Below are 72089 nucleotides of genomic sequence, written 5' to 3' on the forward strand. Positions count from 1 at the left end.
GAGTGCACTGTCATGACGCAGGTTCATTTAAAGATCATATATGGGGGCATACAACCCGGTTCGGCTGGGAACATATATCTTCACTTTAGCCATACTATTAGGAATAGGGGTTTCTGCAGGGTTGGGTACAGGAACAACTGCCCTGGTCCATGGGACACTACAAGTGACCCAATTAGAAGCAGCAGTAGACCAATAAATAAAGATATTAGAAACCTCCATCACAGCTTTGCAGGAATCTTTTACCTCTCTACCTGAAGTTGTTTTAGAGAAGAGTAGAGGGTTGGATCTCCTCTTCATGAGAGAAGAGGGCCTTTGTGCTGCATTGAGGGAAGAATGTTGTTTTTATGCCGATCATACTGGAGCTGTAAAAAAAAAATCTATGAGTAAATTAAAAAGACGCCTTGAAGAGCATCAATGAAAGAGAGAGAGGCCCAAAAGGGTGGTTTGAGTCTTTGTTCACACAGTCCCCCTGGTCAACTATGCTTTTATCAACCCTGGCCAGTCCAATAAGAATCCTCATATTATTGCTCACTATAAAACCCTGTTTGCTCAACCGTGTAATTTCTTTTCTCCAAGCTCAAATTGGACAAGTTAAACATATGGCAATACCCCACTAGCAGACATAGAATGTACACCCCCCTATGATCACTTTTATGATTAAAAGGATCCAGAAGAAGAAGTGGGGAATGAAAGGTTAATAAAATAGGTACTTGTCACTTCCTGTTTTTCTGTATGCTTAGAAAAACACTGTTGAAATATTGACAACTGTTTTCTAATCTTGTTCCCAGAATGTGCTGTCCCCAATTGCCAAATTGCAGAATGTACTCCCTCACCCAGTTGCTCGCAGACTGCCCACTCGCCCTGACCCATCAATAAACTTCTCTCCCTGCAGCCTCCAAGGAAAGTATATAAGATCAGCTTAAGCTGTTCTCAGGGCTCTCTGATCTATTCAAGGGAGCTTTGAGCCCCAGTATGCTGGACAGCCAATAAACCCTTAGCTGTTGCATAGTACAGTCTCTTGGTGGTCTCTTCCTCCAACGCTTGCCCGAATATTATTAGATGATTGAATGTAAAAGAGAACATCCAGTAAAAAAGGGATAGTCAGTAGGATTAGGAAGATAGTGGGTAGGTTTAGGAAGACGAGTGAGTATAGGATTTGGAACAAAAGTTCTTTAGCAATAGGGTTTCAGTTAGAGAGTGAAGTTAACTGTCAGCACAAGTGAAGAGTCAGTCACAATGATGAACTGGGGAAAATATGTAGGAAAGCAGATATCAATAGAGACATTATGAAATCAAGGAAAGTATAAAGTGAGTCATAGGATTAGACATTTTCAAGAGGGTTGAGGTTGAACATATAATCTTAGGAAGAAACAAATATGTAGTCACCAATAGGATTGACATTTGAGAGCATTAGGAAACCTGGACATGGATGTTTTAAGTAATCCATGTTCACTTTCCATTTAGGCTTTGGTACAATCATAAGCGTGACATTTGCATTTTGTGTCCAAATATTACTGTGATTAAATGTATATATAGATCAGGTGACATGAGTATTTCTTCCATCATTTATGGGAGCAATATTTTGAAGATGTATAATTCATATTGGGGAATCAAAGAGGTTTACCCTGAATCTATGAATATAGAGATAATGCATGAATAGACATTACTGTGAATAAATAATGTAACTGATTCCACTTTAAATAATGGTTTGAATTGATATCTGAAAATTATGTGAAATCTTATATTGATATACAATCATTTATTTCAACCAGTTATACAACTAATGGTAATATTAGGGTTATGGTTTATCATGAAGCTGTGTGAGTTTTGCTAAAAAAGTGATTATGGAAATCAAAAATAATGTGTGTGGAAAGAAGTCTCATGAAAAGTCACGCCAAGAAATATGGAGGAATACATGTGTTCTGAAGCAGGAAGTGATTGAAAGTCAAACAAATGCCTATAAATTTGCTAACTTGTGGATGAAATGTATATATATCCTATGATGTGCATAAACTGAAGAAATACTAATGTACCAGTTTTGAATAAAAATGAACGTCAAACTACACATCATGTCCCATAGGAATCTACTTGAATTGATGTTAAACTGGGTCAGTTACTGTAGAAATATTAGGATTTGTATGCACCATTCACTGAAGTTAGTTTTCAGTACTAGGAAACAAATATATATGTCAGGTGGATGAATATTTCTGAGAATAATCTGGTGAAAAGTTGATTATAAATCCAAATATATGAATATGAATGAATTTAGAGAGTGTATAATAAGAAACATTTTTCATATTTTGAAAAATCTTGAGAATATATGTATATATATATATATATATATATATATATATATATATATATATATATATATATACACACAAACACACACACACACACACACAGAGACATTAAAAATAGCAATATATATTGCAATGGAAATTCACCATGAAATACATATCATCCACAGATTCAAAAATATTCATTTCTCTAAACATGGACTTATGCATAATGTTGTTCAACTATGAAGCTCACCAATAGGTTGAATTTTCAGTTCCAACAGCATCTAGGAGGAGTAGTCTCTTCTCACAATTTGTATCTGCCACCTAACAAAAATGTACGTGTTATAACAGGTAGGATTCTATATGTGCATATAAAAATACATGTGCTGAATAGGCTACAGAGAATGGAGATAGGAATTTGTTGAGAGCCACAGCTGAAGGTGCCCCAGCAAACTTCCAGCTGCCAGCAAATTTCCAGCTGCCTGCTGATTATTGGCTCACAGAGGCCCCAGCAACATCTAGCTTATTGGCTACTCTGTGGTGATGCTCATTGGGCTGTTTCCCTGCCCTTTCAGACCACGAAGCTTCTCATTGGGGGAATTTTGGCTCCATCCACGATGACCCAGCAAATCGACCTCAAGAGCAGGAGGATTCTGGAAGGTGGAGAGGCTTGTGGGTGTGAGAGAGACTTTACAAGGAAGCCAGTGGTGGCAGTAAGGCTCTGAGAGTTTTTCCTGAGGACCTGTTTTGTTTGGCGTGTGTGGTTCTAAAAATAAAGTTCGTTTCTTTTGACAAGTGGCTCCTGAATCGTGCCTAGCCAGACTGCAGCATTTGGTGGCTCGCACGGGGATTGACTGAGGGTAAGTGATAAGGTAAACTGCTCGACCCTGAGAGCAGGGCCAGAAAATGGGTAGCCATTTTAGGATTCCTCTTTTGTTTTGCTTCACTTTTATTTTAAGTTGCCTGTCCCTGGAGATGAGTGAGACGAAAGAAAAACCACTCAAATCTGAGGAAAAACTATTTATGTCTGAGGAACAGATTGGGATAAAGGTCGGATGCACATGTCAGGAGGATAGAAAGGCCATAATGACTTTTTGTTGTTCACTTTTTATTTCATTCTGTCTCGTTTTTTTTTTTTTCTTTTTTGTGATATCCTGTTGGGTTTCATTAAAGTAGAAATACGGGATCAGAAATTAGTAAAAAACAAACTGAAAGAGTGTTAAGGAAATTGTTACAGGAAGGAGGCATCTCAGTAAAATCAGGAACAGTCAGGGCATACGTTGATACAATATAAAAATGTAGCCCATGGCTTTTAAAGTAAGAGTTGTTAAATTTACCACAATGGATCCATCACGGTGAAGATTTAAAAAGAATAGAAAAGAACAGTCCAGGGACTCTGCCAGTTGGCACATTGCCATTGTGGACTTTCATATCTGTTTTGCTTAGTCCAAAGCCTTCAGTTCAGACAAAGATAGAGGAACAAAGCTTAGAGCAGAAAATGCCATCAGGGGAAAAGTTACAATAGGACGCTGCTACTAACAACCTTCTATCATCAGAGGGTGTAAGTGTCCAACCAACAGCGCCACCTCTAAAGGAGACTGTTACTAACACCTTTCTATCACCAGAGGATGTAAATGTCCAACTTACAAGGCCAACTCCATATGCTGGGAGGCCCCCAACCCCCGCAGTTGATAGTTTGGATCCTGAGAAAGGATCTCAAGTATTAACACGCCCTTTATTTGAGGTAGGAGGGCAGCAAATTCACCATGCTTTAAACTTCAAAATAGTGAAGCAGCTAAAAGAGGCTGTAACAACCTATGGTCCTCAAGCACACTTCATTGTAAGCTTGGTCGAATCCATTAACAACTTGAACATGACACCAGCAGATTTGGCTACTATGTGTAAAGCTGTGCTAAATGGAGGTCAATACCTGTTATGGAAGTTTGCCAATGAGGAATTTTGCAAGGAGACCGCTAGGTGAAATGCAGCAGCTGGTTATCCTCAGAGAAATCTCGATATGTTGTTAGGAAAGGGACCTTATGAGGATCAGCAGCAACAAATTGCATATGATCCTGGTGTATACGCACAAATTACTGTAGAGGCAGTTAGGGCATGGAAGACTTTACAAGGACATGGAGGTTTACAAGGTCAATTATCTAAGGTAATACAAGGAGCTAATGAATCTTACGCTGAATTTGTAGATAGGCTTATTCAAACCGCTACCAGAGTTTTGGGGAATACAGAACAAGCAATGCCATTAATAAAACAACTGGCTCATGGCCAAGCGAATTGTTGGTGCAGAGATATCATTAGACCATGGAAGCATGAAGATTTAAACACATATATTAAATTGTGCAGAGACATTAATGAACAAGAGCAAGTTTTGGCAGCTGCAGAAAAACAGGCTTTAGATGCCAGAGACATGAATGAACAAGTGCAAACAGTGGCAGCTGCCATAAAATAGGCTTTAGATGCCAGGACAAGAACATGCTACAATTGTGAACAAACAAGGTATTTTAAAAGGAATTGCCCCATAGAAGGAGGGTTTAACAAAACTAGGTATCAAAGGAGTAGAATACTGGGTATTTGGCCCCAATGCCATAGAGGGAGACATCGGGCTAATGAATGCCGTTCTCAAATCACCATAGAGGGTACTTCAATATCAAAAAACAAACAAGGACCAGGTGTTTATCCATGACATCATGGAGAAGAGCATCGGGCTCCATTTGCCAAAAAATGGACAGGGAGGCCCAATGCTCTGGGGCCCAAAACCACAAATATACGAAGCACTGGAGGAACCCAGCAACCCCATCAGTGTAGTGCCCAGTACACATTGTCCATCAGATCCGTCATCAGACAAGCCAGAGGGAGTGCAGCATTGGACATCTGTGCCTCCACCAGATCCCTACTAACTCCAGAGTTTGGAGTTCAAATCATTCCCACAGGAGTAAAGGGACCTCTTCCCAAAGTAACAGTAGGCTAATTATTGGGACGCAGATCTTCTACTACATTAAGACTTATGATAAGTCCTGGGGTAATTGATCCCAATTATGAAGGTGAATTAAAAATTATTGCCAGTTTTCCAAAGGGTACATCAGTAATTTCACCAGGAGATAGAATAGCACAGTTACTAATAATACCCACCTACATGAAAAATTTTCCAGTCGTACTGTAAAAAGAGATTCCAAGGGATTAGGCTCCACAGGGGTAGATTGGGCTATGCTTTCTTTAAATTTAGATTCTCGCCCCATGCTAAAACAAAATATTCATTGACATGAATTTAATGTGCTACTGGATACAGGTGCATCCTTGGCATCATCTCTCATCAAGAATGGCCAAAACATTGGCCATTACAACAAGCCACTCAAACACTTTGAGACATAGTAGTGGCGACTAATCCCCAAAGAAGTGTGATGGTATTAGATTGGAAAGATCCTGAAGGATGTGAAGAAACTATAGAGCCATATGTATTCGATCATCTTCCCATAAATTAATGGGGACGAGATGTCCTAGATCAATTAGGTTTGACATTAACAAATAACATCAATAAAAATGCACCCACTATTATGGCTAGAGAAGGTTTTAGGAAAGGAAAAAGATTAGAAAAACAAGAACAAGGTATAGCAGCACCAATTCAAATAGACCAAGCAACAGACAGACATGGGTTGGATTTTCAGAAAGGGCCACTGAGACAATAAAAATTCTTTGGAAATCAGAAAGACCAGTATGGGTTCCTCAGTGGCCCCTGACTAAAGAAAAGTTACAAGCAGCCCATGACCTGGTCAAACAACAATTAGCAGAAGGTCATATACAACCTTCTGTATCTCCCCATAATACTCCCATTTTTGTCCTCAAATGAAATATGGTAAATGGAGATTGTTGCAAGTTTTAAGAACCATTAATAATGAGATGGTTATTATGGGACCGGCTCAATCGGGGATCCCTCAATTGTCTGCTTTGCCAATAACTTTGTATGTTTTCACTATAGATATTAAAGATTGTTTTTTTTTCAATTCCAATTCATTCTGAGGATAGTCCACGTTTTGAATTTACTATCCCTGCACTGAATCATGTAGTTCCTGATCAGAGATATGATTGGAAAGTAGTCCCTCAAGCGATGGCTAACAGCCCAACTATGTGTCAAATTTATGTTAACAAAGTAATCCAGCAATTAGAAATCAAAATCCTGAACTACAAATATTTCACTATATGGATGATGTATTATTAACACACAAAGCTAAAAACCCAATGCTAGAATGTTATGCCACACTTACAAACTTATTAAAAATTATAATCTAGAGATAGCAATAGATAAAGTACAATTAAATTTTCCAATTAATTTTTTCGGAGTTCTATTATCCTCAACCATCCTCCACCACCAAAAATGCAAATACGAGTAGATCAACTAAAATCAATTGATGACTTTCAAAAGTTTTGAGGAGACATAAATTGGATAAGGCCTTATCTATGTATACCACCAGGAGAGTTGGGACCTTTATTTGATATCCTAAAAGGTCCATCTGATCCAAATTTACCCAGAATGTTAACGCCTGAAGCAAGAAAGGCATTAAAAATCATTGAAACATATATGAGAAATATGCATTTGGATAGAGTTGCTATAATTTTGCCTTTATTATTTATTTTACTACCAACAAAAAATATTCCTACAGGAGTATTTTGGCAAAAAGGTCCATTATTATGGATACATTTATCTTATTCTTCTAGCACTATTATTACTAGGTATCCTGAGGCTGAGGGACAATTAATACTCATAGGAATAAATGCAGCAAAGGGAGTGTTTGGAATTTCTCCCAATAAAATTATTACTCCTTATACAATTAATCAAATTGATGAATTAGTTAATGAGTTAAATACTTGGGCAATAACCATGTGTAAATCTAATGTTTCATTTGATAACCACTTACCATCTAATCCTTTATTGTCTTTTAGGTCACCACATCCTGTAATTTTTCCAAATTGACAAGAAAAACACCTATCATGAATGCTAAAAATATATTCACTGATGGGTCAAATAATGGTACAGCATAAATAGTTACAGTTTATCAAACTGTTACATTTTTAGTACCCCAACAGTCAGCTCAAAAGTAGAGCACAATGCAGTATTACAAGCTTTTGTGATGTTTAAAGATTCTGTAATTAATTTATTTTCCAATAGTCAGTATATATTTAATGCTATAGTATCCCTTGAAGGTGCTGGTAGGATTTCCCCTTCAGTACTGTTTTCTCTTTGCTTTCCAATATACAAAGTCTAATCTGGGACAGAAAAGATCCATTCTTTATAAGACGTATCTGGGCACATACAGGATTGCCTGGAGCCCTTAGTTTGGGCAATGATTTAGCAGATAAAACTACACATGACATAAATTCATATTTTCTCTACACTAGAAGAAGCTATAAATTTTCAAAAAAGTTCCATGTCAATGCTAATACTTTATAAAAGCGTTTTGAAATAACTAAGGAACAAGCTAGACAAATAATAAAACAATGTCAAAATTGTGTGACCATTTTACCACAAGTTAATCCTGAAGTCAATCCGAGAGGATTGATACCTAACCATATTTGGCAGATGGACGTCACACACTTGCCAGAATTTGGAAAACTAAAATATTTGCATGTTAAAGTTGATATTTCTTCTGGATTTTTGATGGGCTCCCTTCATGCCGGAGAAAAAACTAAAGATGTTATAGCTCATTGCTTAAAAAATTTTGCCACTGTGGGCGTTCCAAAACAGTTAAAAACAGTTAATGCCCCTGGTTATACTTCTACCTCTTTTAAACAATTTTGCTCATCATTTGGCATTACTCATATAACAGGAATCCCATACAATCCACAGGGAAAAGGCATAGTTGAAAGAGCACATCACACTATTAAAATGTACTTATTAAAGCAAAAAGACGGAATTGGGAAGGGGTATATATTCCCCAAAGATAAACTTAAAATAACCATTTTTACTCTTAACTTTTTACATTTGGATTCATGAGGACTTAGTGCTGCAGAAAGGCATATGTGTCCAAAAAATGTGCATAAGCTCAAGGTACTTTGGAAGGCTATTCTAACAGGACAATGGAAAAGTCCTGACCCAGTAATTGTGTGGAGTCCAGGGTCTGTTTGTGTGTTTCCACAGGAAGAACAGCAGCCAATTTGGATTCCGGAGAGATTAAAGTCCTGACCAAGTGATAGTCTGGAGTCGAGGGTCTGTTTGTGTGTTTCCACAGGAAGAACAGCACCGATTTGGATTCCAGAGAGATTAACTAAACTGATTTGTGTAGACCAAAAAGAAGATGATTTGGCTCAAATCCATAACAGCTGGTATCCAAAACTCCAGTCTGGCTATCCTTACATCTGCGACAGAACCAGGATGCTTTTTTCAATATCAATTTTATTATTGCCCTTTCCCACAACATGAAGTTCTATTTTGTGTTTTTGAGCTCATGCAAACCTAGGTTACTGTTTTGCTGATCATTTCTATTTTTTGACTATAACTTTTTAAACATTCCAATGGTGATTTCACCTGTAAAAAGTTATAAGGCCTTTACTATTATGTAATGTGTTGTATGTATTATATTATGTCTGCACACTTGTGTTTTGTGTCATATGATTGAATGTACATATGTCCATATATCATATATGATGAGCGCTCATGAAAAAATGGATCCAAATATTTTTTTTTATTCACGTGTTTTAAATGTTTTAATTTAAATTGGGTAAACAACTGTTGAGGACTGTTTTAATATGTGAACAAAAAAGGACGTTAACAGAACTGTTTGTTTACTTTCACCTTTCCTTTTCATTATATTGAATAATTCTCTTCAAGATAATGTAAATTGTTAAGAAAATTGGTTTTTTTAGTACCTTTTAGAATGATACATAATTTTTTTTTTAGCCATTATTGCCAGAATTCCTCTCTTCATCCCAGTGTCGGTGAAGACAAAGATAAAACCAATCTACAGATTCTGCAATAGCCATCACTGAACTGTTTGCAGAACTTGCCTGGACTATGTATCACTTGTGTGCATTTTGAACTATCTGTTGGTGCAGCGACTTGTGGTAGTGTTGGGGTATTTATGCTGATGCTGTCATTGGTGGTACAATTTTTCCAAAAGGAGCCATCAACTGGCTTTGTGTATCTTCCCTTTTCTCACTTGATAGAGGTCAGGAACCGTACAGAGGAAGGCAAAAGACTTCATCCGCAATGACTGCTCTTTTGGCCATTTTTGTTTTGGATTCACACATGGGATCTTTCTTTAGATCCATCAGGTGCTGAGAATATAATCAACAGCCTCACACAGGGCCAAGAGGCTGATTCAGACACATCCCTTTCCAAAGCAATTAAGCAAAGAGCCACAGGTGATGCCCATTCATTTCCATTTGAAAACTGTTTTCTTCAGGTTTCACAAAGGGGTGTCCTGAGGCAAAGAACGTCCTGACATTCAGGGAAACAGAACAATAGTTAAGCAAAAGGCCCAAAGTAGGATTTCTCCACTGAGACTTTACGTTTCAAACTGATATCTGAGTTTTCTGAGATGTTTGCCATTCCCTTCAGCTATCCATTACATGGCCATGTCACAGAGCTTGGAGGTGGTACATATCTTGGACACAAAACCATGAGCCTCTTCTGGAGAGTGGCCAGAATTCAGGAAGAAAACAGCAACTTAGGAAATTAGCAGGTGTTGCCCATTGATAAGGCAAGCCACAGTCCATTCATAAATTGGGCAGGATGAATGCTGGGAAGCTTTCTACTAGACAGGATACATCCATTGAATCATTCTCTTTTCTAAAGTCTACAACCACGGACACATTGGGATACACAGACATAGGAACACTCACCTTGTGAAACGACTTATTAAAAACAGTTCACTCCAAACCAAACAAACCACCTTTCCTACATATTCTCAGAACATGAGACAAACCAAAAACCCACACCCACACCCACAAAGGCACCTCCTTCCCCCAAATGGGTCTGTGACTATCCGAAGTGTTCTCTGACTGGTGGACCACACTGTGTTCCCCTGAAATGGCCTGTCCTGTATCAGATTAGGTCTCCTTGGCCAACTCTGTGAAGTTGTCAGTAGCCAGAGGTGAGCTCCTACCTACTTGCTCAGGAAAGGCCCCTCTTCAGAGCTCTCCTGGTATTTGGCCTTTCTCAAATCAGTAGGAATCAAGAAAGAATGACTCTGTCTTTGGAAAATCCAAACAATTGAGAACACTGGGACTGGGACTGGGACTGGCTCTGGGTGCCTGGCTTCCTAGATACCAAGTTCAGAGAGTTCCATCACCAAGGAAGTGACTTTAGTCACTTCCTTCAGGAACTGAATGAGTTCACCGCCTTGGCAACCACTTTGACCTAACATTTTATTCCAAGGGTCCCATGAGATGGAGGCTGGCCCTGCGTCCTCTGACACTTTCACAAGTTTGAATGGTATGTCAACCATAGGCACCCAGGGACAGCTCTCCACACAGGCGTGGTTTGGTCCATCTTCTCTACATTAAGAAAAGAGAGGCTGATTCAGACACATCCCTTCATCCTGACCAGGTTGTTTGCCATGTAAGATGACGTTTGCTCTCTCAGGTCTTTCACAGCTGCCTACAACTTATCCAGGGATCATTTCTGTATGGACATTCGAGGTTCTCAACTGGTGGAAGATCACCTACATTCATGTATTGAAATACCAACTCCGTCCATGCTCTTCTGAAAAGTTAGATTGAGGGAACAGTGTATGATTAGGGTTAATAACAGGTTCAATTTTGGTTAGGAATCATTCTGAGGGTTGAATAATGGTATTGGGAACCTGAGATATTTACAAGAATATATAGGAGATATATAAGTATGAAAACAGAAATCTTGGTAAGATTTGAAGCCCAGAAGGGCATTGGGCACTTGATTTACGTTCTGAGCAGATGTCTCAGATAAATCGATATACAATGGCATAGAACCATGTACCATGGATGATTGGATGTAGAAGAGAACATGCAGTCAAAAGGGAATAGTCGGTAGGATCAGGAGATAGTCATTAATTTTAGGAAGAAGAGTGAGTATAGGATTTGGAACAAAAGTTCTTTAGCAATAGGGTTTCACTTAGAGAGTAAATGTAAATGTCAGCACATGTGAAGAGTCAGTCACGATGATGAACTGGGCAAAATATGTAGGAAAGCTGATATCAATAGAGACATTAGGAAATCAGGCAAAGTATAAAGTGAGTCATAAGATTAGACATTTTTAACAGGGTTGAGTTTGAATATATAATCTTAGGAAGAAACAAATATGTAGTCACCAGTAGAATTGAAATTTGAGAGCATTAGGCAACCTGGACATCGATGTTTTCAGTAATCCATGTTCACTTTCCATTTAGACTTTGGTACATCATAAGTGTCATCTTTGTGTTTAGTCTCCAGAATATTACTGTGATTAAATGTATATGTAGATCAGGTGACACGAGTATTTCTTCCACCATTTCTGGGAGCAATATTTGAAGACGTATGAATTAGAATTGGGGGAAAAAAAGAGGTGTATCCTGTTTCTATGAATATAGAGATAATGCATGAAGAGACCATATGGTGAATAAATAATATAACTGGTGCCACATTAAATAATGGATTGCATTTATATCTGAAAATATATAAGAATTCTTATATTGATATAAAATCATTCATTACAACCAGTTATACATCTAATGGTAATAATAGGGTAATGTTTTTTTATGAAGAGTGTGTGAGTTTTGCTTCAAAAGTGATTATGAAAACCGAAAATAATGTGTTTGGAAAGAAGTCTCATGAAAAGTCCAGTCAAGAAACATGGAGGAATACATGTGTTCTGAAGCAGGAAGTGATTGAAAGTGAAACAAATACCTATAAATTTACTAACAAGTGTGTGAAATATATATCCCATGATGTGAATAAACTGAAGAAATAGTAATGTACCAGTGTTGAATAAAAATGAACGTCAAAATACACATCATGTCCCATAGGAATCTACTTGCATTGATTTTAAACTGGGTAAGTTACTGTAGAAATATTAGGATTTGTGTGCACCATTCACTGAATTTAGTTTTCAGTACTAGGAAACAAATATGTATTTCAGGTGGATGAATATTTCTGAGAATAATCTTGTGAAAAGTTGATTAGAAATCCACATAGATGAACATGAATGAATTTAAGCAGTGCATAATAAGATGCATATATTTCATATTTTGAAAATTCTGGAGAATTTATATATATATATATATATATATATATATATATATATATATATATATACACAAAACCCACACAGAGAAATTAAATAGTAGCAATATATATGACAATCAAAATTCATTGTGAAATATATATGCTCCACAGATCCAAAAATATTCATTTTACTGAACATAGATTTATATATAATGTTGTTCAACCAGGAAGCTCACCCTTAAGTTGAATTTTCAATTTTCAGTTCCAACAGTGTTTATGAGGAGTGATCTTTTCTCACAATTTGTATCTTCCAAGTCAGATACCTCACAAAAATGTACGTGTGATACCAGTTAGGATTCTATATGTGCTTATAAAAATACATGTGCTGAATAGGATACAGAGAAAGGGAGACAGGAATTCACATATTTGTTAACTTTAAAAACACATGGAGAACTATTTCAAGAAAAAATTGACTACATTTATAACTCCTGACCTATATAATGAAAAAAGCACGTCCAAAAATACACCAGGCCTCCTCTGAACTGCTTGTATTTCTATTCTGTTTGGGTTATTTTTCACCATCATATTAGGATTAGTAGTGAGAGTCTAGTAGGGTATAGGTTAGTGTCAGGGATTCAGTATTTCGAATGGAAATTTGGAAAATGAATCCAATGTGTATGCAAATATGTGCTACACAAAAATCTTTCCACTTTCATCCAGAACAATGCCTTGACAATACCTTCGCCCCAAGTAAGACACAATTAGAGGAAAAGAGATAGAAAATCTGTGAATACATAAGTGGAATTGAAAATTCTCAGGAGTTTACAACCTTGGAGGTGGTAGAGGAGTTTCCAAAAGTAAGGGATAATGTAAACACTCCACAAACGTGGAGCTCTGCTGGCCTAAAGACTTCTTGAGAAACTGCCTCTGAGGTTGGGCACTTGAAATATATTTTGTTGTACGGAGCTTTAGCTTCCTTTCTAGTGAGTCCATCAAAGATGGGTCTGCATCTATGTGTCACCTAGAGGACATGGTTTCTGATTTTCCAATGAATATGAGGCAAGAGTGCTGAATTCTCTCTTTGGAGTTAAATTGTGGCAACAGGGGGCTAAGTGGTCTCCACCCTGTGGACTGTGAAGCCATTTGGAATTCCTCCAATGTTTGTGGTGTTAATTGCTGCTGCACTGGATGTTTGGTATGTGCTCACGAAATACAAAGAGATCAACAAGGACACAGTGCTGTAGGGAGGTCTGTCATGTGTGGTGGGACAGAGTCTGCAGAAGAAAGCACCCACCAGGCTTCAATCTCACATAGCTTGCCCCCTTGAGCATAGCAACCGGATTCTGAATATTGCCCTGAAACCTCTGCATATAACAAGATGCCTTTACATATAAGGGTCTGCTGGCTGCACCATGTCAGTCACAAGCCATTTGGAATCCAATGGCAGATCCACATGGCCCCACCGGAGATGTTATATCACACACCTGCACACCACTGCTCTAGGCCCACTAGTCAGCAGGCTCCAACTTTCTGACATCTCTGTTCAACACCATTTCATGAAACCCAGTCTATCAAGGCACTGTCTGGTACACTCATGATCAGCAACAGGACATCCAAATGTTCTCAAGTGCCACCTGTTCATGGGAATTTCAAAAATTTTATGGTATTTATTTAGCCATTTTTCAAGAATGTAGTTGGAGGCACTGTGGGTTTCAATTCATTCTGGAACCATTAAATGTGAGAAAATTTATTTCAAAGAAAGCTCTGGAGAGGTATCACAGGCAAGGCTTCCCAATGAGTGGCCAAAATGTCACATGAAGGCAGGGGCTTTGAGGTCTACAAGGTGAGGTCCATGTGTGTTTTGCCTCTCAAGTACAGATGCCGAGTTTTTCAGAATAAAATCATGTGATATCCTGGCTGATATTCCCAGTGCTCTGTGGAAATCCACTCTGGCCCTAGAAAAGTTTGCAAGGGCAACTCTTATGTGGGGCCTCCTAAGATCACAACACAATTCATGGCAATACTTCTCTGAGTTCAGTTCCAGACTTCAGTCTCTAAGAGGAATCACACCAGAGTTCAAGACCAGGTGGACCAAATCATCACTTCTAACTGCCACACAAATGACCACAATTAAAACCAAAACACTCCCACGTATCCCTCATCTTCGTCCATATAGGCACTCATCATAAACTCTGGCTGGTGTTTTCCATGAGTTGTGAATCTCAGGAAAGTGTCAAAAATAAGCTCCCTTGCCACTCATTTGCCTAAAGTCAGGGTGGCCTTGACATCCTTCGTGTGAACCAGGAGTGATCAAATTGGCCTGCCATTAATACTGATCTGCTTCTCCAATTTGAGGCCTACTGATGGTCAGGTATAGATTCTTCATGTAATTTGGAGTCATGAGAAAACCCAAGAACTTCTGCTGGGCTTTGAAGAACTCATTTGACCCAAAGGATCCCTATTCTCATTTGATGGAATTCAGGAACCTAACAGAGGAAGGCAAGAGACTTCACCCACATTGACTGCAATTTTTGCCATTTTGGTTTTGGATGCATACATGGGATCTTTATTTAGATCAATCAGGTGCTGAGAATCTAAGCCACAGCCTCACAATGGGCCAAGAGGCTGATTCAGACACATCTCTTTCCAAAGCAATTAAGCAAAGAGCAACAGGTGATGCTCATTCATTTCCATTTAAAAACAGTTTTCTTCAGACTTCAGAAAGGGGTGGCCTGAGGCAAAGACCTTCCTGACATTCAGGGCAACAGAACAATAGGTAAGCAAATGGCCCAAAGCAGGGTTTCTCCACTGAGACTTTCCTGGTCACACTGATATCTAAGTTTTCTGAGATGCTCGCCATTCTCTTCAGCTATCCAGTACATGGCCATGTGACAGAGCATTTAGGTGGTACATATCTTGGACAAAATACCATGAGCCTATTCTTTAGTGGGGCCAGAATTCAGGAAGAAAACAGGAACTTAGGAAGATAGCAGGTATTGCACATCAATAAGCCTGCCACACTCTTTTCATAAATTGGGCAGGATGAATGCTGGAAAGCTGCCTACTAGACAGGAAACATCCATTGATGCATTCTCTTTTTTAATGTCTACATCCACAGACACAGTGTGATACACAGACTTAGAAACACTCACCTTGTCAAACGACATTCTAGAAACAGTCCAGTCCAAACCAAACAAACCGCTTTTTCTACCTGTTCTCAGAACATGAGACAAAACCACAAACTCACACCCACACCCACAAAGGCACCTCCTTCCCCCAAGTAGGTCTGTGACTATATGGAATGTCCTCTGACGGCGGGCCATACTATCTTTCTCTGAAATTGCCTGTCCTGTCTCAGATCTTTGGCCAACTCTCTGAGGTCGTCAGTAGCCAGTGGTGAGCCACTACCTGCTTTTTAAGCACAGGACCATCTTCAGAGCTTTCCGGGCATTTGCCCATCCTCAAATCAGTAGATACCAAGAATGACTAACCCTGTCCTTGGTAAATCCAAACAAGTGATCCCACTGGGAGGGGACTGGGAATGGTTCAGGGTGCCTGCTTCCTGGATCCCAAGTTCAGAGAGTTCCATCACCAAGAAAGTTAGGAAGGTCAATTTCTTCAGGAACTGAATGAGGTCACTGCATTGACAAACACTTTGTCCTAATAGTTGCTTCCAAGAGTCCCATGAGATAGAGGCTGCCCCTAGTTCCTGTGACACTTTCACAAGTTAGAATTGCATATCAACCATAGGCACCCCGGAGTAGCTCTCCACACAGGTCTCATTTGGTCCATCTTTTCTACATTAAGAATAGAGAGGCAGATTCAGACACATCCCTTCATCCTGACCAGGGTTTTTGCCATGGAAGATGATTTTGCTCTCTTAGGTCCTTCATAGCTGCATACATCTTATCCAGGGATAATTTTTGCATGAACCTTTGAGGTTCTCAGCAGGTGGAAGATCCCCTATATTCCTGTATTGTAAGACCAACTCTGTCCCTACTCTTTTATAAAGTTATATTGAGGGAACAGTGTATGATTAGGGTTAATAACAGGTTTGATTTGGGTTAGGTATCATTCTGCGAGGTGAATAATGGTATTGGGAACCTGCGATATTTACAACAATATACAGGTAAAATAAGTTTGAAAACAGAAATCTAGGTAAGATTTGAAACCCATTAAGGCATTACTCCCTTGAGTGGGTTACATAGATTTGAATTATATTCTGCACAGACATCTCAGATAAATCGAGATACAATGGCATTGAACCTTGTACTTTGGATGATTGAATGTCGAAGAGAACATCCAGTCAAAAAGGGATAGTCGGTAGGATTAGGAAGATAGTCGGTAGGTTTAGAAAGAAGAGTGAGTATAGAAGTTGGACCGAAAGTTCTTTAGAATTAGAGTTTTGGGTAGAGGGTGAATGTAAATGTCAGCATATGTGAAGAGTCAGTCAAAATAATGAACTGGAATAATACGTAGATCAGAAGATATCAATAGAGACATATGTAAATTAGGCAAAGTATAAAGTGAGTGATAGGATTAGAAATTTTGAACAGGGTTGAGGTTGAATATATAGTCTTAGGAAGAAACAAATATGTAGTCACCAATAGGATTGACATTTGAGAGCATTAGGCAACCTGGACATGGATGTTTTTAGTAATCCATGCTCACTCTCCATTTAGGCCTTGGTAAAATCATAAGTGTGACCTCTGCTTTTTGTGTCCAGAATATTACTGTGAAAAAATGCATATGTAGATCAGGTGACATGAGTATTTCTACCACCAATTCTGGGAGCAACATTTTGAAGACGAATAAAGTAGTATTGGGGTTACAAATAGATGTACCCTGTGTCTATGAAAATAGAGATAATGCATGAATAGACCATACTGTGAATTAATAATATAACTGGTTCCAACATTAAATAATGGATTGATTTGATATTTGAAAATATACAGGAAATCTTATATTGATATACAATCATTCATTCCAACCAATTATTCATCTAATGGTAATATTAGGCTTATGGTTTATCATGAAGAGTGTGTGAGTTTTGTTTCAAAATGATTATGGAATTCGAAAATAATGTGTTTGAAAAGAAGTCTCATGAAAAGACCAGTCAAGAAACCTGGAGAAATACATGTGTTGTGAAGCAGGAAATGATTTGAAGTGAATCAAATGCCTACAAATTTGTGAACCTGTGTATGAAATATGTATTTTATGATGTTCATAAACTGGAGAAATAGCAATTTACTAGTGTTGAATAAAATGAACTTCAAAATACACATCATGTCCCATAGGAATCTACTTGCATTGATGTTAAACTGGGTCAGTTACTGTAGAAATATTAGGATTGTATGCACCATTCACTGAAGTTAGTTTTCAGTACTAGGAAACAAATATGTATTTCAGGTGGATGAATATTTTTCATAATGATCTTGTGAAAAGTTGATTATAAATCCACATACATGAACATGAATGAATTTAGGTAGTGTATATAAGACACACATATTTCATATTTTGAAAAATTTAGAGAGAGTGTGTATATATATGTATATATATATATATATATATATATATATATATATATATATATATATATTTATAGATAGATAGATAGATAGATATACACACACACAAAATACACAGAGAGACAATTAAAAGTAGCAATATATATGCCAATTGAAATTCATCATGAAACATATATCAACCAGATTCAAAAATATTTATTTTACTGAACATGGATTTATGTATAATGTTGTTCTACTAGGAGGCTCACCCATCATTTGAATTTTCAGTTCCAACAGCGTTTACGAGGAGTGATCTCTTCTCACAATTTGTATCTGCCAAGTCAGCACACCTCAAAAGAATATATGTATGATACCAGGTAGGATTCTATATGTGCATATAAAAATACATGTGCTTAATAGGCTACAGAGAAAGAGAGACAGGTATTCACATATTTGTTAACTTTAAAAACACATGGAGATCTATTTCAATTAAAAATTAATTAGATTTATTACACCTACCCTATATCATGCAAAAGTCAAGTCCAACTATACACCATGCCTCCTCTGAACTGCTTGTATTTCTATTCTGTTTGGGTTATTTTTCTCCATCATATTAGGATTAGTAGTCATTGTCTAGTAGGGTATGCTTTAGTGTCAGGTGTCTCGGCCGGCAGGACACATCAAAGTGTGCGTCAAACCTCGTTGGGGAGGAATGAAGGGACAAGAGAAATGAGAGATGACAGCAAGACAGGAGTTCTGATCATGCTGCAAACTTTTACAATTTTCACAGGGTATTTATATGCTGCAGATAGGAAATCTCTCTTATGATCAGTTGCTGGATGTCTTCACAGGATGAGATAACCTCAGAATATTTCAGAAAGACGGCCGCAGGATGTCTCAGGGAGATAGATGGCTGTCGGATGTCTCCTATGCAGGATGTCTCCCAGAGGGCTGTTTCTTGTAAGTGTCAGGCTATTCTCTGAGGAGAACTTCCTTCTAGCCCCTCACCTTTCCCCCTTTCTTATATAAAATATTTGACCATACCTTACCGGCCAATGTTTTAGGGGGTGATAGAGGCTCTGTTTCTCAAGGAGGCCTTAGAATATCTCCTGATCTGAGAGAGCATGTTTACTAGAAGATTTCTTGGTGGCCATGGCATGTTTATGAGGAGACGGCTTTGAGGGGGATGCATGCCAACCGCCATGCACCAGAGTGTGTCACTCAGAGGTCTTGTGTTTGGGTATCCGTGTATCCATCCTCCCGCAGTCTTTCCTGCACCCTCCATTATTATGACCTAAGGTCCTCACTTCATGGGTGCATCCTTCCCCAAGAGAAGGGGCACATTGAGGATGAACCCTTATGGCAATGGCAGAAGATGGTTAGTCAGAGCTGTTACTTATAGTTTTATGTAAGAAAAAGAGATCTTTGGGGATGTAAACTTAAGAAATAAGCCTGTGAGAAGGGTAGAACATCCTTTTAAATGTTGGCAGCAAGGTCTTACATCTCCAGACGATGATAGTGCACCTGTATGGGCTTAGAGGCCAAAATATTAATCTGTTCTTTAATAAATTGTACCAGCCTGTTTATAATGCAGGGTCCTATGGACACTATTAAAAGTAAACCCAACAAAGGGCCTATTAGGGGAAGAAGGTAGGGTAGAAATCCATTAAGCCCAGTCCAGAGTGGATTTTCAAATACTTCCCTTCGTCTCTTTTTTAGATCTTCTTGAATCTGCTTAATTTTAGTGCATACTATGCCTGATTAATTGGCATAAATGCAGCATCGTTCCCCTAAGGCCAGGCGAATACTTCCCTGGTTAGCTGTCAGCAAATCTAAGCCTAGTCTGTTTTGAAGGAACACTTCTGCTAGGGAGTCTATTTTGTCCTGTAAATCTTTAATGGTTCCTGATAGAGTTTGTACATCATTTATAAAGTTGTTGAGACAGGCAACGGTAAGAGTGTATAGCCGTGCCTAAACCAGTGTACCTTTGCCCAAAGCACCTGTTATTCCAAGGCTTGCAATGAGTGGTAAGGCATGTATTGCCCGCCTGTGTCTTATGACTAAGGTGTCTAGGCTAGGAATGGGTAGACGTTCGTCTCATGGGACAATAGTTATATCAGGGAGGAATAAGGTAAGAACACAGCCACTGATCCAATTCGCTGGAAGCTTGGGGAAGGCCGAGTTTTCTCCACACATAAAAACTGTGCCATTGGGTAACAAAGAGATGGGTTGGGTGAGGAATAATTTTGTACTGTTGAGCAATTTCCAAAGGAAGTAACTCCAGCATCAATATCATTGGTATTATTCTGCATCGTGCCTAAAAGACATAATGTAAATGTGCCTATAGGCTGTAATTATAAAAAAATCCGGGTTGGCATGTATTATCATTGTCTATGATAGAATTAATAGTAACTGCCATAGGCATGATTGTCCCTGTTGTCATGCAGAGCCATTAATCACCAACAATGTTGGGGTTGGAATTATTAAGCAAGGAGAAGGTAGTTTCCAAAATTTCTAATGTATTGGTATCTAAACCTGGTAGCTGGGATTTAGGCTACATTAAGGGATGATATGTGAGCTCAGGAATTTGGGGTTTCAAAAGTTTGATTATCTGAGGATGCTTGAAAGCATCAGTGGGTCCTCCATGATAAGAGACCCCTGTAGGGGCCTTAATGGGCCAGCAGGAGGGTTTACCAACAGTGCCTTGCCACCCAGGTGACTGTAGCTTGGTGTATTTGCCATCTCCTCCCCGGTCAAAGAGAAAGGGGGTATAATGAATAGTGGTCCCCCCTTCTACATGAGGTTTAGTTAGGAAGGCTTCAAAAAATTTTTCTCCTTGCTTGTTAACACAAATTAAGAGTGACACATAACAAGAGCCATACATCGCCTGTGTATTCGTACAGGTTGCAGAACAATTTTGGAGAGCTTTACTTGTACTAGGGGGAATAATCTTTGGCTTGTTAACACATACACATTTAGGCTGATGAACTACTCTGAGTTTATGGTCAACCTCGGCCAGGAGGTAAACGACTTTAGTCACGCAGTCATCAGTCTGGGTCCAACTAGTGGGAGCCTGAGTCCAAGATCCTCACTTGCACTCACAGGGGGGCCCAAAAAGGTACTCCATGATGTTGGAAGGTGGAGGGCCAAGGCCTCCGTGTACAACCATGTTCAGCAGAAGTGCCTTAAGCAGAATCCAAACACAGATTGTTGGCTGCATCTGAAAAAGAGGAAAATTTGTCCTCAGGGGGAGGACCTCCGTCCCTGGGTTGAGGTAAGTCATTAACCTGTTTAAACAGATGTTCTGGTAACCATCTTGGGGCTGCTTGCTCTTGGTCCAAAACACAAGCTGAGCCTCGTCCCCCAGATGAAAAGAGGATCTGGGCCTTTCCATTTATTTGTAAGGGGATTGCGCCACATAATAGGTGGGCGAACAGAATTGGACGAGGGATGCCAGTGTCTGTCTGTGGCTGAATGGCCTTCACTGTCGAGAGTAAGAAAAATAAGGGCAAATAATGCATGGTTAAGGCGATGCCTGGGAGTGGTAAATATAAAGGCGGAAGCCTTAAAGAGGGTTAGCCAAGTCTTTAAGTTAAGGTGGGCACGTTCCACAATGCCTCGGCCCTGAGGTTTGTATGGAATTTCAGTAGTATGACAAATTTGCAAGGTAGCACAAAATTGTTTAAACTTGGCACTGGTATATGCAGAACAACTATCTGTTTTAATATGTATTGGTTTACCCATTACGGAAAAGGCTTAAACAAGATGAGAAAGGACATCTTTGGTACCCTCTCCAGAATGTGGTCATGCAAAAATAAAGCCACTGAAGGAATCTATAGAAACGTGTATATATTTGTTTTTTCCAAATTCAGGAAAATGAGTAACATCCATTTGCCAAAACTGATTGGGCAGTAATCCTCTGGGGTTAACTCCCAAGTGTTGAATGGGGAGGAAGACAGCGCAACCAGGGCATGTTTTTACTATCTCCCGTGCCTGTTGCCTGGTAATTTTACAAAGTAATCGAAGGCTCTGGGAATTTAGATGATGAAAATTGTGTAACTCCGTGGCCTTTTGAATGGAGCCAACAAAAATTGGAAAGATGGAACGAGTTGCTGCATCAGCTTGGGGATTACCTTGTGTTAGAGGGCCGGGAAGATCAGAGTGTGCCCTGATTTGTCCTAAGAAAAATGGGTGTTGTCTGGCCTGAATTAGTTGCTGAAGCTGGTGAAACAGAAAGGCCACATTGGAAGAAGCCTTAATAGTGAGTGAAATCTCCAGCAGGAGCACAGAATGAGCAATGCAGGCACTGTCTGCATAAATATTAACAGGATTATCAAAAATGTTATAAAAACTTGTGTTATGGCAAACAATCCAAAAACTGTGCTGACTGATAGACACTATCAAAGGTGGTAGGCTGGTTATTGATAACACAGACCGCATGGCCTTTATTGGAACCGTCTGTAAAGACAGTAAGGGCTTGAGGAATGGGAGCCTTTTGAGTAATTTTGGGAAAAATAAATGGATGTAACTGGACAAAATGTAAAAGGGGGTCATTGGGGATGTGGTTATCAATTGTTCCCAAAAGCCTGATAGGGCAATACCTGATTCATCCACTGTCTGTAGTAAAAATTGGGTTTGGTCCTTAGTATATGTAATTAAAATATTATCAGGGTCTTTGCCAAAATGTTGTCGAGAAAGCAAACGACCTTTAATAATAATAGAAGCTACCTGAGCAAGATAAACAGTAATATCCTTGGAGGATGTGGTGGGTAAACGGACCCAAAGCAAGGGGCAGCCTTTAATTTTAAAATGTGTATTTCACCGCCGAAATACTTCTGTGGGTGTATGAGGAGTGTTTAAAATAACCAGAACCAGAGGAAGGTTGTAAGAAATTTGTGTAACAAACTGTTGGGCAATGGCTTCTGTGACTTGGTTTAATGCCTGTCATGCCTCGGGAGTAAGCTTTTGAGAGGAGGAGGGGTGGGAATAACCTCTCAAAATATCATTAAGGGGCATATGTACACGAGTGGGTAATTTTAAATATGTTCTTATCCATTGAATATCCCCAGGTAATTTTTGAAAATCATTAAGGGTGTGAAGATGGTCCACACGTAGTTGTATTTTAAGAATTTGGATCTGATTATCTTGAAGTTTAAGGCCCAAATAGGTATAAGGGTCCTGTGTTTGAAACTTATCAGGAGCTATCTGTAGTCCAAAGGTAGTGAGGGTTTTGTACAGGTCCAAGTAACAATTATAAAGGTCATGGGTGTTAGGTGCTGCAATTAACAAATCATCCATTTAATGTAAAATATAAATTTGTTGCCATCGCTCTCTCACAGGGTCTACTGCTTGAGCAACGTAATTTGGGCAAAGACTAGGGCTGTTGGCCATACCGTGGGGAAGAAACTTTCATTGAAATCTCTGCATAGGGCCCTGAAAATTAATGTGAGGGAGACTAAAGGCAAAATAGGGTCTATCCTCAGGATGTAAAGGAATGGTTAAAAAGCAATCTTTTAAGTCAATAACCATTTTACAATTGTTTTTGGGAATTGCCACTGGTGTGAGAATACCTGACTGTAGTGCTCCTATCGGGAGCATAACTTTATTAATGGCACACAAATATTGTAAAAGGCGCCACTTGCCTGATTTTTTATTGATAACAAAAATTGGAGTATTCCATGGTGAGGTTGAGGGCTCTACATGGCCGGCTGCCAGCTGTTCCAGCACTAACATGGAGGCAGCCTCCAATTTTTTCTTAGGTAAGGGGCCACTGATCCACCCACACAGGAGTCTGAGTCTCCCAAATAATTTTATCTGCATGAGGTACAGGAGGGTCAGGGACCAACACTAAAAATCCAAATACCCAAGGCCATATGTATTTGTTTTTTGTATGGGTTGTATAGGCTCAACCAGTTTTTGTCTCAGTCTCCCCAGGCCTGTACCAGAGACAAAATTCATATGAAGCATTTGATGAGTCACCATGGAATTGGGACTGGGAAGAATAACTTCCATTTGACTCAAAATGTCTCGGCCCCATTGGTTAATAGGTTAGGTCAGGAACATCAAAAAAAGTGACAGTTGATTTATTACCCTCTTTATCAGTCCAGCTAATAGCCCTAGAGCTGACCGGAGGATTTTTTGATTGTCCTATCCCTTTAAGGTCAGTCAAGGGTGGGGTGAGAGGCCAACCAGATGGCCAGTATTTTTTAGACATAATTGTGGCATCAGCTCGAATATCTAGAACTCCTTGGAATTCCTTTCCTTCAATAAGTAAGGTAAGGGTGGGTGTATTGTGAGATATTGGCTAAACCCAATACACATCAGAGGAGCCCAAGGAGGCAGTCCCCCGCGGTAGGTTTGGGTGGTGGAAGTGCCTCCTGAATCTAAGGAAAGGAGTATTAATTGTGCAAGTCTTGCTCCTGCGGGGATGGCCACAACTCCATTAATAGCTGTGGCCAGTATTTTTATTTCTCCAGTGAAATCATTATCAATAATGCCAGGGAAGACCTGAACATCTTATAAGGTAGTAGAGGCTCTTCCAAGAATAAGGGCACACGTATGAGATGGAGGGGGACACATAATTCTAATGGGTATTTACTGGGTCCCTTGCAATGTGTCTAATATTGTCTCAGTGGTGGCACAGAGGTCCAATCCTGCGCCGCCTGGGGTGGCTCGTTGGAACGAGGCAATTGTGGAGAAGGATTTTGAAGTAGGTTGGTAGTTTGGGAGGGAACAAACCTTATTGCCCCTGGGTTTGTCTTGGGCAAGTCGGGGCCAGGGGTTGGCCCTGCAGTGATTTTCCAAGAAGCAGGAAGAAATAGGCTGTCCGAGGGCATTTGTCTTAGATCTACACTCACTGGCCCAGTGATGACCTTTGCCACATCTATGGCAAAGAGTAGCTGGGGGCGGTTTAGCCCCAGTTTGAGGAGACACTATTCCTAGGCTTTGTTTGCCTGTCAGACACTCGTGTGTAAAATGGCCAGGTTGTTTTCAAGTAAAGCAAGTAGGTGAGCCAGGATTGTGAAAGGCCTTGGTAAAGGTGGCACCTAAGGCGAGACCCATGGCATGGGCTGCACCCACCCCTGCATAGAGTCTAATAAAGTCAGAAAGTTTCCTTTTATCCTTATGTGGTCGAAGAACACCCTGACATCCTGGCTTGGCGTTTTCAAAGGCAAGATGTTTTACAAAGGTGCTTTAGCTTTCGCTTGGTCCAAGCAAGCATTCTGCGGCTAGGTTAAGCCGGGAAACAAAGTCGCTATAAGGCTCGTGAGGTCCTTGTCGTATTTTTGCCAGGGAAGTGGTAGCTGAGGCCTTTTGAGGGACGCGTCTCCAAGCATGTAAGCCAGCCGTCTCAATCTGCGCCAAAAGTCCAGCAGGGAAACATGCCTGTTTATTTTTAGTGTCAAAAGGCGCATTGACCACTAACTTAACATAAGTCCAGGATTTAGAGGAGGCCTTTGTTAAATTTTTTTAAGCAGTTGCCCAACAGTGCTCTTTGAAATTGCGTTCCATAACAGGAAGTCTCCAGCACTGAGGGTACCTCGGGTTTGAAATTTCCAATCATTGGTAGTAAGCCATTGTGCGCTGAGGATTTCTAATAAAGCCACTCTGTAGGGCGCAGTGAGGCCAGAGTGAGCTCAAGCCTTTTTAAGTTTTTCAAGAAAATGCAGGCTTAATTTTTTGTACACACTCTGGGTTCCTTCCTGCCTGGGGGTGAACTCCTCATCCTCTGAGTCCTGATCTCCTTTATCCATTTCCCCCGCTTTCTCCTCTTGATCATCATGTAAGTCTTTGACCTCAGACTGGGCAGGCATATCTATCTGACTGCGGGTTACTGGGAATGTGAGAACAGGCTGATGGATCAGCTTAGCCTTTTTATTAGACCGCCGAGGGGCAGCTTGCCTTGACTCCATGTCTAAGGCTAATGAGCAGAGCTCAGAGTCAAGGGATCTTAATTCTTTTAAAAGTTGGATCTGTTCCCATCTATGCTGGAGAGACTGTCGCAAGGGAGCCAGGCTAGGCAAGGGAAGTGGAGAAAAAATATCTGGGGCGGGGGGGATGTTGGCCCCTGAAGGGCTGGAGCACAAAAGGTATGAGGGATATAGGAGGGAGGTGGATGGGTAAGTTCTATAGGCTCTGGCAGGGACCTGAGAAGTGGTGGGTCTTCTGAATGGTAGTGAGCTTCTTTCTTCTCTAAGGTAGCCTCCTCCCCAGGGGTCAATGTGTCTCTGGGATTTAAAACTGGATAAAGGTAGTTGGTAACCATTGGAGCCTTATTCATTAGGGTGGTATTTTGAGGTGAACCAGGAAGGTTCCCAGGGTCCTGGGGAGACTGAGAAGGGTCTATATCTGTACTAACTGATGGGCATGTTGAGGGGGGACGAGAGGTCATTTGCATAGTCTCTTCCCCAATCCTGACAAATTTTAAGGTACCATTGTCAAAGGGTGAACTTTTAAGAATTTCGTTAATTAAGTTCCAGTAAGAAAAGGTGGGAACAGGCACCTTTTCTGTGCCAAAGTATTCATAATAATCTTTTAAACAGTCTCCTACTCTAAGTCATCGTTTACCATCAAAGGTTACTTCAAAGGAAAACCATGGACACAATTCTCCTATGTATGAACAGAAAAATTTTAAGTCCTTTTTCTTAACACATGCCCCCCATGTCTTGAAGGACTCCTTATGGGCTGACAAAAACAAATCATGTGACGAAACTGCTTGTCCCATGGTGGGTCACTCACTGTGCGTCATCTCCACACTCCTACTGGATATGTCTCTCGGTGGTGTCTGCTGAGGCAATCGCGAGCTTCGCTTGAACAAGTCTTCCAGGAGGACGGGGTTCCCCCTCAGTCTAAGGCTTGAGACCCAGTCGGTGGGCGCCAGATGTTCCGGCCGGCAGGACACATCAACGTGGGCAGCGAACATAGATGGGGAGGAATAAAGGGACAAGAGACACTAGAGATGAGAGGAAGACAGGAGTTCTGATCAAGCTGCAAACTTTTATTGTTCACACAGGGGATTTATATGCTGGAGATGGGAAAGCTCTCTTATCAGTAGTTCCTGGATGTCTTCACAAGGTGAGATAACCTCAGGATGTTTCAGGAACACAGATGGCCGCAGGAAGTCTTCGAGAGACAGATGGCTACAGGATGTCTCCCAGGCAGGATGTCTCCCAGGGGGCTGTTTCTTGTAAGTGTCAGGATATTCTATGAAGGAGAATTCCTTCTACCTATGAAAGACAGGGATTCAGTATTTCAAAAGGAAAATTGGAAAATGAATCCAATGTGTATGCAAATATGTGCTACACAAAAATCTTCCCACTATTATTCAGAACAATGCCTTGACATTACCTTCACCCCATGTAAGACATAATTAGAGGAGAAGAGTTACAAAATCTGTGAATACATATCTGGAATAGAAAATGCTCAATAGTTCACAAACTTGGAGGTGGGAGAGGAGTTTCCAAAAGAAAGAGACAGGGTAAAAACTCCACAAACATGGAGCTCTGCTGGCCTAAAGTCTTTTTGAGTAACTGCCTCTGAGGTTGGGCACTTGAAATATATGTTGTTGTCAGAAGCTTTAGCTATCTCTGTAGTGAGACCATCAATGCTGGGTCTGCATCTATGTGACCTGAAGGACATGGTTTCTTCTTTTCCAATGAACATGGGGCAGCAGTGCTTAATTCTCTATTTATAGGTAAACTGTTGCCACTGAGCGCTAAGTGTCTCCCAGTGTAGACTGTGAAGCCAATTGGTCATCCTCCACTTTTTGTGGTGTTTCTTGCGGCTGCATTGGGAGTTTAGTATTTGCTTCACGAAATACAAGGAGTTCAACTGGGACACAGTGCTGGAGGGAGTTCTGTCACGTGTGGTGCGTAAGGGTCTGGAGGAGAATGCAACAACCAGGCTTCTATTCCACATAGCTTGCCCTCTTGACCATAGGAATCTGATTCTGAAAATTGCCCTGAAACCTCTAGATATGACAAGATGCCTTTACATACAAGGGTCTGGGGGCTGTACCATGTCAGTCACAAACCATTTGGAAGCCAATTCCCGATCCACATGATCCCACCAAAGCTGTTTTAACACACACCTGCACACCTCTGCTCTAGGCCCACTACTCAGCAGGCTCCAAATTACTGGCATCTCTGTTCTACACCATTTTCATAAAAACCAGTCAATCAAGGCACTGTCTGGTACACTCATGATCATCAATAGGACATCCAAAGGTTCTCCAGTGCCACCTGTTTATGGGAATTTCAAAAATTTCATGGTACTCATCTAGCTATTTTTAAAGGATGAAGTTGGAGGCACTCTGGGTTTCAATTAATTCAGGAACCATTAAATGGAGAGGAAGCTCATTGCAATGAAAGCTCTGGAGTACTCTAACAGGCAAGGTTTCCCAAAGACAGGCCAAAAGGTCACATGAAGCCAGGCCCATTGAGGTCTACAATATGAAGTCCATGTGTGTTTTGACTTGCAACTATGGCTGCCAAGTCTTTCACAATAAAATCATGAGATATCCTTCCTGAGATTCCCATTGCTGTGTGCAAAGCCACCCAGGGCTTAGATCTCAGTTTCCAAGGGCGACTCTCATGTGTGCCCTCCTAAAATCCCAACACAATTCATGGCAATACTTCTTTAAGTTAAGTTCCACAACTCAGTCTCTAAAAGGAATCACACCAGTGTTCAAGCACAGGTGGACCCAGTCATCTCTTCCAACGGCCACACAAAGGACCACAATTAAAACCAAAACACTCCCACATGGCCCTTATCTTCTTCCATATAGACACTAATCATACCTTATGGCTGTAGTTTTCCATGAGGAGTGGAGGCAAAGACAGTGTCCAAAATAAGCTCCCTTGCCCCCGTTTTCCTAAAGTCAGTGTGGCCAGGGCACCCTTCCTGTGAACCAGGAGTGATCAAAGAGGCCTGCCGTTAATACTGCTCTGATTCTCCATTTTGAAGCCTATTGACTCTGGGGTATATATTCTTTATGTTAATTGGAGTATTGACAAACCCAAGCACCTATGGGCTAGCCTCTGCAGGGCTTTGAAGAACTCCTTTGACCCAAAGGATCCATAATCTCAATGATGAAGGTCAGGAACCATACAGAGGAAGGAGAGAGATTTCATCCACAATGACTGCTCTTTTGGCTCTTTTGGTTTTGGATGCACACATGGGATTTTTCTATAGATTCATCAGGTGGTGAGAATCTGAGCAACAGCCTCACACAGGGCCAAGAGGCTTATTCAGACACATCTCTTTCCAAAGCAATTAAGCAAAGAGCCACAGGTGATGCCTATTCATTTCCACTTGAAAACTGCTTTCTTCAGGCTTTACAAAGTGGTGGCCTGAGGAGAAGACCTTCCTGACATTCATGGCAACAGAAGAATAGGTAAACAAAAGGCCCAGAGCAGGGTTTCTCCACTGAGACTTTCCTGGTCACACTGATAATTGAGTTTTCTGAGATGTTCCCATTCCCTTCAGCTATCCAGTACATGGCCATGTCACAGAGATTGGAGGTGGTACATATCTTGGACACAAAACCATGATCTTATTCTTGAGATTAGCTAGATTTCAGGAAGAATACCAGAACTTAGAATGGTAGTATGTGTTGCCCATCCATAAGGCAAGACACAGACCATTCATAAATTGGGCAGGATGAATGTTGGGAAGCTTTCTACTATACAGGACACATCTATCGATGCATTCTCTTTTCTAATGTCTACAACCACGGACTCAGTGGGATACACAGACATTGAAACACTCACCTTGTGAAATGACTTACTAGAAACAATTCACAGCAAACCAAACAATCAAACTTTCCTACCTATTCTCAGAACATGAGACAAAACCACAGACCCACACGCACACCCACAATCACACAGACCCCCAAGTAGGTCTGTGACTATCTGAGTGTCCTCTGACTGGTGGGCCACAGTATATTGCCCCATAAGGGGCTGTCCTGTCTCAGATCTAGTCTTCGTGGCCAACTCTGTGATGCTGTCAGAAGCCAGCAGTGAGCCACTACCTGATTTCTCAGGAAAGGCCCCTCTTCAGACCTTCCTGGGATTTGGCCATCCTCACATCAGTAGGTACCAAGAAAGACTGACTCTGTCCTTGGTAAATCCAAACAAGTTTGACCACTGGGACTTGGACTGGGACTGGCTCTGGGTGCCTGGCTTCCTGAATCCTAAGTTCAGAGAGTTCCATAACCAAAGAAGTGAGGTGAGGTCACTTCCCTCAGGAACTGATTGAGGTCAGTACATTGGCAACCACTTTGTCCTAACAGTTGCTTCCAGATTCCGATGAGATGGAGGCTGCACCTACTTCTGTGACATTTTAACAATTTAGAATGGTATATCAACCATAGGCACCCGGGAACAGCTCTCCACACAGGCCTGGTTTTGTCCATCTTCTCTACATTAAGAAGATAGAGGATAATTCAGATACATCCTTTTGTCCTGACCAGGTTGTTTGCCATGGAAGATGACTTTTGCTCTCTAAGGTCCTTAATTGCTGCCTACATCTTCTCAAAAGATTATTTCTGCATGGACTTTTGAAGTTCTCAGCTGGTGGAGGATCCCCTACCTTCCTGTATTGAAAGACCAACTCTGTCCCTGCTCTTCTGTAAAGTGAGATTGAGGGAACAGTGTATGGTTAGGGTTAATAGCGTGTTCGATTTGGGTTAGGAATCATTCTGCTATATGAATAATGGTATTGGGAACCTGTGATATTTATAAGAATATAGACGTGAAATACATGCATGAGAACAGAGACCTAGGAAAGATTTGAAGCCCAGAAATGCATTGGACCCTTGATTGGTATACTTAGCTTGAATTATGTTCTGCACCAAGGTCTCAGATACATCGATATACAATGTCATAGGACCGTGTACCTCGGGCGATTGAATGTAGAAGAGAACATCCAGTCAAAAAGGGATAGTCCGTACGATTAGGAAGATACTCAGTATGTTTAGGAAGAATAGTGAGTCTAGGAGTTGGACCAAAATTTCTTTAGCAATAGGGTTTCGGTTTCAGAATGTAAATGTCAGCACATGTGAAGGGACAGTCACAATGATGAACTGGGGAAAATATGTAGGAAAGCAGATATCAACAGGGACCTTAAGAAATCAGGCAAAGTATAAGGTGAGTGATAGGATTAGATATTTTAAACAGGCGTGAGGTTGAATATGTGATCTTAGGAAGAAACAAATATGTAGTCACCAATAGGATTAACATTTTAGAGCATTAGGCAACATGGACATGGATGTTTTTAGTAATCCATGCTCACTTTCCATTTAGGCTTTGGCACAATCATAAGTGTGACCTTTGCCTTTTGTGTCCAGAGTACTTCTGTGGTAAAATGTATATGTAGATAAGGTGACATGAGTATTTCTTACACCATTACAGGGAGCAATATTCTGAAAACTTATACATTATTACTGGGGCTACAAATAGGTTTACCCTGTGTTGATGATTATAGAGATGATGCATGAATAGACCATATTGTGAATAAAGTATATTACTGGTTCCAACTTTATATAATGGATTGAATTTATATCTGAAAATATATAGGAAATCTTATATTGATATATACACATTCATTCCAATCAGTTATATATCTAATGGTAATATTAGGGTTACGGTTTATCATGAAGAGTGTGTGAGTTCTGCTTCAAAAATAATTATGGAATCGAAAAAAAAAATGTTTTTAGAAAGAAGTCTAGTGAAAGGACCAATAAAGAAACAAGGAGGAATACATGTGTTCTGAAGTAGGAAGTAATTGAATGTGAACCAAATGCCTATAAATTTGTGAACATGTGGATGAAAATATATATCCTATGATGTCCAAAAACTGAAGAAATTGTAATGTACCAGTGTTGAATAAAAATGAACTTCAAAATACACATCATGTCCCATAGGAATCTACTTGCATTGATGTTAAACTGGGTCAGTTACTGTTGAAATATTAGGATTTGTAAGCACCATTCACTGAAGTTAGTTTTCAGTACTAGGAAACCAATATGTATTTCAGCTGCTTGAGTATTTCTGAGAATAATCCTGTGAAATATTGTTTATAAATACACATGCAGGAACATGAATGAATTTACGGAGTGTATATTAAGACACATATATTTCATATTTTGGAAAATCTGGAGAATACACACACACACACACACACACACACACACACACACACATTAATATGTAGCAATACATATGCCAATCGAAATTCATCATGAAATATAATTCATCCACATATCCAAAAATATTCATTTCAATGAACATGGATTTATGTATAATGTTTTCCACTAGGAAGCTCACCCATAGGTTAAATTTTCAGTTCCATCAGTATTTAGGGGGAGTCATCTCTTCTCACAATTTTTATATTACAAAGTCAGTGAGCTCACAATAATGTACGTGTGATACCATGTAAGATACTATACATGCATAAAAAATACATGTGCTGAATAGGCTACAGAGTAAGGAAGATAGGAATTTACATATGTGGTAACTTTAAAAACTAATGGAGAAAAATTACAATGAAAAGTTGACTAGATTTATAGCACATACACTTGGTAAAGCAGAAGGCAAATCCAAGTATACAGCATGCTTCCTATGAAAGGCCTGTATTTATATTCAGTTAGGTTTCTTTTTCTCCAGGATATTAGGATTAGTACTCAGAGTCTAGTAGGGTATGGGTTAGTGTCAGGGATTCAGTATTTCAAATGGAAAATATGAAAATGAATCTAATGTGCATGCAAACATGTGCTACACATAAATCTTCCCACTCTCATCCAGAGCAATGCCTTGACATAACCATCGCTCCAAGTAAGACACAATTAGAGGAGAGGAGTTAGAAAATCTGTGAATACATATGTGGAAGGGAAAATGCTCAGGAGTTCACAACACTGGAGTTGGAAGAACAGTTTCCAAAAGTAAGGGAGAGGGTAAACACTCCACAAACATCGAGCTCTGCTGGCCTAAAGACTTCGTGAGAAACTTCCTCTAAGGTTGGGCACATGAAATATATGTAATTGTAAGGAGATTTAGCTTCGTTTGTAGTGACACCATCAAATCTGGGTCTGCATCTATGTGACGTGGATGACATGGTTCCTTATTTTCTAATGAACATGATGCAGCAGTTCAGAATTCTCTCTTTGTAGGTAAACTGTGGCCACTGGGAGCTAAGTGTCTCCCCATGTGGTCTGTGAAGCCATTTGGTTATCCTCCACTTTTTGTGGTGTTTCTTACTGCTGCCCTGTGAGTTTGGTATTGGCTTCACGAAATACAAGGAGTTCAACTGGGACACAATGCTGGAGGGAGTTCTGTCACGTATGGTTGGTCAGGGTCTCCAAGAGAATGTATGAACCAGGCTTCTATCCCACATAGCTTTCCCCCTTGACTGTAGCAACCTGATTCTGAACATTGCCTTGAAACCTCTCCATATATCAAGATGCCTTTACATATAAGGGTCTGCTGCCTGCACCTTGTCAGTCACAAGGCTTTTTGAAGCCAATGGCAGATCCAGGTGGTCCTACCAAAAATATTTATTTACACACCTACCGTCCACTGCTCTACATCCACTACTCAGCAGGCTCCAACTTACTGGTATCTCTGTTCTTCACCATTTTCACAAAACCCAGTCAATCAAGGCACTATTTGGTACACTCATGATCAGCAACATGATATCCAAAGGTTCTCCAGTGCCATCTGGTAATGGGAATTTCAAAAATTTCATGGTAATTGTTTAGCCATTTTTCAAGGATGAAGTTGAAGGCACTGTGGATTTCAATTCAGGAACCATTAAATGGTGAGGAAGCTAATTTCAATGAAAGCTCTGGAGAATTCTCACAGTCAAGGCTTCCCAAAAAGTGGCCAAGAGGTCACATGAATCCAGGCACAATGATGTGTACTATGTGAGGTCCATGTGTTTTCTGACTCTCAACTATGGCTGCCAAGTCTTTAAAAAAAACATGTGATATCCTGGCTGAGATTCTCAGTGCTCTATGCAAAGCCACCCTGGACGGAGATCTCAGTTTCCAAGGGCGACTCTCATGCATGGCCTCTTAAATCCCAACACAATTCATGGATATACTTTTCTGAGCTCAGTTCCAGAACTCAGTCTCTAACGGGAATCACAGCAGAGTTCAAGCCCAGGTGGACCAAGTCACCTCTTCCAACCGCCACACAAATGACCACAATTGAAATCAAAACACTCCCACATGGCCCTCATGTTCTTCTATATTGACACTCATGATAAACTCTGGCTGGAGTTTTCCAAAAGGGGAGCATCCCAAGTCAGTGTCCAAAAAATGCTCCCTTGCCCCTCATTTGCCTAAAGTCAGGGTGGCCTGGACATCCTTCCTGTGAACCAGGAATGATCAAATAGGCCTGCCGTTAATACTTCTCTGCTTATCCAAATTGAGGTCGTCTGACTGTGGGGTTTAGATTATTTATGTGAATTAGTGTCATGAGAAATCACTAGCACCTATGGGCTAGCCTCTGCAGGGCTTTGAAGAACTCATTTGATCCAAAGGTCCCTCTTCTCACTTGATGGAATTCAGGAACCTTACAGAGGAAGGCGAGAGACTTCATCCACAATGACTGCTCTTTTGGCCATTTTGGTTTTGGATGCACACATGGGATCTTTCTTTAGATCCATCAGGTGCTGAGAATCTAAGCCACAGCCTCACACAGGGTCAAGAGGCTGATTCAGACACATCTCTTTCCAAAGCAATTAAGCAAAGAGCCACAGATGATGCCCATTCATTTCCATTTGAAAACTGTTTTCTTCAGGCTTCACAAAGAGGTGGCCTGAGGCAAAAAACTTCCTGACATTCAGAGCAACAGAACAATACGTAATTAGAAGTCCCAAAGTAGGGTTTTTTTCACTGAGACTTGTCAAAAGGCAGTGGTGAGCCATTACCTGCTTTCTCATAAAAGGCCCCTCTTCAGAGCTTTCCTGGCATATTGCCATCCTCACATCTGTAGGTACCAAGATAGACTGACTCTGTCCTTGGTAATTCAAAACTAGTGACACCACTGGGAGTAGTACTGGGACTGGCTCTGTATGCCTGGCTCCCTGGATGCCAAGTTCCATCACCAAAGAAGTGAGGTAAGGTCACTTCCTTCAGGAACTTAATGAGGTCACGGCCTTGGCAACCACTTTGTTCTAACATTTGCTTCCAAGGGTCCCATGAGATGGAGGCTTCCCCTACTTCCTGTGACACTTTCACAAGTTAAAATGGTATATCAACAATAGGCACCTGGAAACAGCTCTCCACACAGGCCTGATTTGGTCCATCTTCTCTACATTAAGAAGAGAGGCCGATTAAGACACAACCCTTCATCCTGACCAGGTTGTTTGCCATGTAAGATGACTTGTGCTCTCTCAGGTCCTTCATAGCTGCCTACATATTCTCCAGGGATCCTTTAAGCATGGACCTTTGAAGTTCTCATCAGGTAGAAGATCCCCCACATTCCAGTATTATAAGACCAACTCTGTCCCTGCTCTTCTGTAAAGTAAGATTGAGGGAACACTGTATGTTTAGGGTTAATAACAGGTTCAGTTTGGGTTAGGAATCATTTTGTGGATGAATAATGGTATTGGCATCCTGCGATATTTATAAGAATATAGAGGTGAACTGTATGTATGAAAACAGAAATCCAAGTAAGATTGGAAGGCCAGAAAAGCATTGGGCTCTTGATTGTGATACTTAGAATTGAATTACGTTCTGCACAGATGTCTCAGATAAATCGATATACAATGGCATAGGACCTTGTACCTTGGATGATTGAATGTAGAAGAGAACATCAAGTCAAAAAGGGATAGTCGGTAGGATTAGGAAGATAGTAGGTAGGTTTAGGAAGAAGGGTGAGTGTAAGATTTGGAACAAAATTTCTTTAGCAATAGGATTTCTGTTAGAAAATAAATTTAAATGTAAGCACATGTGAAGAGTCTGTCACAATGATGAACTGGGGAAAATATGTAGGTAAGCCGATATCAATAGAGACATTATGAAATCAGGCAAAGTAAAAAGTGAGAGATAGGCTTAGACATTTTCAAAGGATTGAGTTTGAATATGCAATCTTAGGAAGAAACAAATATGTAGTCACCAATAGGATTGACATTTGAGAGCATTAGGCAACTTGGACATGGATGATTTTAGTAATCCATGTTAATTTTCCATTTAGGCTTTGGTACAATCATAAATGTAAACTTTGAGTTCTGTGTCCAGAATATTTCTGTGAATAAATGTATATGTAGATAAGGTGACATGAGTATTTCTTCCAACATTTCTGGGAGCAATATTGACTGACTACTTCTGACTGATAGGTACAGATTCTTTATGTGATTTGGAGTCATGAGAAACCTCAGCACTTCTTCAGGTCTTGAAGAACTCATATGACCCAATGGATCCCTATTCTCACTTGATGGAGTTCAGGAATCTAACAGAGGAAGGGAAGATACTTCATCCACAATGACTGAACTTTTTGCCATTTTGGTTTTGGATGCACACATAGGATCTTTCTTTAGATCCATCAGGTGCTGATAATCTAAGTCACTGCCTGACACAGGGCCAAGAGGCTGATTCAGACACATCCCTTTGCAAGGAAATTAAGCAAAGAGCCACAGGTGATGCCCATTCATTTCCATTTGAAACCTGTTTTCTTCAGGCTTCACAAAGGGGTGGCCTGAGGATACGACCTTCCTGACATTCAGGGCAACAGAAAAATAGGTAAGCAAAAGGCCCAAAGCAGGGTTTCTGCACTGAGACTTTCCTGGTCACACTGTCCCTGCTCTTCCGTAATGTTAGATTGAGGGAAAAGTGTATGGTTAGGGTTAATAACACGTTCGATTTGTGTTAGGAATCATTCTGCAGGACGAATATTGGTACTGGGAATCTGCAATATTTACAAGAATATATAGGTGAAATATAAGTATGAAAACAGAAATCTAGGTAAGATTTGAAGCCCAGACGGGCATTGGGCCCTTGAGTGGGTTACTTAGCTTTGAATTATGTTCTGCACAGATGTCTCAGATAGATCGATATACAATGGCATAGGAACTTGTACCTTGGATTATTGAGTGTCAAAAAGAACATCCAGTCATAAAGGGAAAGTCCGTAGGTTTAGGATGATAGTCTCTACGTTTAGAAACAACAGTGAGTATAGGATTTGGACCAAAAGTTCTTTAGCAATTTCTTTTCAATCAGAGAGTGAATGTAAATGTCAGCACATGTGAAGAGTCAATCACAATGATGAACTGGGGAAAATATGTAGGAAAGCAGATATCAATAGACACATTAAGAAATCAGGCAAAGTATAAAGTGAGGGATAGGATTAGACATTTTCAACAGGCTTGAGGTTGAATAAATAATCTTAGGAAGAAACAAATACATAGGATTTATCAATAGGATTTACATTTGAGAGCATTAAACAACCGGAACATAGATATTTTTAGTAATCCTTGCTCATTTTCCTTTTAGGCTTTGCTACAATCATAAGAGTGAGTTTTGCTTTCTGTGTCCAGAATATTACTCTGTTAAAATTTATATGTAGATCAGGTGACATGAGCATTTCTTCCACCATTACTGGGAGCAGTATTTTGAAGATGTAATTGGGGAACAAAGTAGAGTACCCTGTGTCAATGTATATAGAAATAATGTATGAATAGACCATACTGTGAATAAATTATATTACTGGTTCCAACTTTAAATAGTGGATTGATTTGATATCTGAAAATATACAAGAAATCTTAAATTGATATATATACATACATTCATTACAACCAGTTATACACTAACAGTAATATTAGGGTTATGGTTTATCATGAAAAGTGTGTGAGTTTTGCTTCAATTATGATTATGGAAATTGAAAATAATGTGTTTGGAAAGAACTCTCATGAAAAGACCAGTCAAGAACCTTGGAGGAATACATGTGTTCTGAAGCAGCAGGTGGTTGAAATTGAAACAAATGCCTATAAATTTGTGAACTTGTGGTTGAAATATATATCCTATTTTGTGCATAAACTGAAGAAATAGTAATGTACCTCTGTTTAATAAAAAATGAACCTAAAAATACACATCATGTCCCATGGGACACTGCTTGCATTGTTGTTGAACTAGGTTTTACTGTAGAAATATTAGAATTTGTATGCACCATTCACAGAAGTTAGTTTTCAGTACTAGGAAACAGATATGCATTTCAGGTGGATGAATATTTCTGAGAATAATCTTGTGAAGAGTTGATCATAAATTCACATACATGAGTATGAGTGTATAATAAGATTCATATATTTCATATTTTGAAAAATATGGAGAGTGTGTGTATATACACACACACACACACACACACACACACAGACATTAAAAACAAGCAATATATATGCCAATCGAAATTCATCATGAAATATATATCATCCACAGGTGCAAAAATATTTATTTCACTGAAAATGGATTTATGTATAATGTTGTTCTACTAGGAAGCTCACCCATAAGTTGAATTTTCAATTCCAACAGTATTTAGGAGGAGTGATCTCTTCTCATAACTTGTATCTGCCTCGTCAGCAACCTCACAAAAATGTAGGTGTGATAACAGGTAGGATTCTATATGTGCATATAAAAATACATGTGCTGAACAGTCTACAGAGAAAGGAGACACCAATTTGTTGAGAGCCACAGCTGAAGGGGCCCCAGCAAACTTCCAGCTCCCAGCAACATCGACCTGCCAGGTGATTATTGGCTCACAGCGGCCCCAGCAACATCTAGCTGATTGGCTCCTCTGTGGTGATGCTCATTGGAGATGCTCATTGAGCTTTTTCCCCGCCCTTTGAGACTGCCAGCTGATGATTGGCTCACAGCAGCCCCAGCAACATCTAGCTGATTGGCTCCTCTGCAGTGATGCTCATTGGGCTGTTTCCCTGCCCTTTCAGACCACAGAGCTGCTCATTGTGGGACTTTTTTGGCTCCACCCACGTGACCCAGCCAAACGGCATCAAGAGCAGGAGAATTGTGGGAGGTGGAGAGGCTTGTGGGTGTGACAGAGACTTTACAAGGAAGAGAGTGGTGGCAGTTGGGCTCTGAGGGTTTTTTTTCCTGAGGAGCTGTTTTGTTTGTCATGTGTGGTTCTAAAAATAAAGTTTGTTTCTTTTGAAAAGTGGCTCTTGAATCATGCCCAGCCAGACGGCAGCGTTTGGTGGCTCGCATGGGGAGCGACTGAGGGTAAGTGATAAGGTAAACTGCTCTCCCCTGAGGGCAGGGCTAGAGGATGGGTAGCCATTTTAGGATTCCTCTTTTGTTTTGCTTCACTTTTGTTTTAACTTGCCTGTCCATGGAGATGAGTGAGATGGAAGAAAAACCTCTCACATCTGAGGAAAAATTATTTACGTCTGAGGAACAGATAGTGAGAAAGGACCGATTCACATGTCAGGAGGATAGAAAGGCCATAATGACTTTTTGTTGTTCCCTTTTTATTTCATTCTGTCTCGGTTTTGTTTGGCATCATCTTGTTGGGTTGTATTATAGTAGAAATACGGGATCAGAAATTAGTAAAAAACAAACTGAAAGACTGTTAAGTAAATTGTTAGAGGAAGGAGGCATCTCATTAAAGTCAAGAACAGTCAGGGCATACGTTGATACAATACAAAAATGTAGCCCATGACTTTTTAAGGAGGAGTTGTTAAATATACCATAGTGGAACCATCATGGTGAAGATTAAAAAGAGGAGAAAAGAACAGCCCAGGGACTCTGCCAGTTGACACATTGCCATTGAGGACGTTCAAATCTGGTTTGCTTAGTCCAAAGTCTTTAGTTCAGACAAAGATAGAGGAACAAAGCTTAGGGCAGAAAATGCCATCAGGGGAAAAGTTACAAAAGGAGACTGCTATTAACAACTTTATATCACCAGAGGGCATAAGTTTCCAATCAACAGCGCCACCTCTACAGGAGACTGTTACTAACACCTTTCTATCACCAGATTATGTAAATGTCCAAATAACAAGGCCACCTCCATATGCTGGGAGGCACCCAAACCCCGCAGTTGATAGTTCGGATCCTGAGACAGGATCTCAAGTATTAACATGCCCTGTATTTGAGGTAGGAGGGCAGCGAATTCACCATGCTTTAAATTTCAAAATAGTGAAGCACCTAAAAGAGCTTGTAACAACCTATGGTCCTCAAGCACCCTTCATTGTAAGCTTGGAGGAATCCATTAACAACTTGAATATGACGCCAGTAGATTGGGCTAATATGTGTAAAGCTGTGCTAAATGGAGGTCAATACCTGTTATGGAAGGTTGCCAATGAGGAATTTTGCAAGGAGATGGCTAGGGGAAATGCAGAAGCTGGTTATCCTCAGAGAAATCTAGATATGTTGTTAGGAAAGGGACCTTATGAGGATCAGCAGCAACAAATTGCATATGATCCTGGTGTATACGCACAAATTGCTGCAGAGGCGGTTAGGGCATGGAAGACTTTACAAGGACATGGAGGTTTACAAGGTCTATTATCTAAGGTAATACAAGGAGCTAATGAATCTTACGCTGAATTTGTAGATAGGCTTATTCAAACCGCTACCAGAGTTTTTTGGGAATACAGAACTGGCAATGCCATTAATAAAACAACTGGCTTATGACCAAGCAAATCGTTGTTGTAGAGATATCATTAGACCATGGAAACATGAAGATTTAAACACATATATTAAATTATGTAGAGACATTAATGAATAAGAGCAAGTCGTGGCAGCTGCAGTAAAACAGGCTTTAGATGCCAGAGACATCAATGAACAAGGGCATTTGTGGCAGCTGCAGTAGAACAGGCTTTAGATGCAAGGCCAGGAACATGCTACAATTGTCAACAAACAGGATATTTTAAGAGGAATTGCTCCATAGGAGGAGGGTTTAACAAAACTAGGTACCAAAGGAGCAGAATAATGGGTATTTGCCCACGATGCCATAGAGGGAGACACTGGGCTAATGAATGCCGTTCTCAAACCCCCATAGAGAATACCTCATTATCAAAAAACGAACAAGGACCAGCTGTTTATCCACGATATCATGGAGAAAGGCATTGGGCTCAATTGCCAAAAAATGGACAGGGGGGCCCAATGCTCTGTGGCCCAAAACCACAAATATACGGAGCACTGGAGGAACACAGCAACCCCATCAGGGTAGTGCCCAGGACACATTGTCCATCATACGCCTCATCAGAAAAATCAGAGAGAGCGCAGGGTTGGACATCTGCACCTCCGCCATATCAGTACTAACTGCAAAGATGGGGGTTCAAATCATTCACACAAAGTTGAAAGGACCTCTTCCCAAAAAAACAATAGGCTTATTATTGGGACGCAGCTCTTCTAATCTAAAAGGACTTATCATAAGTCCTTGGGTAATTGATCCCTTCATTATGAAGGTGAAATAAAATTTATAGCCAGTTCTCCAAAGGATATATCAGTAATTGCACCAGGAGATAGAATAACACAGTTACTAGTAATACCCAGTCTACATGATAAATTTTCCAGTCATGCTGTAGAAAGAGGTTCCAAGGGATTAGGCTCCACAGGTGTAGATTGGGCTATGCTTTCTTTAAATTTAGATTTTCGCCCTATGCTAAAACCAAATATTCAAGGACATGAATTTAATGTGCTACTGGATACAGGTGCAGTCCTTAGCATCATCTCTCATCAAGAATGGTCAAAACATTGGCCATTACAACAAGCCACTCAAACGCTTTGAGACCTAGGAGTGGCGACTAATCCCCACAGAAGTGCAATGGTATTAGATTGGAAAGATTCTGAAGGATGTGAAGGAACTATACAGCCATAAGTATTGGATCATCTTCCCGTAAATTGATGGGGACGAGATGTCCTAGATCAATTAGGTTTGACATTAACAAATAACATCAATCAAAATGCACCCACTATTATGGCTAGAGAAGGTTTTAGGAAAGGAAAAAGATTAGAAAAACTAGAACAAGGTATAGCAGCACCAATTCAAATAGACCAAGCAACAGACAGACATGGGTTGGATTTTCAGAAACGGCCACTGAGACAATAAAAATTACTTGGAAATCAGAAAGACCAGTATGGGTTCTTCAGTGGACCCTGACTAAAGAAAAGATACAATCACCCCAGGACCTGGTCAAACAACAATTAGCGGAAGAACATATACAACCTTCTGTATCTCCCCATTATACTCCCATTTTTGTCATCAAGAAGAAATCTGGTAAATGGAGATTATTGCAAAACTTAAGAGCCATTAATAATGAGATGGTTATTTTTGGACCTGCTCAGTCGGGGATCCCTCAATTGTCTGCTTTGCCAAAAACTTGGTGTGTTTTAGTTATACATATTAAAGATTTTTTTTTTCAATTCCAATTCTTCCTTAGGATAGTCCACGTTTTGCATTTACTATCCCTGCACTGAATTATGAAGGTCCTGATCAGAGGTATGAGTGGAAAGTACTCACTCAAGGGATGGCTAACAGCCCAACTATGTGTCAAATTTATGTTAACAAAGTAATCCAGCCACTTAGAAATCAAAATTCTGAAATACAAATATTTCACTATACGGATGATGTACTATTAGCACACAAAGGTAAAAACGCATTGCTAGAATGTTATGCAACACTTACAAACTTATTAAAAATTATAATCTAGAAATAACACTTGACAAAGTACAATTAAATTTTCCAATTAATTATTTAGGAGTTCTATTATCCTCAACCATGGTCAGTCCACCAAAAATTCAAATACGAGTAGAACAACTCAAATCAATTAATGACTTTCAAAAGTTATTAGGAGACATAAATTGGATAAGGCCTTATCTAGGTATACAAAGAGGAGAGTTGGGACCTTTATTTGATATCCTAAAAGGTCCATCTGATCCAAATTCACCCAGAATGTTAACGTCTGAAGCAAGTAAGGCATTAAAAATCATTGAAACATATATGGGAAATATGCATTTGGATAGATTTGATAAAATTTTGCCATTATTATTTATTGTACTACCAACAAAAAATATTCCTACAGGAGTATGTTGGCAAGAAGCTCCATTATAATGGATTCATTTTTCTTATTCTTCTAACACTATAATTAATAGGTATTCCAAGGCTGAGGGACAATTAATACTCATAGGAATAAAAGCAGCAAAGGGAGTGTTTGGAATTTCTCCCAATAAAAGTATTACTCCATACACTATGAATCAAATTGATTAATTAGCTAATGAGTTAAATACTTGGGCAATAATCATGTGTAAATCTAATGTTTCATTTGATACCCACTTACCATCTAATCTTTTATTGTCTTTTTGGTCATCGCATCCTGTAATTTTTCCAAAAATGACAAGAAAACACCTATCATGAATGCTCCAAATATATTCATTGATGCGTCAAATAATGGTTACAGCAGCAATTGTTACACCTGATCAAACTGTTACATTTTTAATACCCCAACAATCAGCTCAAAAGGTAGAGTTTAATGTAGTATTATAAGCTTTTGTGATGTTTAAAGATTCTGTGTTTAATTTATTTTCCAATAGTCAGTATATAGTTAATGCTATAGAATCCCTTGAAGATGCTGGTAGGATTTCCCCTTCCTCTACTGTTTTCTCTTTCCTTTCCACTATACAAACTCTAATCTGGGACAGAAAAGATCCATTCTTAATAGGACATATCAGGGCACATCCAGGATTGCCTGGAGCCCTTAGTTTGGAGAATGATTTAGCAGATAAAACTACACATGACATACATACATATTTTCTCTACACTAGAAGAAGCTATAAATTTTCATAAAAAGTTGCATATCAATGCTAATACTTTACAAAAGCATTTTAAAATAACTAAGTAACAAGCTAGACAAATAATAAAACAATGTCAAAATTGTGTGACCATTTTACCACAAGTTAATCTTGGAGTCAATCCTAGAAGATTGATACCTAACCATATTTGGCAGATGGACGTCACACACTTGCCAGAATTTGGAAAATTAAAATATTTGCATGTTACAGTTGATACTTCTTCTGGATTTTTGATGGGCTCCCTTCATGCTGGAAAAAAACTAAAGATGTTGTAGCTCATTGCTTACAAAATTTTGCCACTTGGTCATTCCAAAAGAGTTAAAATAGATAATGCCCCTGGTTATACGTCTAACTCTTTTAAACAATTTTGCTCATCATTTGGCATTACTCATATAACAGAAATCCCATGCAATCCACAGGGACAAGGCAGAGTTGAAAGAGCACATCAAACTATTAAAATGTACTTTTAAAGTAAGAAGACGGAATTGGGAAGAGATATAAATTCCCCAAAGATTAACTTAAAACAACCCTTTTTAACTCTAAACTTTTTAAATTTGGATTTTCAGGACTTAGTGCTGCAGAAAGGCATATGTGTCCAAAAAATGTGTATAAGCCCAAGGTACTTTGGAAGGATATTCTAACAGGACAATGGAAAAGGTCCTCACCCATTAATTTTCTGGAATTGGGTGTCTGTTTGTGGGTTTTCACAGGAAGAACAGCAGCCGATTTGGATTCCAGAGAGATTAACTTAGGTTCTGACCCAGTGATTGCCTAAAGTCGGGGGTCTGTTTATGTGTTTCCACAGGGAGAACAGCAGCCGATTTGGATTCCAGAGAGATTAACTAAAGCGATTTCTATAGACCAAAATAAGATGATTTGGCTCAAATCCATAACAGCTGATGTGCAAAACTCCAGTTTGGCTATCCTTACATCGGCGACAGAACAGGGATGCTTTTTTCAATATCTATTTTATTATTGCCCTTTACCACATCATGAAGTTCTCTTTTGTTTTTTTGAGCTCATACAGACCTAGGTTAGTGTTTTGCTGATCAGTTCTATTTTTTGTCTATAGAGTTTTTAAACATTGCAATGATGATTTCACCTGTAAAAAGTTATAAGGCCTTTACTATTATATTATGTGTTGTATGTATTTATTATGTGTGCACACTTGTGTTTTGTGTTATATGTTTGAATGTGTGTATGTCCATGTATCATATATGATGAGTGCTCATGAAAAAATGGATCCATTTTTTTTAAAATTCACGTGAATTAAATGGTTTAATTTAAATGGGGTAAAAAACTGTTCAGGATTGTTTTAATATGTGAAAAAATAGGAGGTTAACAGACCTGTTTATTTTACTTTTACCTTTCCTTTTCATTATATTTAATAATTCTCTTCAAGATAATGTAAATTGTTAAGAAAATTGTTTTCTTTTAGTGCCTTCTGGAATGTTACATAATTATTTCTTTAGCCATTATTGCCAGAATTCCTATCTTTATCCCAGTGCCAGTGAAGACAAAGATAAAACCAATATACAGCTTCTGCAATACCCATCACTGAACTGCTTGCAGAACTTGCTTGGAATATGTATCACTTGTATGCATTGTGAACTCACTTGTATGCATTGTGAACTATCTGCTGGTGCAGCGAATTGTGGTAGTGTTGGGATACTTATGCTGATTCTGTCATCAGTGGTACAATTTTTCCAAAAGGAGTCCTCAATTGGCTTGGTGTATCTTCCCTATTCTCGCTTGATAGAGGTCAGGAAACTTACAGAGAAAGGCGAAAGACTTCATCCACAATGACTGCTTTTTGGCCATTTTTGTTTTGGATTCACACATGGGATCTTTCTTTAGATCTATCAGGTTCTGAGATTCAAAGCCACAACCTCACACAGGGTCAAGAGGCTGATTCAGACACATCCCTTTCCAAAGCAATTAAGCAAAGAGCCACAGGTGATGCCCATTCCTTTCCATTTGAATACTGTTTTCTTCAGGCTACACAAAGGGGTGGCCTGAGGCATAGACCTTCCTAACATTCAGGGCAAGGGAACCATAGGTAAGCAAATTGCCCAAAGCAGAGTTTCTCCACTGAGACTTTTCTGTTTACAATGATATCTGAGTTTTCTGAAATCTTCCCATTCCCTTCAGCTATCCAGTACATGGCCATGTCACAGAGTTTGGAGGTGGTACATATCTTGAACACAAAACAATGAGGCTATTCTGGAGAGAGGCCAGAATTCAGGAATGAAACAGGAACTTAGGAAGATAGTAGGTGTTGCCTGTCCATAAGACAAGCAACAGTCCATTCATAAAAAGGGCAGAATGAATGCCTGGAAGCTTCCTACTAGACAGGACACCTCCATTGATGCATTCTCTTTTCTAAAGATTACAACAACGGACACAGTGGATATACAGACATAGAAAAACTCGCCTTGTCAAATGACTTACTAGAAACAGTCGACTCCAAACCAAACAAACCACCTTTCCTACCTATTCTGAGAACATGAGACAAAACCATGAACTCACACCCACACCCACAAAGGCACCTCCTTCCCACAAGTAGGTCTGTGACTATCTGTAGTGTCCTCTGACTGGTGGACCATACTATGTTCTTCCAAAATGGCCTGTCTTGTATCAGATCAGGCCTTCTTTGCCAACTCTGTTAAGTTGTCAGAAGCCAGCAGCTTTCTCAGGAAAGGCCGCTCTTCAGAGTTCTCCTGGCATTTGGCCATCCTCACATCAGGAGGTAACAAGAAAGACTGACTCTGTCCTTGGTAAATTCAAACAAGTGTGCCCACTGGGACTGGGACTGGGACTGGCTATGGGTGACTGGCTTCCTGGATCCCAAGTTCAGAGAGTTCCATCACCAAGGAAGTGAGGTAGGTCACTTCCTTCAGGAATTGAATGAGGTCAATACCTTGGCAACCACTTTGTCCTAACAGTTGTTTACAAGGGTCCCATGAGATGGAGCCTGCCCCTACTTCTTCTGACACATTCATTAGTTAGAATGGTATATCAACCATAGGCACCAGGGAACAGCTCTCCACACAGGCTGGTTTGGTCCATCTTTTCTACATTAAGAACAGAGTGGCTGATTCAGACAGAATACTTCATACTGACCGGGTTTTTTGCCATGGAAGATGATTTTGCTCTTTCAGGTCCTTCAGAGCTGCCTAAGTCTTCTCCAGGGAACATTTCTGCATGAACCTTTGAGGTTCTCAGCAGGTGGAAGATCCCCTACATTCCTGTATTGTAAGACCAACTCTGTCCCTGCTCTATTGTAAAGTTAGATTGAGGGAACAGTGTATGCTTAGGGTTAATAACAGGTTCGATTTGGGTTTGAAATCCTTCTGAGGGATGCATAATGCTATTGGGAACCTGTGATATTTACAAGAATATATAGGTGAAATATAAGTATGAAAACAGAAATCTAGATATGATTTGAAGCCCAGAAGTGCATTGGGCCCTTGATTGGGATACTTAGCTTTGAATTATATTCTGCACAGATGTCTCAGATAAATCGATATACAATAGTAAGTGATAGCATCAGACATTTTCAACAGGCTTGAGGTTGAATATATAATCTTAGGAAGAAACAAATATTTAGACACCAATAGGATTGACATTTGATAGCAGTAGGCAACCTGGACATTGATGTTTTTAGTAATCCATACTCACTTTCCATTTAGACTTCGGTACAAACATTAGTGTGACATTTGCATTTTGTGAAAGAAGTCACATGAAAAGACCAGTGAAGAAACCTCGTGGAAAACATGTATTCTGAATTAGGAAGTGATGGAATGTAAAACAAAATGCCTATTAATTTCTTAACTTGTTGATGAAATATATACCCTATCATGTGTATTAACTGAAGAAATAAAATCTACCAGTATTGAATAAAAATGAATGACAAAATACACATCATGTTCCATAGAAATCTAGTTGCATTGATATTAAACTGGATCAGTTACTGCAGAAATATTAGGATTTGTATGCACCATTTACTGAAGTTAGTTTTCAGTACTAGGAATCAAATATGTAGTTCAGGTGGATGAATATTTATCAGAATAATTTTATGAAAAGTTGATTATTAATCCACATACATGAAAATGAATGAATTTACGGAGTGTATAGTAAGACACATATATTTCATATTTTGAAAAATCTAGAGTGTGTGTGTATATACATAAACACACACACACACACACACAGACATTAAAAAGTAGCAATATATGCCAATTGAAATTCACCATGAAATATATGTCATCCACAGATCCAAATAAATTCGTTTTACTGAACATGGATTCATGTATAATGTTGTTGTACTAGGAAGATCAACAATTGTTTGAATTTTCAGTTCCAACAGCATTTAGGAGGAGTGATCTCTTCTCACAATTTGTATATGCCAAGTCAGCCACCTCACAAGAATGTACGTGTGGTACCAGGTAGGATTCTATATGTGCATATTAAAATACATGTACTGAATAGGCTACAGAAAAAGGGAGACAGGAATTCACATATTCGTTAACTTTAAAAACACATGGAGAACCATTTCAACAAAAAATTGACTAGATTTATAACTCCCACCATGTATAATGCAAAAGGCAATTCCAATGATACACCATTCGTCCTCTGAACTGCTTGTATTTCTATTCTTTTTGGGTTAATTTTCCCCATCATATTAGGATTCGTAGTCAGAGTCTAGTTGGGCATGTGTTAGTGTCAGGGATTCAGTATTTCAAATGGAAATTTGGAAAACGATTCCAATGTTTATGCAAATATGTGCTACAAAAATATCTTTCCACTCTCATCCAGAACAATGCCTTGACTTTACCTTCATTCCAAGTAAAACACAATTAGAGTGGAAGAGTTAGAAAATCTGTGAATACTTATCTGAAATCGAATATGCTCAGGAGTTCACAAACTTGGAGGTGGTAGAGAAGATTCCAAAAGTAAGGGAAAGGGAAAAAACTCCACAAACATGGAGCTCTGCTGGACTAAATACTTCTTGAGTAACTGCCTCTGAGGTTGGGCACTTGAAATATATGTTGTAGTCAGGAGATTTAGCTTCCTTTGTAGTGAGACCATCAAATCTGGGTATGATTCTATGTGACCTGGAATACGTGATTTCTTATTTTCCAAAAAACATTAGGAAGCAGTCCTTAATTTTCTCTTTATAGGTAAACTGTGGCCACTGGGGGCTAATTGTCTACCCTTTTGAACTCTTAAGCCATTTGGTCATCCTCCAGTTTTCCTGGTGTTTCTGAAAGCTGCTGCACTGAGAATTTGGTATTTGCTTCACAAAATACAAGGAATTCAACTGGGACACAGTGCTGGAGGGAGTTCTGTCACGTGTGGTGGGTCAGGGTCTGCAGGAGAATGCACCAACCAGGCTTCTATCCCACATAGCTTGCCTCCTTAACCATAGCAACCTGATTCTAAACATTGGCCTGAAACCTCTCCATATAACAAGATGCCTTTCCATAGAAGCGTATGCTGGCTGCACCATGTCAGTCACAAGCCAATTGGAAGCCAATGGCAGATCCACATGGCCCCACCACAGATGTTTTTTTATCACACACCTGCCCATCACTGCACTAGGCCCACTACTCAGCAGGGTCCAACTTCCTGGAATCTCTGTTCTACACCATTTTCATGAAACTCAGTCAATCATGTCACTGTCCTGCATATTCATGATCAGCAACAGGACATCCAAAGTTTCTCCAGTGCCATCTGGTCATGGGAATTTCAAAAATTTCATGGTATTTATCTAGCAATTTTTCAAGGATGAATTTGGCAGCATGTGGGTTTCAATTCATTCAGGCACCATTAAGTGTTGTGGAAGTTCATTTCAAAGAAAGTTCTGGAGAACTCTCACAGGCAAGGTTTCCCAAAGATTGGCCAAAAGGTCACATAAATCCAGGCCCATTGCGGTCTACAATGTGAGGTCCATGTGTGTTATGACTCTATACTATGCCTGCCAAGTCTTTCAGAATGAAATCATGTGATATCCAGTCTGAGATTCCCAGTGATCTATGGAAAGCCACCATGGGCCTAGATGTCAGTTTCCAAGGGTGACTCTCATACTTTGCCTCCTAAAATCCCAACACAATTCATGGCAATACTTCTCTAAGTTCTGTTCCTGTACTCAGTCTCTAAGGGGAATCACACCACAGTTCAAACCCAGGTGGACTCAGTCATCCATTCCAACTGTCACAAAAATGACCACAATTAAAACCAAAACACTCTCACATGGCCCTCTTCTTCTTCCATATAGACACTCATCATATCATCTGGCTGGAGATTTACATGAGGAATGCAGCCCAAGACAGTGTCCAAAATACACTCCCTTGCTCCTCGTTTACCTAAATTCTGAGTTACCTGGACACCCTTTCTTTGAACCAGAAGTGATCAAATAGGACTGCCATTAATACTGATCCACTTCTCAAATTTGAGACCTACTGACTGTGGGGTTTAGATTCTTTATGTGAATTGGAGTCATGAGAAAACCCAAGCACCTATGTGCTAGCCTCTGCAGGGATTTGAAAAATTCATTTGACCTAAAGGATCCCTATTCTCACTTGATTGATGTAAGAAACCTTACAGAGGAAGGCGAAAGACTTCATCCACAATGACTGCTCTTTTTGTCATTTTGGTTTTGGATGCACACATGGGATCTTTCTTTAGATCCATCAGTTGCTGAGAATCTAAGCCACAGCCTAACAAAGAGCCAAGACGCTGATTCAGACAAATCCCTTTGCAGAGCAATTAAGCAAAGAGCCACAGGTGATGCCCATTCTTTTTTATTTGAAAAAGGTTTTCTTCAGACTTCACAAAGCGTTGTCCTGAGGCAAAGACCATCCTGACATTTAGGGCAATAGAACAATAGGTAAGAAAAGGCCCAAAGCAGGGTTTCCCCAATGAGACATTACAGGTCAAACTGGTATGTGAGTTTTCTGAGATGCTCGCCATTCACTTCAGCTATTCAGTACATGGCCATGTCACAGAGCTTGGAGGTGGTACATATCTTGGATACAAAACCATGAGCCTATTATGGAGAGTGGCCAGATTTCAGGAAGAAAACAGGAACTTAGGAAGATCGTAGGTGTTGCCCATCAAAATGGCAAGCCGCATTTCATTTATAAATTGGGCAGGATGAATGCTGGTAAGCTTTCTAAAAGACAGGACACATCAATTGATGCATTCTCTTTTCTAAAATCTATAACCACGGACACAGTGGGATACAGAGACACAGAAACACTCGCATTGTCAAACGACTTACTAGAAACAATTCAGTGCAAACCAAACAAACCTCATTTGTTCCTATTCTCAGAACAAGAGCCAAATCCACAAACCCACACCCACACCCACAAAGGCACCTCTTTACCCCAAGTAGGTTGTGACTATTTGGAGTGTCCTCTGACTGTGGGACATTCTGGGTCCCCCGAAATGGCCTGTCCTGTCTCTGATCTTGTATCCTTTTCCAACTCTCTGAAGTTGTCAGGAGCCAGTGGTGAGCCACTACCTGCTTTCTCATAAAAGGCCCCTCTTCAGAGATTTCCTCCCATTTGGCCATCCTAACATCAGTAGGTACCAAGAAAGATTGACTCTGTCCTCGGGAAATCCAAAAAGTGAAACCACTGGGACTGGGACTAGGACTGGCACTGTTTGACTGCCTTCCTGGATCACAAGTTCAGAGAGTTCCATCACCAAGGAAGTGAGGTGAGGTCACTTCCGTCAGAAACTGAATGAACTCACTGCCTTGTCAACCACTTTGTCCTAAGAGTTGCTTCCAAGCTTCCCATGAGATGAAGGCTGCCCCTGCTTCCTGTGACACTTTCACAAGTTAGAATGGTATATCAACCATAGGCACCCAGTAACTGCTCTCCACACTGGTCTCATTTGGTCCATCTTCTCTACATTAAGAATAGAGAGGCTGATTCAGACACAACCCTTCACCCTGACCAGGTTGTTTTCAATGGAAAATGACTTGTGGTCTCTCAGGTCCTTCAGAGGTGCCTACATCTTCTCCAGGGATTATGTCTGCATGGACCTTTGAGGTTTTCAGCAGGTGGAAGATCCCCTACATTCCTGTATTATAAGACCAACTCTGTCCCTGCTCTTCTGTAAAGTAAGATTGAGGTAAGAGTGTAGGTTTACGGTTAATAACATGTTTGATTTGGGTTAGGAATCATTCTGCTGAATGAATAATGGTATTGGGAACCTGCAATATGTATAAAAATATATAGGTAAAATATATGTATAAAAACAGAAATCTGACTAACATTTGAAGCCCAGAAGGGCACTGGGGCCTGGATTGGGATATTTAGCTTTGGATAAATCGATATACAATGGCATAGGACCTTGTACCTTGGATAATAGAATGTAGAAGAGAACATCCAGTCAAAAAGGATAGTCGGTAGTGAAAGGTTAATAAAATAGGTACTTGTCACTTCCTGTTTTTCCTTATGCTTAACAAAACACTGTTGAAATCTTGAGAACTGTTTGCTTATCTTGTTCCCAGAATGTGCTGTTCCCAACTGCCAAAGTGTAGAATGTACTCCCTCACCCGGTTGCACGCAAACCGACCACTCGCCAAGACCCATCAGTAAACTTCCCTCCCTGCCCTCTCCAAGGAAAGTATATATGTTCTGCTTAAACTGCTCTCAGGGCTCTCTGCTCTATTCAAGTGAGCTCTGAGCCCCAGCACGCTGGACCCCCAATAAACCCTTTGCTGTTGGATAAGACAGTCTCTTGGTGGTCTCTTCCTTCAATGCTCGCCCGACCTTTACATATGGAGATTCCACCGAGTTCTGGCAGCGGCAGACAAGAGACCATAACGGGCTCCTCTTGGGTTAAGTAAGGCGCCTCTTTCTGGTTTCAGTGTTAATCTTAGGGCTTGGAAAAATGGCTGTCAATGAAGTGCGTGAGCTCTCTCCGATGGTGGCTGACAGACATGTCACAGAGCCACAGGCCACGTCCCTGGGGGACGCCAAAAAGGACTCGGAAAATCGAGGAACAATAGTCTCCTCGACTCAGTGATATTTTGTATCGGATTTGGTATTGCCAGCCCATTGGGTTTTGCTGGCTACTCAGTCCTGGTCTCAGTTTTGGATGTCCATTGAATGTCTTTATTGTCTTGTTTTGTCTGTGTCGTGTGTCCTTGCATTCGCTCTTTGTGTATCTTTCATTATGGGACACAGTACTTCAATACCCATGTCCCTGACCCTTGATCACTGGACCAAATTTCACTTAAGGGCTCAGAATCTTTCCTTTTTCAGTAAAACGCTGGACCTGCCAGACTCTCTGTGCCTCAGAATGGCCCACCTTTGGACTCAGATAGCCTCTAGAAGAATCTTTCTGCTTCCCACTAGTTTAATAAGCCAGAGATATTGTCTTTCAACTGGGCACACATAGCCATCCATATGAACAGCCATATATCTTAACTTGTCAGGACCTCTGCAAATCTCCTCCTCCATGGGTGAAGCATTTCCTTGCCCCTGCCCCCACTCCTACTCCTTCCCCCATGATCTCTCAAACCCTCTTCTCCTCCTCCTCCTCCACCCTCTGTTCTCCCTGAGTCACAAGATTTGACTCTACTGGACTCTCCTCCCCTCCTTATTCCCTGCCCTCGTCCCCCAAAACCAACACACTCTAAGTGATTACCCTGCAGCTGACTCAGCCTCTCCACCGTTGGACGAAGCTAAGCTGGCCCAGCGCCCTCCAGTTAACTCCTCCGCGGCACACACAGCCCCTCCTCCCCAGGAGGAAGCTGGCCTGGCTAAGGGAACTCGCTGGCGGTGAATGTTTGCAAACCCTGGAACTCCTGTGATGATCCCCCTATGTCCCTATGGGCCAATGATTGACAAAGGCAATCGGGGGAAAATGCAAGCCTACCAATATTGGCCTTTCTCCTCTTCAGACCAATATAACTGGAAAAACAACAATCCCCATTTTTCCGAGGATTCTACCCGGCTCACATGTCTGGTTCAGTCATTGATGTTTTCAGAGCCGCCTACTTGGGATGACTTTCAACAATTCCTAGGGACTCTCTTTATGACAGAGGAACAAAAGAGAATCCTCCTGGAAGCTAGAAAAAAAATCCTAAGACCAGATGGGAGACTGACACATCTTCCCAACATAATCAAAGCCGGCTTTCCCTAGAACCAACGCAACCGGTTCCCCAAAACTTTGAAGGTAGAAAGCATCTGTCCACTTATCACCGGGTTCTAATAGTGGGCATCCGTGTGGCCGCTAGGTGACCAACTAATTTGGCCAAGGTAATAGAGATTATTCAAGGGCCTGATAAATCTCCCTCTATGTTTCTAGAGAGAATTATGGAGACATAGGATATATACTCCTTTCAATACTCATGCAGAAGATCAAAAGGCATCTGTCACAATGGCCTTTATTGGGCATGCTGCCCTGGATATTTAAAGAAAGTTACAATGCTTAGATGGATTACAAGATATGACTTTGAGAGATTTAGTCAGAGAAGCCGAGAAAGTATACTATAAGAGAGAAACTGAGGAAGAGAAGGGAGCAAAGGGAGGATAAAAGAAACAAAAGACAGACTAATGAGTTGACTAAGGTCCCGGTCACAACAACCAAAGGGCCAGAAAATAAGAAACGGGGAGACAGAAAGGCATACCTGGTCCCACGCCAGAGGCCACCCCTGACCTCAGATCAATGTGCAAACTGTAAAGAAAGAGGACACTGGGTTCAAGAGTGCCCTAGAAAGAGACAGCCACGGCAGGCAGCCATTCTGACTCTTGAGGATGACTACGAAAGTTGGGGCTCAGATCCCCTCCCCAAACTCAGCGTAACTTTTGAAGTGGAGGGGACCCCAGTAAACTTTGAAGTGGATACAGGGGCAATAAACTCAGCCCTTAAGGCCCCATTGGACCCTCTATCAAATAAAAGGTCTCTAGGTCAAGGGGCTAATGGCTGTAAATGTCGGGCTTGGACAACAAAGAGGACCATGGACCTGGGGAAAGGAAAAATCCATCACTCCTTTTTAGAAATCCCTGAATGCCTGGCCCCATTGATGGGCAGAGATCTGCTCACCAAGCTCTGGACCAAAATAAGTTTTAACCCTGAAGGCCCCCAAGTGGAATTTCTAAATCCTCCAGTAAAAACTCCTATAGTCATGGCTGTAACTATGTCAGTAGAAAATGCACATCAACTCACTCACCTTGGTTCAAAGAAACTGCAGGTATTTCTGAAGTATCAAGAACAGAGTTTTCCACTAACAGACTCACAGCAAAAGGAAATAACTGAATGGGTATAAAAACCCTGTTGCATCCATCAATTGGTTAATGCTTACCCTTTCAAGCTTCCTGCAGGAAAGCACCTACGAGGAACCAGACCAGAACAATTCTGGGAAGTGGACTTTACTGAAATTAAGCCAGCAAGGTATGGACATAAATATCTCCTAGTCTTTGTAGATACATTTTCAGGATGGATTGAAGCCCTCCCCACAAAAAGAAAAAAGAAGAAAAGAAACAGCGCAAATGATGCTCAAGAAGATAGTGGAAGATATTTTTCCAAGATACGTCCTGCCTAAGGTAACAGGGTCTGATAATGCACAGGGGTTCATGGCCCAGGTAAGTCAGGGGTGAGCCAGGAAACTGGGGGTTAATTGTAAGTTATATTGTGCTTATAGACCCCAGAGTTCAGGACAGGGTGAAAGAATGAATAGAACCATTAAAGAGACCTTAACGAAATTCAGCTTAGCGACCAGCATAAAAGATTGGACTATGCTCCTGCCTTATGCAATGTTTCATGCAAGAAATACTCCCTCTGTTTCTTGAGTAACCTCACCCCCTGTGAAATTCTATATGAGGCCCCTCCACCAGTAAGGGACCTAACCCCAACTCTAAGACCTAACGATCCCTTCCACACCCCCTTTCTTGACAGACTTAAAGCTCTTGAAAGAACTCAGTGATACCTGTAAAAACAGCTGGCCACTGCCTACCAAACTGGGGACGAGGGGACTCCACATCGATATCAATTAAGAGACTTCCTCTACATAAGAGGACATCAGGTGTCATCCCTGGAACCCCGCTGGAAAGGACCATACCAGGTGCTACTTATAACACCTACAGTGGTAAAGGTAGACGGAATCACTTCCTGAATCCATGCCTCTCATCTCAACCCTGCGCCCTGTCCAGACTCTTTCTGCAAACTGTAAAAGACTAGTAACACTTTCAAATTGCGTATTCGCCATGTGGATAAGGCTATAGACTGACCCCTTGGCCACAAATAGTCCTAACCCTCATCAGCCTGTTTAGCAGCGATGGCTGATCACAAATCCTACTGGAAAAAAGTATAATCTATCTTGCATACAGCCACCTTAGGGACCTGGTGGCCATCTCTCCACGCAGACATTTGTCAGCTGGCTATATGTCTTTCCTATTGGGATATCCCTGATGAAGAGGATCCCACTAAAATACCATTAAATCCCCTCCGTACCATAGGTAATGGAAACAAACATTATGGATGTGGGGACACGTGAGCCAGATGCAGGTTGGCTAGCCTAGATTACTATGTTTGCCTGGCAGACTATCAAAGCCACAAACAGTCACGGCTGTGTGGGGGAAAAGCCGACTTTTTCTGTAAGTCATGGGGATGTGAGCATACATGGGCTGCCTGATGGAACCCAAACTCCTCATCTAATTCAGTACAGAGCATAGGCCATACTACCAATTAGATAACCAAAACCGATGGCCCCCAGAGGGGTCTCTAGATCCTCAAATTCTGTGTGACCTTTTTTTCTTTTTAAAGAGAGAGTGAGAGAGAGAGACAGAGAGAAATTTTTTTATTTATTTTTTAGTTTTTGGCGGACACAACATCTTTGTATGTGATTCTAAAGATCGAACCCGGGCCACACGCATGCCAGGCGAGCGCGCTACCGGTTGAGCCACATCCCCAGCCCCGCGTGACCTTTTTAACTTCTGCAAGTGCTCAAAAGGGTGAAAGGAGGTTTCCCTATGGGCAGGACTTTTCAACCCTTCGCTCACATCATGAACTATGCTTATCGAATAGATCCTCACCTTCAGCCTTCTGCTCCAGACTCTCTGCTGTCACTCCCACCTAAGCAACCAGATTTCTCCCCTCCAATTATTAGATCAAAAACCCAAACCTCCGCTGGTTTTCAGACCATTGCCCCCTTGCTGAGGTAGCAGGTACTGAGGTACCCCTCCACCCACTCACTCCTCTCTTCTCCTGTCAGTGCCCACACCGGGTCCCACCAGGTCCTCTTACCAGCTAACCCAAAGCTCAAACCACCTGAGGAGAGCCCTCAGACCCCTATCCAAGATGTAATGAAAATGGCCTTTAATATTGCTTTGTCATCACTGAAAAGGGTTTACTAAGAATTTAAAGTCCCTCACATGCGTTTTGGGATACTCACTCTTGTCTTCCCCTCTGCTCTACCTGTTCTACTGCTCAAGTTTTTGTTGCTAGGAAAATCCCAAACCCCTTTCCCATTATTTTTTTACATCTCTCCTTCCTCATTCTCAGATCCTCCGAGCTGCTGTCAGCCCGACCTTTCCTGTCTTCCCCTTCTGTACCAGGCCCACAGAAAAGTCTTAATTGACTTTCTACAGAAGTCTTAACCATGGCTGACTTTAGGACTTTCAGCAAAAGAGTCCCTATAAAAGAGTTCAATGTAGATAAACTGCCTTTTTTATTGTTGCCTTGTTCTACTTGGCCACTGGCTAAAAAAATCAGCACTCCTATGCTAGACACCCACTTACTTGTTTTCCACAAAATATGTGAACAAGACCTCTGCCCGTGAGCTGGGGCATTACTGAGATGGCTACATTTCTAAGATAAAGAAGTTACCAACTGAGCTCCGTGGTAACACCTGGCAGGGGGGAAAAATAAGAAAGGTAAGAAAAAGCTCTCCCCCTTCCACGTGTCCTTGAAAAGTTAAGTTGCCCAGAACAGAGGAAAAAACAGAAACAAAAACTGGTTTTTTGAACATCTGCAGACTGTGAACTTCTGAGCCCCTTCCTTTACATGTTGGGTACAAAATTCTGAAATAACCTAAACTTGAGTTTCAGGGGATTAATTGATTACAACAGAAGCAATGCCCTCTAAATCTGGTTGCAACCAAATAGGACGGTTTCCCTGTCTTCGGTGCTATCTTAGGAGCCTTGCCTACAACAGCCTAATTCTATATAATTAAACATTGTTTATGTTTTAAAGAAATGGACAACAGATGTGATTAATTGTGTAATGTTGCAGATGTTTCCCCGAGTGCTCTAACATGATGCAGATTCATTTGAAGATCAAATAGGGGGGCATACAACCCGTTTCCACTGGGAACATATATCCCTCACTTTAGCCATCCTATTAGGAATAGGAGTTGCTGCAGGGGTGGGCACAGGAATCACTGCACTGGTCCATGGGACACAACAAATGACCCAATTTGAAGCAGCAATAGACCAAAACAAAGATATTAGATACCTCCATCAGAGCTTTGCATGAATCTTCAACCTCTCTCTCTGAAGTTGTTTTACAGAACAGGCGAGTGACACAAAACACACACACACAGAAAAAAATAGCAATATATATGTCAATCAAAATTCATCATAAAATATATATCATCAACAGATCCAAAAATATTCATTTTACTGAACATGGATTTATGTATAATGTTGTTCAACTAGGAAGCTCACCCATAGGTTGAATATTCAGTTCCAACATGGTTTAGTAGGAGTGATCTCTTCTCACAATTTGTACCTGCCAAGGTATCCACCTCACAAGAATGTATTTGTGGTACCAGGTAGGATTCTTTATATGCATATAAAAATACATGTGCCGAATAGGCTACAGAGAAAGAGAGACAGGAATTCACATATTTGTTAACTTTAAAAACACATGGAGAACTATTTCAATAAAAAAATGACTAGATTTAACTCCTACTCTGTATCATGCATAGGAAAGTCCAAATATACACCATGCCTCCTCTGAACTGCTTGTATTTCTATTCTGTTTGGGTTATATTTCTCCATCCTATTAGGATTAGTATTCAGAGTCTGGTCGGGTATGTATTAGTGTCAGGGATTCAGTATTTCGAATGGAAAATAGGAAATTGAATCCAATGTGTATGCAAATATATGCTACACAAAAATCTTCCCACTCTCATCCAGAACAATGCATTAATATTACCTTCGCCTCAAGTGAGACACAATTAGAGGAGAAGAGTTAGAAAATCTGTGAATAACTATCTGGAATGGAAAATGCTCCAGATTTCACATCTTTGATTGAGGTAGAGGAGTTTCTAAAAGTAAGGCACAGGGTAAACATTCCACAAACATGGAGCTCTGCTGGCCAAAAGACTTTTTGAGAATCTGCCTTTTAGGTTGGGCACTTGAAATATAGGTTGTTGTCAGGAGCTTTGGCTTCTTTTGTAGTGAGACCATCAAAGCTGGGTCTCCATCTCTTTGACCTGAAGGACCTGGTTTCTTATTTTCCAATGAACATGAGGCAGCAGGCCTGAATCATCTCTTTGTAGGTAAACTGTGACCACTGGTGACTTAGTGTCTCTCTGAGTGAATTGTGAAGCCATTTGGTCCTCCTCCACTTTTTGTGGTGTTGTTCCTGCTGCACTGGGAGTTTGGTATTCGCTTCATGAAATACAAAGAGTCCAACTGGGACACAGTGCTGGAGGGAGTTCTGTCACGTGTGGTGGGTCAGGGTCTGCAGGAGAATGCACCAACCAGGCTTCTATCCCTCATAGCTTGCCCCATTGCCCCCTTGTCCATATCAACCTGATTCTGAACATTGCCCTGAAACCTCTCCATATAACAAGATGACATTACATATAAGGATCTGCTGGCTGCACCATGTCAGTCACAAGCCATTTGGAATCCAATGGTAGATCCTCATGGCCCTACCACTGATGTTTTAACACACACCTGCCCACCACTGTTCTAGGCCCACTACTCAGCAGACTCCAACGTACTGGCATCTCTGTTCTACACCATTTTCATGAAACCCAGTCAATCAGGCACTGTCTTGTATACTCATGATCAGCAACAGAACATTCAATGGTTCTCCAGTGCCACCTGGTCATGGGAATTTCAATAATTACATGGTGTTCTTCTAGTCATTTTTTAAGGATGAAGTTGGAGGCACTGTGGGTTTCACTTCATTCAAGAACCATTAAATGTTGAGGAAGCTCATTTCAATGAAAGTTCGGGAGAACTCTCACAGGCAAGGCTTACCAAAGAGAGGCCAAAAGGTCACAGGAAGCCAGGCCAATTGAGGTCTACAATGTTAGGTCTATGTGTGTTTTGACTCTCAACTAGGCTGCCAAGTCTTTCACAATAAAATCATATGATATCTTGGCTGAGATTCCCAGTGCTCTGTGGAAAGCCACCCTGGGCCTAGGTCTCAGTTTCCAAGGGCGACTCTCATGCGTGGCCTCCTGAAGTCCCATCACAATTCATGGAAATACTTCTCTGAGGTCAGTTCCAAAACACAGTCACTAAGGGGAATCACACCAGAGTTCAAGCCCAGGTGGACCCAGACCTTTCTTCCAACCGCCACACAAATGACCACAATTAAAACCAAAACACTCCCACATGGCCCATATCTTCTTCCATATAGTCACTCTGGTAACCTCTGGCTGGAGGATTCCATGAGGTCTCAGCCAAAGACAGTGTCCAAAACAGGCTCCCTTGCCCCTATTTTGCCTAAAGTCAGGGTGGCCTGGACACCCTTTCCATGAACCAGGAGTGATCAATTAAGCCTCCCATTAATACTGCTCTGTTTCTCCAATTTGAGGCCTACTGACTTTCAGGTATAGATTCTTTATGTGATTTAAAGTCATGCGAAAACCCAAGCACCTCTGCAGGGATTTGAAGAACTCATTTGACCCAAAGAATACCTATTCTCACTTGATGGAGGTCAGGAACCTAACAGAGGAAGGCGAGAGACTTCATCCACAATGACTGATCTTTTGGAAATTATTTTTTTGGATGCAGACATGGGATCATTCTTTAGATCCATCAGGTGCTGAGACTCAAAGTCACAGCCACATACAAGGCCAAGAGGCTAATTCAGACACATCCCTTTCCAAAGCAATTAAGCAAAGAGCCACAGGTGATGCCCATTAATTTCCATTTGAAAACTGTATTCTTCAGGCTTCACAAAGGGGTGGCCTGAGTCAAAGTCCTTCCTGACATTCTGGGCAACAGAACAATAGGTAAGAAAAAGGCCCAAAGCAGGGTATATCCACTGAGAATTTCCTGGTAACACTGATATCTGAGTTTTTTGAGATGCTGGCCATTCCCTTCAGCTATCCTGTACATGGCCATTTCAAAGACCTTGGATGTGGTACATATCTTGGACACAAAACCATGAGCGAATTCTGGAGAGTGGCCAGAATTCAGGAAGAAAACAGGGACTTAGGAAGGTAGTAGGTATTGCCCATCCATAAGGCAAGCCGCACTCCATTCATAAATTGGGCAGGATGAATACTGGGAAGCTTTCTACCAGACAGGACACATCCATTATTGCATTCCCTTTTCTCATGTCTACAACCACGGACACAGTGGGATACACAGACATAGAAACACTCATCTTGTCAAACGACTTACTAGAAACAGTTCACTTCAAACCAAACAAACCACCTTTCCTACCTATTATCAGAACATGAGACAAAACCACAAACCCACACTCAAAAAGGCACCTCTTTCCCTCAAGTATGTGTGTGACTCTCCGGAGTTTACTCTGAGTGGTGGGCCATACTATGTTCCCCCGAAATGGCCTGTCCTCTCTCAGATCTGGTTTCCTTGGCCAACTCTGTGAAGTTGTCAGAAAAAAGTGATGAGCCACTACCTACTTTCTCAGGAAAAGTCCCTCTTCAGAGCTCTCCTGGCATTTGGCCATTCTCAACTCAGTAGGTACCGAGAAAGACTGACTCTGTCCTTGGAAAATCCAAACAAGTGAGACCACTGGGACTAGGACTGGGATTGCCTCTCGGTGTCTGGCTTCTTGGATAGCATGTTCAGAGAGTTCCATCACCAAGTAAATGAGGTATGTTACTTTCTTTGGAACTGAATGAGGCCACTGCCTTGGCAACCCCTTTGTCCTAACAGTTGCTTCCAAGGGTCCCATGAGATGGAGGCTGCCCCTACTTCCTGTGACACTTTCACAAGTTAGAATGCTATATCATCCATAGGCACCCGGGAACAGTTCTCCACACAGTCCTGCTTTGGTCCATCTTCTCTACAATTAGGAGAGAGAGGCTGATTCAGACACATCCCTTCATCCTGACCAGGTTGTTTGCCATGGAAGATGACTTTTGCTCCCTCAGGTCCTTCATACCTCCCTACAACTTCTCCAGGTATCATTTCTGCATGGACCTTTGAGGTTTTCAGGAGGTGGAAGGTCCCCTACTTTCCTGTATTTTAAGAACAACTCTGTCCCTGCTCTTCTATAAAGTGAGATCGAGGGAACAGTGTATGTTTAGGATTAATGACAGGTTCGATTTGGGTTAGGAATCATTCTGTGTGATGAATAATGGTATTGGGAACCTGCGATATTTACAAGAATATAGAGGTGAAATATAAGAATGGAAACAGAAATCTAGGTATGATTTTAAGCCCAGAATGGCATTGAGCCCTTGATTGGGATACTTAGCATTGAATTATGTTCTGTAACCATGTCTCAGATAATTCGATATACAATGTCACAGGACCTTGTACCTGGGTAGATTGAATGTAGAAGAGAACATCTAGTCAAAAAGGGATAGTAGGTAGGATTATGAAGATAGTCAGTAGGTTTAGGAAGAAGAGTGAGTATAGGATTTGGACCAAAAGTTCTTTAGCAATAGGGTTTCGGTTAGAGAGTGAATGAAAATGTTAGCATATGTGAAGAGTCAGTCACAATGATGAACTGGGGAAAATATGTAGGAAATCAGGCATCAATAGAGACAATATGAAATCAGGCAAAGTATAAAGTGAGTGATAGGATTAGACATTTTCAAGAGGGTTGAGTTTGAATATATAATCATTGGAAGAAACAAATATGATGTCACCAATAGGATTGACATTTGAGAGCATTAGGTAACCTGGACATGGATTTTTTTAGTTATCCATGTTCACTTTTCTTTTAGGCTTTGGTACAATCATGAGTGTGACCTTTACATTTTTTGTTCAGAATTTTACTGTGATAAAATGTATATGTGGATCAGGTGACATGAGTATTTCTTCCACCATTTCTGGGAGCAATATTTTGAAGACATATACAGTAGTGTTAGGGGTACAAAGAGGTGTACCCTGTGTCTATGAATATAGAGATAATGCATGAGTAGACCATCCTGTGAATAAATAATATAACTGCTTCCACTTTAAATAATGGAATTGACATCTGAAACTATACAGGAAATCTTATGTTGATATACAATCATTCATTCCAACCAATTATACATCTTATGGTAATATTAGAATTATGGTTTATCATGAAGGGTGTTTGAGTTTTGCTTCATAAGTGATTATAAAAAGTGAAAACATTGTGTTTGGAAAAAATTCTTATGAAAAGACCAGTCAAGAAACATGGAGGAATACATGTGTTCTAAAGCAGGAAGTGATTGATCATGAAAAAAATGCCTATAATTTTTCTAACTTGTGGATGAAATATATATCCTATGATGTGCATAAACTGAAGAAATAGTAATGTACCAGTGTTGAATAAAAATGAACCGCAAAATACACATCATGTCCCCTAAGAATCTACTTGCATTGATGTTAAGTGGGACAGTAACTGTAGATATATTAGAGTTTGTATGCACCATTCACTGAAGTTAGTTTCAGTACTAGGAAACAAATATGTATTTCAGGTGGATGATTATTTCTGAGAATGATCCTGTGGAAAGTTGGTTATAAATCCACATATATGAATATGAATGAATTTAGGGAGTGTATAATAAGACACATATATTTCATATATACACACTCTCACACACAGACATTAAAAAGTAGCAATATAGGAGATCCAACATGGCGGTGGGCATGGAGAAATCAAGTCTCTGACCTCTTAAGCTGCGCGAGCATAGGGAGTCGTAAACTGTCTAAATGCTGTTTGCTCAGAATCACTAGGCAATGCTGACCTGATGTCCATCTGGGGCGAACAGTCTGGGCCCTTCAGAACACACACAGAGCCCGGATCGGCTGCATACAAGCTCAGATTTGCCTGCTTCTCGTGACTCAGAACTAACGTTCCCGCTGAAATAACTGGTCGGCCCTTCTGAATTTACAGAGGTAAAAGCAAACTGAGCCTTCATAGGCAGTGTCCACTGGATTGAAATGGGGCTTGGGAGAGACAGTTAGGACTAACTGTTGCATTGGTCACCTGGCAAAAGGAATGAACGGTCACCATTTGCATGGGATAACACCATGGCAGAGAACTGACGTCATGGGCAGAGGAGATAACTTTTTTAAAACCAGCACGACAGGTGTGTAATCCTCTATCCATCTCTCTCCACACAGCTTGGAAACCTTAAGGGCCCCTCCCAGCTCTCCCTTAAGGGACCCTCCCAGCTCTCACATGAGCAAGATAGCCAGACCAAGGGAATAATGTGTGGCGCGGGAATCACGGCGCGGAATTCCCAGCTACCGCTCCCACCAGTGCTGACAACCAGCACCAGCTAATGGGGGCATGGCTACCGGAGGGTAAGCAAATTTGCTGGGGGCTGTCAGCCCAAAGCTCTAGAAACTTAGGGTCTGAGGAGGCCAAACAGGGAGAGTGTGCCAGGTGTTCATGAAAACAGGGCTACCAGGAGCAGAGACCTGACATGTAGCCAGTATTGTGGTGAGCGTCACAGTTGAGTGGAGCCTGGGTTGAGGAAACACAAGAGAAGGCCCTAGGCACTCGGGATTAGAGACCCACCCAGTCTGGGAGGAAGAGCTGCTGCACAGTGATTGGTTCCCACCTATTGAGAGGAGAAGCTTGGCCCAGTGAGTACAGCTCCACCTACTGAAAGAGAAGTTAATTGAACTCTATGACTTCATGTATTTTTATTATTTTTTTTATTTTTAGTTTTTTTTCTTTCATTTTCATTTTTTTGTTGTTGTTCTTTAACTTATTTTAATGTTTTTATTTTTTAATTTTATTATTATTATTATTGTTTTAAATTTTAATTTTCATTTTTTAAATTATCATTATTATTTTAAAAATTTATTTTTTCTTTATTTTCTATTTTTTTCTTTTGTCTTTTCATTTCTTTTCAATTTTCTTATTCCCTCTTCCTTGAATTCTACCTACCTATTCTCATTTTCTTTAGTGACTTCTTCCCATCCCTTCTGATATCTTTCCTCCTAAGCATCAAATTAATTTATAAGAGTAAGCAGTAACTCAGCACTCAAACAGAACAAGAAGTAACATGAGCAGCATAAAAAGGCAAGAAAAAAAGGAGTACAAACAATGAAGGACAACCTAAATTTTCAGGAGGACCTAGAATCATCAGAAAAATAGTCATATAAAGAACTCAAGGAATACCTTAGAGAGATGGAATGGAACCTTAAAGAGGATATGAGACAGCAAATCCATACAGTGAAAGAACACATTGAAAATGAATTACATAAACAGATAAAAGAAGAAGTTAAGCATCTTTATCAGGGATAGAGATTATAAAAAAAATCAAACAATAATTCCAGAAATGCAGGAAACGATAAACCAAATTAAAAACTCAATTGAGAGTATCACTAACAGAGTGGAGCAAGTAGAATACAGAATGTCACATAATGAAGACAAAATATATCATCTTGAAAAGAGTCTAGCCAACACAGAAAGGCTGGTAAAAAATCACGAGAAAAACATCCAAGAGATATGGGATAACATAAAAAAACCAACTGATGAGTCATCTGGATAGAGGAAGGTACAGAGATTCAAACCATGGGAATGAGTAACCTGCTGAATGAAATAATTACAGAAAACTTTCCAGAAATAAAAAAGGAAACGGATATACAAACTGTAGATGCTTACAGGACACAGAGCACACAAAATTACAGTAGACCAAAGCCAAGACACATTGTTATGAAGATATCCAATATACAGAACAAAGAGAAAATATTAAAAGCTTAGAGAGAAAAGAGGCAGATTACATTCAGGGGTAAACCAAAAATGTTAACAACGGATTTTTCATCACAGACACTGAAAGTGAGAAGATCCTGGAACAATGTATTTCAAAAACTGAAAGACAATGGATGCCAACCAAGAATTCTGTATCCAGCAAAATTAAGCTTCAGGTACGACAACAAAATAAAAATCCTTCATGATAAACAAAAGCAAAAAGAATTTTCAGTCAGAAAACCAGCATTGCAAAGTGTCTTGAGCAAAACACTACATGAGGAAAAAATAAAAAAACAACAACCAAAACCATCAGTGGGAAGTGCCTCAGTAATGACAGAGGGCAGGGGAAAAGCTAATCATGGAGAAACAAACTAAATTAAAAAAAAAAAAGATAAATATTCAAACATGGCTGGCAGTACAAACCATATATCAATAGTAACTCTAAACATTAATGTCTTAAACTCTCCAATAAAGCAACATAGGCTTGTAGCGTGGATTCAAAAAACAAATCCAACAATATGTTGCCTCCAGCAGACACATCTGAATGGAAAAGACATACAGAGGCTGAAGGTGAACGGTTGGGAAAAAATATACCATGCACACGGTTCTCATAAGCAAGCAGGGGTGGCCATCCTCATATCGAATAAAATCGACTTCAAGACTAATTTAATCAAAAGGGATAAGGAAGGACATTATATACTGTTAAAAGGATCCATTCACCAACAAGACATAAAAATTATCAATATTTACGCACCATTTAATGGTGCTGCGACGTTAATAAAAAAAATTCTCCTCAAGTTCAAGAATCAAATAGACCACAACACAATAATTATGGGTGACTTCAACACACCTCTCTCATCATTGGACAGATCCTCCAAACAAAAGTTGAATAAAGAAACTATAGAACTCTATATCACAATCAATAACCTAGACTTAACTGACATATATAGAATATATCAACCATCATCAAGTGGATATACTTTTTTCTCAGCAGCACATGGATCCTTCTCAAAAATAGACTATATATTATGCCATAGGGCAACCCTCAGTAAATATAAAGGCGTGGACTTAATACCATGAATTTTATCTGATCACAATGGAATGAAACTCGAAATCAATGAAAAAGAAGGAAGGAAAAATCCTACATCACATGGAAAATGAACAATATGTTACTGAATGATCAATGGGTTACAGAAGACATAAATGAGGAAATCAAAAAATTATTAGAGATAAATGAAAATACAGACACAACATATCGAAATCTATGGGACACAATGAAAGCAGTTTTAACAGGGAAATTCATCACATGGACGTCATTCCTCAAAAAAAGGAAAGAACAACAAATAGATGAGCTAACACTTCATCTCAAAGCAATAGAAAAGGAAGAGCAAAACAACATCAAATGTAGCAGAAGGCAAGAAATAATTAAAATCAGAGTGGAAAACAACGAAATTGAAACAAAAGAAACTATTGAAAAAATTAACAAAAGTAAAGCTTGGTTCTTCGAAAAATAAATAAGATCGATAGACCCTTAGCATCCCTTTATGTTCAAAACATTAGAAAAACTAGGGATAACAGGAACTTACCTCGACATTGTAAAAGCTATCTATGTTAAGCCTCAGGCTAGCATCATTCTGAATGGAGAAAAATTGAAGCATTCCCTCTAATATCTGGATCAAGACAGGGATGTCCTCTACCACCACTTCTATTCAATATAGTTCTCAAAACATTGGCCAGAGCAATTAGACAGATGAAACAAATTAAAGGCATAAAAATAGGAAAAGAATAACTTAAATTATCACTATTTGCAGCTGACATGATTCTATATATAGAAGACCCAAAAGGATCTACAAGAAAACTACTAGAACTAATAAATGATTTCAGCAATGTGGCAGGATATAAAATCAACATGCATAAATCAAAGGCATTTCTGTATATCAGCGACAAAACTTCTGAAACAGAAATGAGAAAAAAAAACACTCCATTCGCAATATCCTCAAAAAAAAAAAAATAAAATCTTTGGGAATCAACCTAACAAAAGAGGTGAAAGATTTATACAATGCTTACTACAGAACCCTATAAAGAGAAGTAGAATAAGATCTTAGAAGATGGAAAAATATACACTGTTCACGGATAGGGAGAACTAACATCATCAAAATGGTGATATTACCAAAAGCTCTCTATAGGTTTAACGCAATGCCAATCAAAATCCCAACGGCATTTCTTGTAGAAATAGAGAAAGCAATCATGAAATTTATATGGAAAAATAAAAGACCCAGAAAAGCAAAAGCAATTCTAACCAGGAAGTGTGAATAAGGCGGTATAGCGATACCAGATTTCAAACTAAATTTCAGAGCAATAGTAACAAAGACAGCATGGTACTGGTACCAAAACAGGCGGGTGGACCAATGGTACAGAATGTAGGACACAGAGATTAATCCACAATGGTACAACAATCTCATTTTTGATAAAGGAGTTAAAAGCATGCAATGGACGAAGGATAGCATCTTCAACAAATAGTGCTGGGAAAACTGGAAATCCATATGTAACAAAATGAAACTGAATTCCTTTCTCTCGCATGCACAAAAGTTAACTCAAAATGGATCAAGGACCTTGATATCAAATCAGAGACATGGCATCTGATAGAAGAAAAAGTTGGCTATGATCTACATACTGTGGGGTCGGGCTCCAAATTCCTCAATAGGAAACCCATAGCACAAGAGATAATAACTTGTATCAACACATGGGACTTACTCAAAGTAAAAAGTTTTTTTTTTTTTTCTCAGCAAAAGAAACAATAAGAGTGGTAAATATGGAGCCTACATCCTGGGAACAAATCTTACTCCTCACACTTCAGATAGAGCCCTAATATCCAGAGTATACAAAGAACTCAAAATATTAAACAATAAGATAACAAATAACCCAATCAACAAATGGGCCAAGAACCTCAACAGACACTTCTCAGAGGAGGACATACAATCAATCAACAAATACATGAAAAAATGCTCACCATCTCCAGCAGTCAGAGAAAGGTGAATCAAAACCACCCTAAGATACCATCTCACTCCAGAAAGATTGACAGCAATTATGAAGTCAAACAACAAGTGCTGGCGAGGATGTGGGGAAACAGATACACTTGTACATTGCTGGAGGGACTGCAAATTGGTGCAGCCAATTTGGAAAGCATTATGGAGATTCCTTGGAAAGCGGGGAATGGAACCACCATTTAACCCAGCTATTCCCTTTCTTGGTCAATTCCCTAAAGACCTAAAAATAGCGTGCTACAGGGACACTGCTACATCAATGTTCATAGCAGCACAATTCACAATAGCAAGACTGTGGAACCAAACTATATGCACTTCAATAGATGAATGGATAAAAAAAATGTGGCATTTATACACAATGGAGTATTACTCTGCATTAAAAAATGACAAAATCATGGAATTTGCAAGGAAATGGATGGCACTAGAGCAGATTATGCTAAGTGAAACTAGCCAATCCCTAAAAAAACAAATGCCAAATGTCTTCTTTGATATAAGGAGACTAAGAACAGAGAAGGGATGAAGAGGATGAGAAGACGATTAACATTAAAACAAGGATGAGAGGTGGGAAGGAAAGGGAGAGAGAAGGGAAATTGCATGGAAATGGAAGGACACCCTCAGGGTTATACAAAATTACATAAAAAGGAAGTGAGAAGAAAGGGAAAAATAATACAAGGGAGAAAAATTTATTACAGTAGAGAGGGTAGAGAAGGAAGAGGGGAGGAGAGGGGAGGGGAAGGGGATAGTAGAGGATAGGAAAGGCAGCAGAATACAACAGACACTAGTATGGCAATATGTGAATCAATGGATGTGTAAGTGATGTGATTCTGCAATCTGTATACGGGGTAAAAATGGGAGTTCATAACGCACTTGAATCAAAGTGAGAAATATGATATATCTAAACTATGTAATGTTTTGAAAAAGCGTAAATAAAAATTTAAAAAAAAAAGAAAACTAACTTCGGTAAATGATGCACACAAATTGTAATATTTCTACAGTAACTGACCCAGTTTAATATCAATGCAAGTAGATTCCTATGGTACATGATGTGTATTTTGACGTTTATTTTTATTCAACACTGGTACATTACAATTTCATCAGTTTATGCACATTATAGGATATATATTTCATCCACAATTTAGCAAATTTATAGGCATTTGTTTCATTTTCAATCACTCCTGCTTCAGAACACGTCTTCGTCCATATTTCTTGACTGGTAATTTTATGAGACTTCTTTCCAAACACATTATTTTCAATTTCCATAATCACTTTTGAAGCAAAACTCATACACACTTCATGATAAACAATAACCCTAAGATGACAATTAGATATATAACTGGTTGGAATGAATGATTGTATGTCAATATATGATTTCTTATATATATTCAGATATCAATTCAATCCATTATATAAAGTGGAACCAGTTATATTATTTATTCACAGTATGTTCTATTCATGCATTATCTCTATATTCATAGACACAGGGTACACCACTTTGTACCCCCAATATTAATTTATATGTCTTCAAATATTGCTCACAGAAATGGTGAAAGAAATTCTCATGTCACATGATCTACATATATATTTTATCACAATAATTTTCTGGGCACAAAATGCAAAGGTCACACTTATGATTGTACCAAATCCTAAATGAAAATTGAACATGGATTACTAAAAACATCCATGTCCAGGTAGCCTAATGCTTTCAAATGTCATTTCTATTGGTGACTACATATTTGTTTCTTCCTAAGATTATGTATTCAATCGCAATCCTGTTGAAAATGTCTAAACCTATCACTCACTTTATTATTGCCTGATTTTGTAATGTCTCTATTGATATCTTCTTTTCTATATTTTCCCCAGTTCATCATTGTGACTGACTCTTCGCATATGCTGACATTTACATTCACTCTATAAATGAAACCCTATTGCTAAAGAACATTTGATCCAAATTTTATACTCACTCTTTTTTCTAAACCTACGACTGTCTTCCTAATCCTACCGACTATCTCAATTTGAGTGGATGTTCTCTTCTACAATCAATCATCCAAGGTACAAGGTCCTATGCCCTTGATTATCAATTTATCTGAGACAAACGTGCAGAACACAATTAAAAGCTAAGAATCCCAATCAAGGGCCTAATGCCCTTCTGGGCTACAAATCTTACCTAGATTTCTGTTTTCATACTTATATTTCACCTCTAAAGTCTTATAAATATTGCAGGTTCCCAATACCATTATTCATCAAGCAGAATGATTCCTAACCCAAATCGAACATGTTATTAACCCTAACCATACACTGTTCCCTCAATCTAACTTCACAGAAGAGCATGGACAGAGTTCGTCTTGCATTTCAGCAATGTAGGGGATCTTCCACCTTCTGAGAACCTCAAAGGCCCTTGCAGATTTGATCCTTGGAGAAGATGTAGGCAGCTATGAAGGACCTGAGAGACCAAAAGTCATCTTCTATGGCAAACAACCTGGACAGGATGAAGGGGTGTGTCTGAGTAAGCCTCTCTCTTCTTAATGTCGAGAAGATGGACCAAACCAGGCCTATGTGTAGAGCTGTTCCCGCAAACTGGTGCAGCCAATTTGGAAAGCAGTATGGAGATTCTTGGGAAAGCTGGGAATGGAACCACAATTTGACCCAGCTATTGCCCTTTTCGGACTATTCCCTGAAGACCTTAAAAGAGTGAACCTCAGGGATACTGCCACATCAATGTTCATAGCAGTACAATTCACAATTGCTACATAGTGGACCCAACCCCGATGCCCTCTAATAGAAGAATGGATAACAAAATGTGGCATTTATACACCATGGAGTATTATGCAGCACTAAAATATGACAAAATCATGGAATTTTCAGGGAAATGGATGGTACTAGAGCAGATAATGCTTAGTGAAGCTAGCCAATCCCTAAAAAACAAATACCAAATGTCTTCTTGGATATAATGAGAGCCACTAAGAACAGAACAGGGAGGAAGAGCAGGAAGAAACGATTAACGTTAAACAGAGACATGAGGTGGGAGGGAAATGAAGAGAAAAGGGAAATTGCATGGTAATGGAGGGAGACAATCATTGTTACACAAAATTACATATAAGAGGTTGTGAGGGGAATGGGAAAATAAACAAGGAGAGAAAAGAATTACAGTATATGGGGTAGAGAGAGAAGATGGGAGGGGAAG

The sequence above is a fragment of the Callospermophilus lateralis genome, unplaced genomic scaffold, assembly GCF_048772815.1.
Source record: "Callospermophilus lateralis isolate mCalLat2 unplaced genomic scaffold, mCalLat2.hap1 Scaffold_922, whole genome shotgun sequence".
In the NCBI taxonomy this organism is placed as follows: Eukaryota; Metazoa; Chordata; class Mammalia; order Rodentia; family Sciuridae; genus Callospermophilus; species Callospermophilus lateralis.